The sequence below is a fragment of the Magnolia sinica genome, chromosome 3 (assembly GCF_029962835.1).
Source record: "Magnolia sinica isolate HGM2019 chromosome 3, MsV1, whole genome shotgun sequence".
NCBI lineage: Eukaryota > Viridiplantae > Streptophyta > Magnoliopsida > Magnoliales > Magnoliaceae > Magnolia > Magnolia sinica.
The window spans coordinates 121,061,000-121,128,909 of NC_080575.1; the positions used below are offsets into that span (position 1 = coordinate 121,061,000).

The 67,910-nt window shown below is 38.0% G+C and overlaps 1 protein-coding gene and 3 long non-coding RNA genes across 7 annotated transcripts; all 4 read left to right on the forward strand.

Annotated features, from left to right (window-relative positions):
- Window positions 1–6,082: 6,082 nt before the first annotated feature.
- Window positions 6,083–25,536, forward strand: LOC131241014 (uncharacterized). Of its 2 annotated transcripts, none has more exons than XR_009168925.1 (5): window positions 6,083–7,124; window positions 9,738–9,918; window positions 10,319–10,360; window positions 25,068–25,179; window positions 25,382–25,536. It is a non-coding gene; the product is annotated as an uncharacterized LOC131241014 (long non-coding RNA). The 2 variants fall into 2 exon arrangements; XR_009168924.1 differs by lacking the exon at window positions 6,083–7,124 and adding an exon at window positions 7,952–8,155.
- Window positions 25,537–35,156: 9,620 nt separating this feature from the next.
- LOC131241015 (uncharacterized) lies at window positions 35,157–39,874 on the forward strand. 2 transcript variants are annotated; one of them, XR_009168926.1, is made up of 5 exons: window positions 35,157–35,391; window positions 35,618–35,783; window positions 37,876–38,004; window positions 39,239–39,313; window positions 39,438–39,874. It is a non-coding gene; the product is annotated as an uncharacterized LOC131241015 (long non-coding RNA). The 2 variants fall into 2 exon arrangements; XR_009168927.1 differs by lacking the exon at window positions 35,618–35,783.
- Window positions 39,875–52,793: 12,919 nt separating this feature from the next.
- LOC131241017 (uncharacterized) lies at window positions 52,794–54,705 on the forward strand. Its single transcript, XR_009168928.1, has 3 exons — window positions 52,794–53,329; window positions 53,493–53,630; window positions 54,643–54,705. It is a non-coding gene; the product is annotated as an uncharacterized LOC131241017 (long non-coding RNA).
- Window positions 54,706–55,006: 301 nt separating this feature from the next.
- LOC131241016 (putative glucose-6-phosphate 1-epimerase) lies at window positions 55,007–57,057 on the forward strand. 2 transcript variants are annotated; one of them, XM_058239629.1, is made up of 5 exons: window positions 55,007–55,118; window positions 55,365–55,421; window positions 55,501–55,664; window positions 56,150–56,284; window positions 56,932–57,057. In XM_058239629.1, the coding sequence occupies exons 1-5, from the start codon at window positions 55,041–55,043 to the stop codon at window positions 57,032–57,034; spliced, it is 537 nt and encodes a 178-aa protein (XP_058095612.1). In that variant the 5' UTR covers window positions 55,007–55,040; the 3' UTR covers window positions 57,035–57,057. The 2 variants fall into 2 exon arrangements, with proteins under 2 accessions (XP_058095612.1, XP_058095613.1); XM_058239630.1 differs by having other exon boundaries at window positions 55,512–55,664; window positions 56,932–57,055.
- The last annotated feature ends 10,853 nt before the right edge of the window (window positions 57,058–67,910 follow it).

Below are 67,910 nucleotides of genomic sequence, written 5' to 3' on the forward strand. Positions count from 1 at the left end.
ATTAGAAACAATGTACAAGCTAATGCTTGCCTTCCAAACTGTTTCTGTCAACGTGGACCATGTCAATCATATATGGATATGGTTTTTGGAATACAAGCCTAAATGCATGTGTTAATCTAATGATTGGAGTGGATTTGATATAATTATCATAGTGGGCCTTGTAAAAATTAAGGTGTATGTCTCTCTCAATGATTTCCTTTAGTATAGCCCACCTGAATCACAGGTCAAACAATTTTTTGTCTCAACACCTAATATTGTATTACATATCTAATGGTTGGAGTGGATGTTAAATAAACATTACAGTGGACTCATCAAAGTTAAGAGTGGCGTCCCATACCCGTAAACACCCCACCCCAGACTAGGGATGTACATCGAATCGAGCTGGCCTTAGCTCGACTCAGCTCAGCCACTAGTTGACCCCAGCTCGAACTCGGCTCAGCTCGGTCCTCGAGCTTGACTAGCCAGCTCGGTTCGATTCGGTCAGTAGCTCGGGCCAGTTCGAGCTGAGTTCGAGCCAAAATCAAGCTTATGCGGCATTTTCACAAACACATGCAATGCAACATCAAAATTAAGGAAAAATGGTATTTGTTTCATATACATACCTTCCTTGCCACTTATGACCGGTTTTGGGACAAGTATTTCATTGAACATGGAGCCAAAATCGGTCGACTCCATTGATTTTGGGACAAGTATTTCATCAAACACCTTATAGGCAACATCAAAATCAAGGAGAATGATATTTGTTTCATATACATACCTTCCTTGCCACCAGCCGACACACACTTTAGATTTTCTTTAGCTGCCGCTTACTTTTATAATAGAGCCGGGAATAACGGCCGACATTGAAGTCTCTCGCATGTAAGGAGATGTTGCTGCTGGATGTCACGGATCCGGGGCTCCATGATCATTCTCTCTGGAACAATTGAGGGCACTGACTAACTACATCAATCATCGCTCAGTGAGCTATTTATTACCGCCAATAGCACTTCGCTTGCATGTAAGGTGGCATGGCACGCCCATGCACGATAGCTCTTATCCCTTGGTGTCAAAGGGCGAGTTCCTTTCTTGTCTTGCCAAAAAAAAAAACAGTCTTTATTCTCATTGGAGAAAGACTCTCCCGTGGCAAGACAATCCAGCTGCTTTCTTTATCTCGCTTGTCGTTAGTCTGTCTAGCATCTTTTGGTTGGGGTATGCCCAGGGGGTTAGACCGTTGGGGTTATATTTGATAGTCTCGAAGGAACCTCAGCGTACCATCGAAGAGACTCAACGCCACAAATTAACCCATGGTTGAAGAATTAGGCAATCAAGAAAGTCCTCCCCCTTAACTGTAAAAAATGTCCGAAGACCCTCTATTTCCTTTTCATTAAAGTCTCCGAGTTTCACCCTATTAAGAATGAAGGCCCTACGACGCCCGGCGTTAACACTACCAAATCTTGACTTGCTAATACCTATCAAACAACTCAGGTAATAGTTCGTTGAGTCATTTCATCAAACACTTGGTGAGCAACATTAATATCAAAGTAATCGAGTCACCGGACTAGTTCAATCCGAGTTTGATTCGAGTTGGGGTTCGATCCAAGTCGAGTCGAGATCGGGCAAGCTCGAACTCGGTTGGAAATTTTTTGCTGCTCAAAAAACCAACTCGACTCGGCTCGAACTCAGCTTCAAACTGAGTCGAATCGAGCATTTTTGAGTTAAGTTGAGCAAGCTAACCGAGCTAACCATAGCTGGAGCAGGCCCATGAGCGCCCTAGCTGAAGAATACCAGAGCCCTTGCCGGTCATCCACCACATCACACCATCATCATCATCTTGATATCATCACCATAACCATCACCATCATCCTTTTTTACGTAAGTTTAATCTATGCATTTTTATTTATTTATATATTTCTTTGAAAATGTTAGAAGTTGGTTTATCATAAGTTCTTAATACACATATTACTTTTTTTTTTTTTTTGTATTTGGTACAATTATTTTAATACAATTTGTATCAATTTTTGGGCCATTCTACAACACAATCGCATATGCCATGGCATATTTTTTATAAAATAATAAAAATTTTAAAAAGGAATTAAAAAAAAATGAAAAAAGTCTATAAAAAAAAGGAAAAACTTGCCTAATTAGTACACATGATTGGATTGGGTTATTTTACTTATTTCATTATAGTTTGAGTGTTTCATTAAGTTATATATTTAATTACTTATATTATATTATATAAATTTTAACAAAACAATCAAGCTACATTAAAAGAGAACTAATTATTATAAACTTTGAACAAAGAAATTTTACTGATAAATGGATAACTTGAAACAACTTACAAGTTATAACTTACAACTTAATTTACAAAAAGTAAGCACAACTTATAAAATACAAAAAATAAACATGAAATAATTGTAGAGAGATTAGAGTAAGAGAGAAAGAGTAAGAAATTTTGAGCTTTGGAGTAAAGAATAGTGAAAATGGAGGGGATATGAGTGCCTATTTATAGGAAAAAATTCTCCAAATTGAAAAAATAAAAAATAAAAAAATTGCTTCCACTCTGATTATTAGGAAATATGTGATCACATACTCACATATGTGATCACATATTGACCGCATATAAAAGTATGCCATGGCATACTTGCCAGGATCGCATATGCCATCATGGCATATGCGATTTGATCTATAGTATGCGCATATGCGATCGCGTATGCGTACATGCGATCGCATTTGATAACAATGTTTGGTACAATTTTTTTAATACAAATTGTATCAAATTTTGGGCCATCTACAACCCCTAATGCATGTCCATAGGGCGTCCCAAAACTAGCCTTGATTGGACATCCCAATGATGGCAAATCTTTCCTACCCCAATCCACCATTCCTTTGGTCAACAATCCGTAGCACAATCCCCCAACACGATTGACCATATTCTCCTAAAAATAAAGTAAATTCAGGTGCCCCGGTTTGTCAATAATGTATGTCTGTGTGTATTGAGCCAGTTGAGCCCCCATTGGAAGATAAAAGGCAACTAAAGAGTTGAAAATTTGCAGCATTAAGGCATGAAGACGGAGATAAATTGAGGTGCCTTGGTGAAACTAGCCCTAGACCCCCTTTAGTTTCAAAATAACCTACTTCTAGATGATACAATTCAAATAAGAAAACCTTGCTTTATCATCCCAAGCCTTAGAAATTAAATTGAACATGATCAACTAGGCTTGTAAGAGGTTCGGAGCTTCTAATAGTTAGAAACGAAAACCACATAAATCAGAGATATGCCAATTCAATCGACAGAAATGTTGATTTGAGTCAATCGAATCGATAGCTCCCGTCGATCGAATTAATAACGACTAAAATTGCCCAACGAGCTATTCAGTTAAATCAAAGAATTGTTTGATTGAATCGATAGTCCAATCAACAGTGTCAATTTGAGTCGATCAGTGTCAATTTGAGTTGATCGAATCGACAAACTAGCCGTTTAGATCCATTGGAGCCCTTTTCTTATCAAATGGGCACTCAGATTTTTGCAAAGTAAGCTGGTTTTTAGATGAGTTTTTTAGCCTAAGTGTTTGCAAATCTTATTCTCTTATGTTAGGCTTTAAACCATTGAGTTCGTGTTATCTTCCTCGTGATTCATCACTCTAATGAACAATCCAAGCTCCATTGAAAGATGTACAAGTTCTCTTGCATTCTCTAGAGGTTTGACACTAATCCTATAGGTAAATCTTTTGTCTATCATCCTCTAGAATGCTCATCTAGGTGAATCCCAAATTGGAACCAACTATCCCATTAGCTGTAGGAGATTTAAGCACTATCCTACTAGCCCATTACCTTGGCATCCTCATAGGTACATTATTGCAAGGTAGCCGATCATTGGAGCTGAAGAAGATCCACATCAAAGATTGGGGGAGTTGAAGAGAAGCCGCATCAAGATCGATCGAGCATCTCAAAAAAGGTGCTATTAACGTTGCTCATCCAATTAGTAAGAGTTAATTTTTGAGTCAACTGTATACTCTAGTCTTGTGTAGATTTGAGTATAGAGTCTGAAACCCAAAATCAATTAAGTCTATGTGTGAGCTTCCTACGGGAGTGTATGTAGGTCCTTGTGTAGGACCGCATAGGTTAATGGTGAGCCTACAGAAAATCATTGGGTTAATGGTGAACTTATAGAAAACCATTAGGTTTTTGCTAAACTTATATACAACCTTTGTTAATCTTTATGTGAGCCTCCAACGGGAGTGTACGTAGGTCCTTATGTAGGACCTCAAAGGTTAGTGATGAACTTATAGAAAACCATTGTAAATGTTAATAATGAAGATATAGAAAACCATTGAGATAGCGAAATCCAAAAAACTTGAGTTTGAGTTCATCATCCAGGATTGGAGTATGGATTTAGCCGAACCACTATATATCTTTGTATTTGCGATTGTTGATTTGTGTATGCAATTCCATTTATGCTTATGAGTTGATTTCTTTATCTTATATTGATGCATGAATAGATTGTATGCTGAGTGTTTAATTCATTGCATACACTAGATATCTCTATCTTACCTCATAAACTCTTTGCCCATTTAATTGTGTCTTAATTAGTCTATGATCTTGGACCCATTTCACCTTATGGTGTAAATTTCATTAATTGGTAAAAATTATGAAAAGGTCCTATTCACCTCCCTTTAGGACTTGGCCATAATTTTAAGCTCCCGCAAAGCTTCTGCATGTGTAATTTCAGTCCATAACCCCTTGACAGCTCATTGTGCTAATTTGTCCATTCTGGAAAGGTTTCTATAAGTCAGCCAGTTTAAGTTTAATAATCAAAGTAACTTATTGACTAACATAAACTAAAAAAGTTACTTATTAGTATCGAAATAGGGCCTAAACAACATATGTCATGTACTCGTCTTAATCATGTAGTATTGCCAGTATACGAAAAAGCACATTTTTCAAGAATTTACGATAAATATGTTAACTGAGAAGTATTTATCTATACTAGCTGAGAAGTTGAGAGAAATTCTAGATTATATATATATATATATATATATATATATATATATATATATATATATATATATATATATATATATATATATATATATATATATTGTGCACAACTCACTCGTCAAAGCACACAAGGAAACCATTAGGCTTGCCAATGTGTTGATGGATCGATCTCGTTATCTCCTCAGCTCTAATCTCAATCCTAGCATATTTTGGAGCTTCTGTTCAAGTTCATGTAGAGAAAAGTTTGTAAATAAACTATTTGCAGTAAATAATGTAAATACTTGATGCTGCCTAAAATGTATACATCTTTACATGTATGTCGGTTACTTCCCTTCCTTCTGTATGTATGTCCGGAACCCATCTGCCAAGGTCCCTAGAGATCTTCATGGCCAGAAGTAGGTTTCTTAATTGGGTTTTTGCCAGCTGAGTCAACTTTTAGGCAAACTTAGGCTGGTTTGACGAGTTTGGAATTACTGATCTGCTCACCAGAGACTTCCTGCAACATTTTTCACATCAAGCTCCACTAATAGGATTAGGGACAATTATAATATCTTTTGCGGTGATTCTAAGCATTCGTTATTTTCCTATGAAGGTTGTTTGTATGTACGAACATATACCACTAGCTGCCAGAACTGGGGTTGTTACAATCTACCCCCCCTTAAAGAAGAATCTCGCCCTCGAGATTCGATAGCGCACATCCAATTATTATGATACAAGTGATAGGGTTATCCTACAGGTACAATACGATTTTCCATTTTCAGTGTTCGAGCTAACACAAATGGATGGTTGTAGTGAGTTTGAACCCGATACATCAATCCTCTGCTTGCACAAAATAATGGAATCACTAGTATCATCTTCCAATCTTAGTAAATCTCGATCTTCTGCTTGATCAAGGCATTGAGGTCGTTTAGGTTTGCTAGGATTAAAATTTGGATCAAACCGCATATGCTTTGCTTAAACGCATTTCCATCAGTTCATGATCCCGATCATTCTAGACGCTTGGGTATATCATGTGACTTCTCTATTTTCACTATACGAAATCTATGGCAAACAGACCTAAATGAATATCACTCTTTCATCATCCGAGTGCCACGCAAAGATTTCACGACCAAGATTTCTACATGAGATTTGAGTAAGAAATTTGCTACATTTATTAAGATTCTCGAATCTAGTCATGATTATGCTCAATCCAGGGTTGAAATTTACCCAAAATTTGATAAGTTCACCTTTAGTTAACCCTAAGTGCTGAAATTTGTGGGGATTATCGTCTTTAATTAACGAGATGTATTAGGAAAATTAAATTATCTTTCCTAGTGCAATTCCTTAACTTTAGGGAGTGCTTAAGTACAATTCGATGTACCATATAGTGTTAGGATTTCCTAAGATGTTTAAGTTGTCTCATTTACTAAATAGTTGTGACAAGGTTATTTCTAAGAGATTTTTGAGAAATTTCATATCCTAGATTTTAAAATTTTGTCCCATGGGAGTCAAGTCTAAGAGATGTTCTTGCATATTATTCTCCCAACGTATCTAAGTTTAGTTTCTAAGTTCAAACGACTAAACCCAAAATTTCAAGGAAGCCTAAGATTTGAAGTATCTATGTTCTCAGTTTTCCCTAACTCTAAGGGAATTCTAAATAGGTTCAAATGGCTATCCTATCAATTTCAAAGGGAACTTATGTTTGGGTCTTTATATTCTCAAACTTTTTTTGTTTAATCTAAAGAAAATTTACATAGGTTAAAATATCTAATTCTAACTTCCTAGCTTAAGACATTTAAGGTCTGTATAAGTTTGTTTCCCAAAGGCAGGGTTTGTCTAGACTCTCTCTGATACCATCTTTAATTGCACTTATACTGTGTTTGATTTCTGTTAATCGCACTTTGATCTTGCATTGACTATCATTGGATTATCTGCTAACATCCAGGCTTTCAAGAAACGAGTTACATACTCGGGTCGTCGGAAGAGGATTGGATGGTACGTATTCCGGTCGAAAGCATTTCGACACCTGCATTCATCTGAATAGAATGTTTTGCTAGTTTCTGCCTTCTTGGTTTTTTACTTTCATCCTCTCGCAGGCCGCGTTAAACGACTTCACTCATATCTACGAAGACAGAGGCGTCTATAGCATACATCCTAGTAACATATTTGTAATGTCTCTCCCTCCATCATCATCGATTTCTTTTTTAATTGCTATAGAAATGAATTTGGTTCGTGAAGCTCCACCAAAACATCAATCGGAACGTCAATTTATTGGGCCGTTCTTGAAATCAAGATCGATGTCTGGGAACATCGCATTTCTTTATTAGGACATCTTTTTAGCGATAATGACTTTTGATTGATGGAACATATGTCAACAACATGACAAAAAGCTTTGGTTTTGGGTTTTTATTGGTTTTCGCTACTATTTAGGGTTTTGATTATTTATGTTTCTTTTTATTTTTCTTATTATTATTATTATTATTATTATTTTAAGTCAAGAATCTTCTACATTGAACGCATCGAAGGTGTAGCGAGATGCTGACCGAACCGAGCCGAGCTGGCCAGTCAGGCTCGAGGACCGAGCCGAGCTAAGTTCAAGCTGGGGTCAGCAAGTGGCCGAGCCGAGCTATGCCAAGCTCGACTCGGTTCGACTCATGTACACCTCTACTTTGTAGTGATCATGACCACTGATTGATCGACCATAATGCTTTGGGAATTGTGTAGGTTTTTGATTATTTGTTTTTTTTTTAATTTTTTTTACAAAGCAAGATGCTTTGACAATGAACATAAGGTTTGAGACAGGATGCGTACTAAGCAAAGATGGACTGATCGTCACAAATTATCATGTTATTGACGGCGCAACGGATATCAAGTTGGTGTTTTTTTTTCTTTACATATATATATATATATATATATATATATATATATATATATACAGGAAAAATTATGATTTTTTTTTCGGAGTCCCTAAAATGCTATGCTTTTAATTTTGCAATCAGAGTCTTACTGTTTGGTTATGTACAGTATATCATATTTTCCCCACACAAGAGGCTACAAGGCAGGGATTGTTGAATTCGAGAGAGTGATAGATGTTGCTGTTCTATGCGTTTATAACCTAGAAGATGAATTAATACCCATTCCTCTCGGTGTCTCCAAAGGCCTGAAAGTTGGCCAGAAAGTATGCACCATTGGACATCCTGTGAGTTTCTTTTCCTTAAGAGATAATCCTATTACATTGTTGGATATTGTTTTTGGTTTTTTACTTATATTTTTTGGACATAAATATTGCACCTCGTTGAGAGGATTAGGTTGGTCCACTAGATGTGAATGTTCAACCTAGTTTTCAAAAACATATCACGTCACTGTAATATCATCTAATTATAATTGAGAAACAATCAAACTCATAGTGGTGGCCACCAATATCTAGGCCGCATGTACTACATTGTAGCTATCCTTGTAGGCCTTGGTGGAATGAGCTTCTTATGGTTTATATGTTGTAGCTTGATTTTTGTCTTGTTATCAATTAATTGGATCTATTTCTTGCTTTTAGAATGCTTCTTTAATATAAATTTGGGTAAATTTTGGTGCTCTATTGTTGTGCAAATTAACTTTTCTCATATGTGGCTTGTACTACATTGTAGCTATCCTAAAAGATGATTCATTTAATCAATTATAAGCATGTTCAAAAAATTTATTAGTTATCATTTATCAAAAGCCAATCCACATATATAAGCCAAATCAAATAATTATCACATCAACAACTTTCTAAGCAAACCACTTTAATTAATAATGTCTAATTGAAACCACAAGTCACAATTATGAAAAGAAATAAAAATCCCATAGGTTAAAAGTATTAAGTACAATACAAGTGTCACATTCCTCAACATTAGAAACAAAGAAAATGTAAAAAAATAATATAAAACTAAAACAGTAAAAAAAATACATTGTAGCTTACGCTACGGATGCTACGCACTACGTAGCTGTAGCGTATGCTATAGGGAATTTACGCTATTTGGGACTCTACGTAGCGCTATGGCCACGCTACGCTACATAGCGTATGCTATCGCTACGCTACGAGCGCTATTTGAAACACTGGTGCCCACTAGACCCATAAAACTACACCCCACGGCTGCCACCAATGACAAAAGAAGCAAACACCTAAGCACCCATCATCCCAAAATACAGTTTATGAAAATTGTTAACATCTAAGCACAAAGACATTTTTTGATGGTTTGGCAGACATCCACAAAGTTTTTAAGGGGAAAACCCAATTTCGCCTTTTCTCCTTTTATTTGATATTATATACATTATTTATGAAATTTTAAGGTACTTCTATTCAACTTAAATGAGCTATTATTTATATGGGGAATATTTACATTTCTGTATCATCATAAATTGTGCAGGAAAGATGTCGCATCAAGTTTTACAAGGATGTGATGTTTACCTTATGTTTGTGGTTGATACTGATATCTGTTGGTTTCCAAGTGACATAGGTTTACAACCAAATGCCAAAACCTTACCATTTGGTGGTGCAAATGATGTTAATGTTGTTGCTTTAGCCTTTTTTTTTCTTTCTTTCTTTTTTGTGTATGGAAATTTTCCTTCCATCCACATCTATCATTTTTGTCTTAATAGAAAATAGGTCTATCCACAATTCACAATTTTAATTCGGATCCCTTTCATTTCCGTGCCACTCCCAATAATTAATGTATTCCAACTTAATTTCATGTTATCAAGATCATTCATGGGTTTTGCTAATGCCTTCATGATGTTCTTTGCAGTTATCCTTGCAGAAGTATTCGGTCTACTGTATTGCTGCAACATTTTATGAATGTTATACAGATAGATCATCACATATTGAGTGGGAATAGTGGAGGACCACTTCTCGATCACTTAGGACGCTTAATTGGGATAGTCGTATCATCAGCTCCCAATTTTGGATTTGCTATCCCCATTGATTCGGTCTGTTATTCTTCACTCCTTCGCTTCAATACTTGCACTGAAAAAAAAGGCCAATTATCATGCAATTTTTTAGCTTTATAGAAATTGATTACTTTTTCTAACTGAAGTTATGAGTATTGATAGAGTAGAATGGAAGAAACAATACATATAGCTGACCCCAATTAGTTGGGATAAGGCTTAGATGCTTGTGATGAGAAATTAATCCCTTTATAACCCTTTTAGCCAGGAGGCAATTAAAAGTTTGTAAGAGGAAAAAAGAAAGAGTGCATGAAAAACAAATACAAGACTTAAACCGCCCAACTATCTGTAATGTTCTTCTTAATTCAGCCGTTAAGGAATGGAAGTCTCCTATTGATCCTTTTTCAAACCAACAACTTGCTTTTGTTTGCTATCTTTGTAGGTCATGAGCTGTGCGGGAAAGCTTTTGAAGCTTAAGAAAGCGGTACGTTTTATTTTTTATTGCATGGATTCATCTGTGTTTATTTATATAGGATTATTCTTTGCCTATGTTGGGTAAGTCATTTTCCATGTATGCTGCATGCAATTAAATTGGACAATGGCTCGATAGTACAACAAGTTGATCCTAATATGTTCTTAAGATAACACCCGAGAATTAAAAATATAGGGTGTTACAGTGGCATAAATTGTTGGGTTCGCGATTAGGACCATTGTCCTTGTGTAGGACATAAAGTCTAGGTTCTTGTGTAGGACCTTTATCCTTGTATAGGGCATAGATTCCTTGTGTAGGGCTATAAAGGTTTGAGGTAAACTTGATTTAAAACCTCCCATAGTGAAATCCGGTACACTCTAGGAAAGAGTGAGTCTATCGGGAGTGGAGTAGGCACGTAACTGAACCACTATACATGATTGCGTTTGGGATTATTAATTAAGCAGTTATTTAATTATGTAATGTGGTGGAATATTTAATTATATGCTTGTATAATTAGATGAATGCTAAGATTGATAGGTAGGCGCATATCCCATACTCACATGTTCACTATGTTATAGGCTAGTTGATTAATTTGCATATCTTAAGTAGCCTATGTGATTGGATCCTTTATTGGCTTGGAAGCTTTAAAGTTAGATTGGTTAGCTTATTTTAATTGGTGATGGGGACATCTCGCTCACACGCATGCCCCCCTACGAACGTATGCGAGGAGGAGGGCCCCACCATCGATCTGGATCGATGATGACGTACAGGGAGGACCCCCTAGTTAGAGGATTGTGTTTTGGTTCCTTGAAGTGGACCCGATAGTAATATGAATCCTACCATGGGTTCTTATGATCATGGCCCACTATTCCAAACGATCTAGTATTTTGAGTTTTGGTTATTATTGTTATTAGGAACAATAATAGGTTGTTAATTGTGGTTACTTCGTTTCTAAGTAATAGGTTGTACACATAGCGCGAGTTTTGAGGTATAAAATTTTATTATAAATAAGCACCCCTTGTAGTCTTTTTCCTTATTGAAGATTAATAAAATTTCTGCATTTTTCTATTCTAAATTTCTGAGTTGTGGAGATTTAATTGGGTGTGAAACCCTCCCTTCCTCGAAGGGTTGACTACTGTGGTGCGGAGCCACACCTATCTCGATTCGCCTCTACCTTCCATCCATATTTCTCTTCTCCGACAATCATCTATGCTTCAAATCCATCCTCCATTGTAGCCGTTTGTCTCTTTACAGCAGATTTTCAGAATCTAACCCTGCAGGAGGGCTGAAACTTCGGTGAAGCACCACGCACAAACCATGCATCGAATTGAGTTGAAATTTGGAGGTTTTGGGGTTCACTCCTAGCCGAACAGGGCTAAGCTAGCCTTTTTCTGAATAGTGGGCCCCACACACGTGCGGCCAGGATCACACGCACATGCGTCTGGGCCGTTGCTGCTGTCCACATGTGCGGTACTTCTCTAGTTTGTCTCTCTCCTCTCTTTCACTCCTCTTTCATCCAAAATAACTAAATCTAACCCTAAATTATTCAAATCCCCAATTTTATGCCATTTCTTCAACCTTAAGGTTCCTCGAATTGAAATTTCTGAATCCCTTGGATTGGGGGAATTATTTCTGTGCAAGTGTGGATGAATTTACCCTCATTTGATTCTTGTGTGGTCTATAATTTTGATTGATCCGGCCCTAGCATGTGTAGGCCTAGATCTGCATAAGATTACCCTTGATTGAGTATTTGAACTTTTGTATGGGATGTGGAATTTTGTGTAATTGTTTCTGAACTAGTGTGATCTAAAGCCTAAAAATCTTGCACGTCATACTTGAACTTTATGTCCCGGTTGAATGAGTATCGACCATTAAAAACCTTTTGGGGGCCATAAAAGTTTTAGATCAAGCTAATATTTGTTTTTTCCCTTCATCTAGGCCTATATGACATAATCAACGGATTGGATGGCAAATAAACAGTACATTGGACCTTAGGAGGATTTTAATGGTGGATATCCAATCACTATTGTTTTCCTGTGGTGTGGTCCACCTGAGATTTATATCCCTCTAATTTTTTATATGAAGCTATAAAATTATCTGTAAAAATTGATGAATGGAATGGATTAAACACATACATTTTCCTCTCCTGTGACCCACCTATGTTACGAGTGTTGAATGAGTGTCGACCATTAAAAACCTTTTGGGGGCCATAAAAGTTTTGGATCAAGTTGATATTTGTTTTTTCCCTTCATTTGGGCATGTATGACATAATTAACGAAAAAGCCGGGTCCAAAGTTTGGCGCCAGCTGGCAACCAGACATAGCCTTTATTTACCGGGCCCGGGACCAGTAATGCACAAAAGTCCCACTCGCAAAGCTAGGATATCTTAAGTGGAAGTGATCGAATTGCATTTTGAACAGATTATTGCAATTCAATTCAATAGTGCAACCAAACGCGGCCTAAATGCCAAGAAATTGAAATCGGGTCTATTTTTTGTTTTAATCTTAGTTGATTATTTGGTTGTGGTTACGCGTTTATCTAGTAAACCTCAGAGTTGTTTGGATGCCTTTAAAATCCTTAGCTACGAAGGGGTTACAGGTAGGAAAACCATGTTTTAGATTACAGATAAAAATCTTTACAACTGAAAGGACATTATACATAGTAGAACACAATGGTTGATACACACTCATTAAGTGTGGGGCCCACCATGATGTGTAAAGTGTATCCAATTTGTCCTGTTTTTTTAAAGGTAACTGGAACTTTCATTGAAAGAGCGTTGAGGTAGTGCCAAAAAGGAACCAAAACAAAAGCAAAATGAAAAAACATAAGAACAACAACTAGGTCAAACGACCCGAACCCACAACCCAATCGTTTACACTATCCCACACATAATTAGCGACCCAATTGATGTTCCGACTAACATTACAAGAGTATCTCCCATTCATTTTGCCCCAAATTGGCCAAAAACTAGAGAGAATAGAGAGTCTCCATAACGCATGGGAGCTCTTACAGAGGGCCACCCCATGTCAAGCAAGGAGGTTGCTGATGTCATAAGGCATAGTTGCACTAGGTTAAATCTTGATAGGATGGAAGCCCATTGTAACGCCCTGAAAATCGAAGGTCGAGCAGAAGCTCAACTCTCGAGTTCCAACGTATCACTTATACAACATAGATAATGATGATTAAATGTTGTCCATATTAGTATATTAAACATGAGTGAGATTATACCAAATCAGCATATCATACTCCAAAGACAATTAGATTATGCAAGCGGAAGACCGTGATAGATATATAAAGCATATAAGTGATTGTAAATCCCCAGAGTATGAAAGTCACCATGTTAAAAAATTACATGTATAACTCCAAAATTTATAAAATGATAAAGTGTAATATCATCTAATCCATATCCTGATAGCCCTGGTGTCACAACTCTAGGTCTACATAAACCCGTCAGAGAGTTACAGATAGGAGAACTTTTCCTCTTCGTCATAGAAGGCAGGCTCCATCTCGTAAGCCTCGCCGTCATCTGAAACTACAACAGAATCTAGTTGGTGTTTTAAAACACCGTCCCAGAGTAGGAGTGAGTGATCAACTCAGTGGAGCTATAAGGCAAAGGTTAACATGTTATCAATTCAGTCAAGCAGTAATGATAAAGCAATACAACAAGCATTTCTTAGTACTCTAGTTAATGCAAGGATGATATGTATTAATGATGCATGCCCTCGCCTGCACTCCCTCTGTGACATCATCTCACGGTTGCGCATGCAACACTCCCACTGTGCTCAACTCCAAAGCCAAAGGCACATGTAATGCGGTGCATGTGTGTGATTAGCCAAGTTCTTAGTTAGACTTATTCATACAGCAGATTTAGGAAGCTAAGGTACCTCCCTTTATATCATTGACCCAAACAATGATCCATCTAGTGTCGTCAATCCTAGTTACTCACATACGATGGCAGTTCCAGGTTGCTACGGAGATGCTCATCACCTCAGCGTAAGCCTAGTTTATACTCGATGTCACTATGGGAAGGCTCATCACCTTAGCGTAGTCCTAGTGTATACTCAAGGTCACTACGAGAGGCTCATCACCTGATCGTAGGTCGACAGCTAGAATACAGTGTCTCATACCACCGTATTCGGCTCACGAGTTTAGTTTGCTCACTGGACACTACGGGAGGCTCGTCACCCCAGCGTAGGCCGACAGCTCAACCACGGTGTCTCAGACCACCATGTCCGGCTCATAAGTCTTAGCGGATCGTGGTACCAAGGTTAAACGGGCTTTACATTGGTAAGTGGTACCTTAGATTCAAACAGTTGCGTCCATACATGGTGAACATACATTAGGCCAATCGGGTTACTTGACGAGCTCGACTGGTACGAGCGTACGTTGAGTTGATTGACATGGAGCGCATAAGCACTCCGCGTGGTCTAACCACTGTCGACAAATAGCGTACGACTCGGATTTATCGAACATATCTTGTGTGGCGAAACGACCTCGGCCACTAATTCGAGAACAATTATCAATTGCCTGGACTACGCAGTAGTCCCAATCATATTCAAACACAATAGGCATTTATATGTGATATTCATACAACATGTGACAAATAATTCAAATATAAATATCATTTGGGCATGTTAACAAACATATAGCACACCTATTGTCATATGTAGGCATTTCATCCACAGAGCACGTAGTAGTAAGATAGGTTACATGAAGAAAACTGTAACTATAGATAAGGTAATTGAGATTCTCATCTCAACACCCTAATTAAATACATTTCAATAAGCATTTTCTCATTCAGGCATTTTATCAAACACTTAGACTACACATATCGACATACATATAATAAGTAGTTATAACGTATATTATAACAAATCTTTTCACAAGGGAGTTGCCACACGTACAACAATCATGTATTCTCAAACATCAATCATAACAAGCACAAATCATAATTCCATATTCATTCAAACATTTCAACAAACACATAGAATGCATTAAAAATCGACATAGTTTATATATATATGTAATATACGGAAGACATCGTATCTAAGCATATGTGATAGCAATCAAGTCAGTCATAAAGCATTAACTGACATTGAAAGCCTTGAAAACCATAACCTAAACGTTTATAGTCTGCACCTTTTGTCGGTAAACTTGTATCGAATTTAGTTCGAACACTACGCCTTTGTCTACGACACAACGACAACCTATAGCATGAAATAAGTTAGTTATTTCACCATTTACTCTATTTGGATACCTAACACAGATTAGGGTTAGGATTTCTTACCCAAAAATAAAGTTGAAATCGCTGGTATAGCGACACGGTTAGGATGATTCGGCACGTGGAGCGGTGGGAACGAATCCCAGCAACTATCTCTCACTCTCTCTCTCTCTTCTCCTCACTCTTTCCTTATCTTTTCTCTCTTCTCTCCCCTAGGGTTTGAAATTTTGTATGGAATGAGAGAGGGGTGGGTTAAGGGTCTTATATAGGCCCAGAAGTGATGTAAATGGCGCCAGGGCCATGGTATGCTTAGGATAAAGGGTGGTTGTTTCGGGCCAACGGAGCTCATTTGGAGGCCCATTTTCTGCATACGGTCTAGAGAAAGTTTCCTGACAATTGATCTATGTTAGGTTAACTTTTCGATCTGATCGAATTTACGAATCGACCAGAGAGGACCAGTTTCAGTTCAACGGTCAATGTTACTCGATCAAGGCCACAAGTACACTGACATGTGTTGAAAATTTTTCTTGATCCAAGGGTGTAGTTGGGTCAGAATCTGACGGTCTGAAACCTTAAATTTGGCCTGCAAGTGAACGGCCCAATTCACTTAAGTTTGAGTTCATTTTTTAAAGATATTCGCGTGTCTCACACACTTCGCTCTGGGCTCAAGTTGTGCGTTTCTGGTTACTATTAGGACTTGATTTTCAAGATGATTGTCAAGCCCACTAAGGCGGTCATAACCATATAGTTTTGCGTTAATCGGACTTTCGACGCGCGGTCCAGGTCCGATACGGAGTTTCAATGTGCTCCCGAGAGCAACTGGGTTTTGAGATAGATCCTAGGTTTCTAGGTAATGTAGCATTGACGATTCTACTAGTTTTGGATTTTACAGATCGTATAGAAAGCGGTTCAAGCTAATCTACCGATTAATTCAGCTTAGTACTTAATTAATTTTTGTCTAATTTCTAAAGGATTCGGTCCTTAGTGATTTTTGCCTGAGGTGGTACTCGGGTCTTTGTACGGATTTTTTCGAGATGTTACACCCATATACGGCTAGCAAAAGGGCAATGGATACGGAGGTGGTTCACAAACTTAGCGTTAGCCATACAAAGAAGGCAAATATTTGAGATAGGCATAGAATGCTTTTGGAGATTGTCGATTGTAAGAATTCTTTTTCTTCTCACTAGCCAAGCAAAAGCCCCGATTTTAGGAGGGTCTCCATAATGCCAAACATAGGACGTGTTTGCTTTGCTTTGGCCTTTTTCCCAAATCAAGGAATAAAATGATCTAACCAAGAAACGCCTTGACTTGTCATTAGTCCAAATGATAGTATTGTTTTCATGAACTGATAGGAGGATCAATGCAAGCATTACATATTTTAGTGTTTAGAGTTGTAAATTTTATATTTGACATGTAATATTTTTAGTTATTTTGGTATGTCATTGGTATAGACCATGACATGGTATAGGTTAGGTTTTTGTCACATAATTAACGAAGGGAGAGATTATTATTACACTCATTTTTGCACCCTTGTTTGTCAATCACGTGAGTTGTTGTGTTGTAAAGTCAGTTGAGCCTTTGGAAAGTAAAGATTGAAGACACAAGGAAAGACGAAGCATCAAGGTTGCAAGAACAGGTAAACATGTGGCAATGGAGACTCTAACCCTTGACCCAAAACAACTCCATACACTTTTAAATGATCTTGACCCAATAGGAATATAATTTGATCATCCCTTAGCCTTAGTAGACCAAGAAAAACATGATAAATAAAGCTAGAAGATGTGGAAATCTGTTGTGTAGAAGATAGCCCAAAACAACAAATTGCAAGTGATGTTCAATGGCATCGAGCTGCGATCAAACAGTCATCAGTGGCATCGAAGACTTGGCTGATGGCATCGATCGAGAGTCAGGGATGTCCAGCAACCAAACTGGATTTTATATTAAAATTCTTGATGGAATCGAGGACTCTTCGATGGCATTGAAACTTAAGTTTCGGTGGCATCGATTTGAGATCCAGTTTGTCCAGCAAGTTTTTTGGATTTTTCCCTGATTCTCTCGATGGCATCGAAGCATGTTGTTTGATGAAATCAAAGGTCGAGTCAATGCAATTGAAGGAGGTCCATATCTGTGAGCCCTGTATCCTAGACCATACCGTTCCTTAGACTTCCGCGGTCTTCCCGGTTGAATTCCGGCAACCTTTGACCCTTAACTGGTATTTGCGCGCGACCTTGATTCTCATGTCGTTAACCCGAGTCGACTCAACCCAGGACTTGTACCTTAGCGACCGCGTCGTCGCCGCGGTTCTAATGCTGCGACTCGCACGTCGAGGCGATACCCTGGTTGGGAGATGTGGGCCAGCGTTCGGTGCAAGAAAAATGCCGCGTGTGCGAATCTCGAGAGAATCTCTATGAGATGTCACACCAATCAATCAACCCATCAATCCTATCATGTCAAGTACACATCACCTTTCACCCATTCCCAAGCAAGCCCCAAAAGTCAAAAAGTTTCTTACAACCCGTGCTTTTCTTACAACTTTTGCCACAAAAGTCAAAAAAGCTTCTTACACCCATCACCACCACATCCATCACTCTATCACCCATCACTCCCTCTCTCTCTCTCTCCCTTTACAAGTCTCTCTCTCATTTTCAAACTCTCCCAAGCAAGAAAAATTTCATATGTATGAACCTCTCCAAGCTTCCCAAGCATCAAGTGTGGCCCACCTTTCCATCCCTAGATCTCCCATCCTAGCCATCCATTTCTCATCTTCCTCCATCAAAGAAAAGCAGAAGGAGTTAAGGAAGCCAATGGAGCAAGAAGATCAAGCGGTGGGTGTTTTGATAGGGTAGTTTTTTTATCATAGTGAAAATGTGATGGAGTTTTTGGTTGTTGTTGTGGGTTATGTCTTTGGTTATGCTTATTACGAATCAAACTGATGTTGAAAATCCTCCTCGTAGCATCCCAGGATCGGAACCTGGCGAATGGGCACTGGGAGCTGAGAATGGGGTTCTACGGAGGCTGTCGGCGCCGAATTCGGCGATCGAGAATTTTGTGAGCCTAGTTTTCGAGTTTGGGGCGTGACAATATTTGTTTAGCAAGCAAACTTCATTTTTGTTTGGATATTTTGATGGCATTGAGGAACCCTTCAATGTCATCGAAGGACCTTTGATGACATCGACAGAGCCGTTTTCTGCCTGTTTTATAGCCGTTGGAGCTCAAACTTTTTATAATGGCCATTTAATTCTTGGGCTTGATGATGAGTTTTTTGAGCAATCAGAGGTAAGGTGATCCCATATGCAAATCCTTCACCCCACACCTCTATTCCTATGAGTTTCAAACATCTCTCATGAGATTTCAACTCTAATGAGGATTCCAACCTCACCATTGGAGATGTGTTTGAACTCCTCCATTTCCTAGAAATTGGATTTAAGCATCTTGGTAAATCATTATCCAGATCTTCTAGGAAACCCATCAAGTTGAATCCCCTAGGAAAACAACTACCCATTAGTTGTAGGAGATTCAACCCACTCCCATCACCTTGGTTATCTTGAAGAAGCATTAAATGCAAGGAGATTGATCATGGAGCTGAAGCCTTGGCGAAGCTGTAGCATCATGATTGGGGGACCATCGGGGAATTAATTGAAGCACGGGAGAGCGGAGATCAAGCAACCCAAGAGGAGCTATAAAAGGGACTTAATCCGACAAGTGTCATGTGTAGGAGTCCATGTTTGTGCTCCTTGTGTAAGGTTGGAGCACAAACTCACCTAAGTTCTTTCGTAGGACCTTGGCCTGTGTGGCCTAAATCCGTAATTCTTGTGTGGGACATAGGTTGTTGGTTAGCCAAAGGAAAAACCAACTCAAGTCCTTATGTAGGTCTTCGGCGGGAGAATATGCGTCGGGTCCGGAAGTAGGACCTTCGTTCTTATGTAGAGTATAAATCTTAGGTTCAGGATTAGGACCTTGGCCTGTGTGGCATAAATTATTAGGTTCAGGATTAGGACCCTTATCCTTGTGTAGGACATAAATTCAGGTTCTTGTGTAGGACCTCGGCCTATGTGGCTATAACCCCCCGATTTTTTAAACTGGAGCGCAACACTCCTTTATTTAAAAACCCCCAGTGTTATCTAGAAGCGCAACACACGTATAACAATTTACAGTAATCAAAGTGCACTAGATAAAAACAAACATGGTGAACCATCTCATAGTAAAATATATCAAAATCCTAGTCCACTCAGCTGGGGACCTTTAGTACAAAACCCATAAGTTTCAAATGTTCAAAGTCAAAACTAGAAAGAAAGTAACTGCAACTACTAGTAGAGCCCATAAAATTTCACCACATCCTGGCGGGGCTCCTCTTCATAGAAGTCTTCTCCCAATCCTGTGGGGTTCGCATCTGGGTTCGCCCCATAAGCGCCCTTATCTAGGCCTGCATTATCTGTACAGTTATATATTCAAAGGATGAGTGACCAGCTCAGTGTAAACTCTCCTCAAGATTACACATTGCCACATTAGTTAAGCATATAGTTTAATTATGAAAACATACAAAACAATCCATGATGTGATCTTATTTAAGTGCATGGATGCGTGAATGTACATCAACTGAGAATGCACATCTAGTTGGCCAAATGAATGAACCTTTCAAACAGTTAGTCGATTCATGCAAAAGAATGAGCCTTTCAAACAGTCAGCTCATTCGTGCATGGGGATGAACCTTTCAAACAGTCGACTCATCCTTAATAGGGAAATGGACCTTTCAAATAGTTAGTCCATTCAGGCAAGAGAATGGTTCTTTCAAACAGTCAGTCCATTCAGGCAAGAGAATGAATCTTTAAAACAGTCGACTCATTCAACTTACAAAGGAACGGGTCTTTCAAACAATCAACTTGCTCAAGTAAGATAATGGGCCTTTCAAATAGTCGGCTCACTTCAGCAAAAAATGTGCCTTTCGAACAGTCCGCTCATTCATGCATGGGTATGAGCCTTTTATACAGTCGGCTCATTCATGCATGAGTATGAGCCTTTCATATAGTCGGCTCATCCCTAATGGGAGAATGGACCTTTCAAACAGTAAGTCCATTCATGCAGGAGAATGGGTCCTTCAAACAGTAGACTCATTCAACTTGCAAAGGAACGAGTCTTTCAAACAGTCGACCCGCTCAAGTAAGATAGTGAGCCTTTCAAACAATCACTTAAGCAATCAATGGGCATTTCAAACAGTTAGCTCATTCATGCATGGGAATGAGCCTTTCAAACAGTCGGTTCATCCCTAATAAACCTTTCAAATAACCAGTCCATTTAAAATGTAAGTGCCATGAATGCATGATTAATTCTAGCCATTATTATTCCAATTTGCAAACAACCAATTTAGGAAAGCTCAAAGGTTACTATGAGGGGCTCATCACCCAACATAGGTTGACAACTCGGGCATAGTATCCCATTCAACCATTCCCGGCTCATGAGACTCCATCATTAGGATGTTTAATGGCATCCTCCTCAACCAGTGGTCAATCACAGTTTAACAGTGGGGCTTGTCATCACACGATCACGCCAATTAAATCCATCAATCAAGGTAGCCAACATGTTGAGGGTCCATTATGATTACAACCATTCAAGTTACACCCCAAGTCTGGATGTACATGTATAAGTGGGGTTCTCCCACTAATAGATGTAATAGTTCAAGTTTCACAAGCATGTAATTCATAAATAATCCTCAAACACGAAATGATATACCACATATGTTCATATAAAATAAGTATTGAGCATGTAATTAAATTCAATAACTAGTGCAAATAATTTTGAAATAGAGTTTTCAGTTATTAGATAAAATTAGAGTTGAACTAATACTTAAGCTAACATGGAAGAGGAAAGCTCAAGGGGAAAAATCATCACCTTATGAATCGACTATCACTTATCTGCTCTTCACTAACTATGAGCTAATTAACACTTATTTGTTTGACTTGGTGAGTCAACCTGGTGCAACTAAGTGCGATAAATCAAGCTTGACAAAAAACACGTTAGATTTCTTAGAGAATGATCAACACAAGTTGACTATAGTCAACATTAAGGTTTTCCCATGTCTGAAAATAACTAGGTAAGGAGAGAATCGACTCAGTTGGTTTGGAATCGGTTGAAAGGATTACCTGACGAATGATGCTTGTGCTGGGATTTAGGTTAGGAATTTGATGGTGTTGCTAGTCTACTGGCCGGGTATGGCCCTTAAACAGACAAGGATTCGAGTTAGCCCCTGCGACTCAAAGTGAGTCGACTCGGTTTGGGCTAAGACAACCCCCTTCTTCACCTCTCCTTTCTTCTTCGCTTTCTCCCTCCGTTTCCTCCTGCTCTCTCTCTCTCCTTCCCTCTTTATCTTTCCCCTCTCTCTCGCTGTTTCTCGCTTTCAACTAGAGAGTCAGGTGGCTGACTCAGGTTTGGCCTTGCCGGATTCAAGGTTTGTCCTGACACCCACTCTCCCTACGTCTCTCCCTCTCTCTCCTACTGATTTCTCTCTCTCTCTCTCTCTCTCTCGCTCTCTGTTACAGAGCCTTCTGCTCTCCTTGACCCCACCCGATTTAAGTTGGTTATTCGACTCAAAGCTTGACTAGCGCGCGCTCTCTCTGTCCTCCCTCTGTCTCCTTCTTTCTCTCATTTCTCTCTTCTTCCTCAGAGTTCAAAGTCTCTGGATTCGCCCTAACTCGACCCAATTCGAGTCAACTGGGTCGGCTCGATGCGGGTAGAGAATTTAGCGATAGCTTCTCCTTCTTGAATTTTCTGTGGGAATCCCGAGACGAACACGACCCTTATAAAAGGCCAGGGTTTGTTCTTTGGACCGGTTTCTACGGTCGTTATTTCACGCCGCTTTGGTGGGTCACACTCATTGATTTCATTTGCATGGAGTTAATCCATTACGTGGAATGGATTTACGTCATTGTGGCCCACCGAAGGAACTTCTCTGATTGAGAAATGGACCCCACTTCATCATGGTGGGTTCTTTAATCAGACGGGGAAGATGTAATGGCCGTCAATGGCAGACTTTCATCTAGGACCTTATCCAATGATCTGAGCTGTTTGGAAGGGCCAGATGGGACCTCTGATCATTGCGGGGCCCACTTATTCTATTAGCAATCGTGATTCTCTTAACATCTCACGAGATTTTTAGCCACAACTAAAATATCGTGTGAAGGGCGTTGTTTTCGGGAGGCTGGTTGCCCTAGCCTGAGCGGCTGAGATAGGCCAGAAAAGCTCGAGCAAGGGCTTAGATTTCGCCAGCGTCTGTTTCCCACGGAGGAAAATTTTCGCCACCTTTCACATGTCAGCAGGTTGTTTCCAATCTCTCGACACTGAACGTGGGGCGGGGATTGATGTTGGAGGGACGACTAAGATTGCAAGGGGGAATGGGCTGCTTGGATTGCCATCGTGGGAGTGAAAAATGGAGAGGCATTTTTCTGTTAAATGAATCGCGTTCGCACCCCTGATTAAGAATACATTTGAGTACATGCAAGTGTGCATGGAGGCGTGTGGATCATGTGGTCCTAGTCGGATTCACTGTCTGGTCATGATGGTCGGTTCAGATCGGCCCTCCGATCACACATGGTGGACTGCACCTCATCACAGTGCTCGCTGTGTTTAAAGCTGTCGCATGCGGGAAAAGTGTTGCTATTGGGTCAAAGCAGTTTAACTACTCCTGCTGATCTAGTACTCCATGGTTACTTGTGCATCCGTGATTGCATAACCAACGTGTGGGGTCCATTGTGATGGGAATCCAAATCCACACCGTTCACTCGATCATGATGCCCCATCTTGGGCCACTAACTAGAAATTGAGCGGATCCAAAGTCTAGGTGGCTACACCAGGTGATCTTGGCCTTTCTTTCTGGATTCTCGCCAAGCTAACGCTCCGATTTCACTAGTCTCGATTATCTACAGTGATAGGATTAGGTGGTCCCAAGGGCCAGCCGAATGGATTTCATCAGTAGATCTTGTCACCAAGGTTAAACAAGGATGATCGATGGGTAGGTGGATCTACTAATTCGGGTCTTGGTACCGATTTGCATTTATTTTAATCATCTAATAGAGCACTCCCCAGAGCCCTGTCATAGCCTAGCCTTTAGGAGCAAGTTTTCCAAGTTTCAAGGTTCGGCATGCTGCAGGCGAATAATGGTGCATGTATGTATTGGGGCATTTAAAACCTCTGGACAATTTGAGTTTGCCTTCATACTAGACTAGGTTCTTAGGGTAACACCCGAGTATTAAAAATATGGGGTGTTACAGTGGCCTAAATTGTTGGGTTCGAGATTAGGGCCATTGTCATTGTGTAGGACATAACGTCTAGGTTCTTGTGTAGGACCTTTGTCCTTGTATAGGGCATAAATTGTAGGGTCTTTGTGTGGGGCTATAAAGGTTTGAGGTAAACCTGATTAAAAACCTCCCATAGTAAAATCCGGTACACTCTAGGAGAGAGTGAGTCCACTAGGAGTGGAGTAGGCACATAACCGAACCACTATACATGATTGTGTTTGGAATTGTTATTTAAGCATTTGTTTAATTATGCAATGTGGTTGAATGTTTAATTATATGCCTGTATGATTAGATGAATGCTAGGATTGATAAGTATCATATCCCATACTCATATGTTCACCATGCTATAAGCTAGTTGATTAATTTGCATATCTTAGGTAGCCTATGTGTTGGATCCTCTATTGGCTTGGAAGCATTAGAGTTACATTGCTTAGTTTAGTTTAATTTACAATTAGTTTAAACTAGGCAATTATTGTTTTTAATAGGCATATTTTTAAATAGGTCCTAATCACCTCCCCTCTAGGACTTGGACATTCATTCTATAGATATGCCATACTTTCGCACGTAATGCATTACTGCACATTTTACTGTAATTTCATAAGCATGTACGTTTACAAACTGAATGGATCTCTTCACCCTTCCCACCACTGAGAAACATGATGTTGTCCTTGCCACCTTCACTATTGCTAATATAGACGACATGGGGATTCCAGGCACAGTATCTATCAATGCAACAAGAGTCCATGAGTCCTTGTACATTCATCTTTTTCATTGTTGTGCTGATGGATTATTCCTTTACCAGATTTTTATTTTTTGGTTACTTTAAATGTCACTTAAAAAGTTCTTTGCAGATATAAACATAATATCTCTTTCCTAAGTAGATCAGTCATATTTTGCTTAAGTTTTTTCTTTTGATTTACGTGTTCAGGTTATTTTATAAGACTGCTACATTAGAAACAAATGTTATGTTTTATCAGTTCTTACCTTTATATGACTATCTAAAATTGATTTTGGTAGGTTGCAAATATTTGTACATCATCTACTAAAATGCGCCAAATACATTATCATCTGATTTCAGACGTGAGGATTCCAAATGCCCACTTACAAGTCATACCTTTACTTTGAATTACGGAGATGTGATGTTCTAAACGTTGGACATAAAGAAGCTTTAATTGTTCTTGCTATGTTATAGGTTTGGAGTCTATTGCAGCACTAGACAAGACAATAGATGATGATGGTTTTGTTCCTCGATTAACTAATGGCACACCGAGAACTTGTAATTAAAGAGAGCTTCAAAAAATACTCACTAAGGAGTTATTCAGGTACACCATATGAGGCATCCAAATGATCTCTTAGGCTTTTACTTATACCACTTCAAAGTGCTACACAAGATCTCTTGTAACATGTGATACTGGATAGCACATAGATATTACAACTAATTTCGCCATGTTTATTGGAAAGCTTGTCGTTTGTTAATTAAAGTGAACAACAAAAGGTTTTGCTGACATGGAATATTATTGGCAGGGAAATAATGCCATCGGTGGTGCAATCTTCGACTGTACTCGTGCACACAAAAAAGTGGGGTCCGTTGCAGGCCTACTACTATAAGTCATCGCCGTATGCGGCTAAAGACATAGCGTTGATCAAAGTCAGGCTTTCAACTTTTCCATTTTTGTTATGCCAGCAAATTTTTTTTAATATATTTTTTAATTGGTAAAACTTCATGTTCTGAATTATAAAATTAAGGAGATTCTATGATACTCATAAAAGTTTGTTCATGATGTGAACAGGCCAACATCTGTGAGGGGAAAGATACTCTTGCGTGTCTACATCCTGGATGCGCAATAGGTGACATATTCATGTCAATCAAATGTAATTGTCGGAAGCAGATGTCACATTGTCGGAAGCAGATGTTGCTTGCCATGCAGGAGATGAACAAAAATGGCCAAGTTAATTATATTGTTGTACCTCCATGAACACGAGGAAATGGGCATTATCCCAAAACACAAGGTCAATGACTTACAATTAAATGTGTTATTCCTTGATTCCTGGAATGCGGCATCAGTGCTCAGGTAAATAATATTTTTTTTTTTTTTCCCGGAAAGATGGGATGTTGTCATTTCTTTCATCAATAAGATTGTTAGATATATTTTAAAAAATAAAATTATATATATATATATATATATATATATATATATATATATATATATATATATATATATATATATATATATATAGATATATATATATATAGTATAATATGATAAAAATTATAAAATGTAAACTTCCCATGAGGTCGAGCTGGGTGGGCCCAACCATGATGTGTGTCAAACATTAGCACCGTGCATTTGATGGGTCCCCTTTAGGTTATAGGATATCCCAAAAACCAACCGTATAAGGAACTCATGGAGGCCATACTATCTAAAACCATATGAAGACATGCCTAAAACATATAAAAGTACTTGGTGGGGCACACGTGAGTATTGGATGTGGCTGAAACTTGGTATGACCCCTCATCCAAGTGGGACACACAACGAATGGTATGGATTTGTGAACCACATCTCAGTGGGCCCAATAAATGATAATGAATGTTTTAACGGGAGGTTAACCCCTCTCAACTGTTGTATGTAGTGTGGCCCACCCAAGTTATGGATTGACTTGGTTTTTAAGCCCATGGCCCACCATGGAATAGTGCATCTGACTGATGGGGTAATGTTCGACACGCATCACGGTGGGCCTACATAGCTCGACCTCATGGTACCATTTCCCAAAGGAAAAAAGTAAAAAAAAAAAAAAGAAAAGAAAAGAAACAAACCATGCTTGGATATTGTTTTAAGAATTTCTTCACATATTTGAATTATTATGTATTTGTTACAGATTCTATTCAATTTGGGCATTGAGTCTATAAAATTGATGGCAAAAGAAAAGCTCGCCTAATTTGATAATGGAGTAGCATGGCATAGGAAAAAGAGGAGGAGAAACATTCTGTTCCGGATGGTTTTCCAAATAGACAGTAATCTTTATGGTATCAGGGACAGATGTATTTTTTTTTTCTTTTTCTTTTTCCCTTTTTCATTGGTTGATATAAGACTATCACAGAGATACTCTCTCTCTCTCTCCTTTTATCTTTCGTTGGTTGCTATCAGACCATCCAAAACACATCTTCGGCCAATTGCCTGATCAAAATGGGCAAGCTGATGAATGATGTGGATCATCAGAGCATGGGCCCCACCAGTGTAGAATATGGCCCTGATTGAGCCCGTGGGCCATGGTCCCATGTCTAAAGAACAGTCGGTCCAATCCATTACATAAATGCTCAACAATGCAGAGTTTTCAGTATTTGCACAACTGAGTTGGAACAGAGTCATTAATGTTCAAGTCAGCTTGGTGACTAGCCAATATGTAGTCCCCACGCCATGCATCCATTTTTCCAGATCATTTTCGGGCATGAACACAAAAAATGAGTTAGATTCAAGGCTCAAGTGGGCCACTCCACAGGATGAAGTGGGGATTGAATGCCTACTGCTGAAAACTTCTTGTGGGCCACATTAGTTTTGGATCAAGCTAATATTTGTGTTTTCCCTTCGCCTAGATCTGTATGACCTTATGAACATGTTGGATGACAAATAAATTTCATGGTGAGCCCTAAGAAGGTTTTAACGATGGGTGTCATATCCCCACCATTTCTTATGGTGTGGTCCACTTGAGTTTTGCATTTGCCTTATTTTTGCAATCATGGCCTAAAATAATCTAGCAAGACGGATGGATGCCGTGAATAAAACACACATTTCTTCATAAATGTGTGACCCTCCTGATTTCTGGTCTGCTGATGGACTGCCTAGATCTGGTGCACATATTCGACACTCTGTAGACATTGCCTTTCAGATTGCTAGTTGAACCATTATTCTAATATCCCCGCTATCAAGGTTTGATCATTCCGAACAACCCATGCCATTTTTAAAATAATTGTTTCTAGATATCTTTGATTTCATCTAATCATCCTAAAAGCCATAAGAATCATCCTAAAAGTCATAAGACCAGCCAGAACTTTAAAAATATGGACCAAGTCATTGGGCTGTCGATGATCTTGAATCTTTCTTTTTACAACGGTGAAAGAAATCGTCACGCCCCAAAATTTGGGTACCCAAATTCCATATTTGTGATTTATGAAAAATGTAAAGTATCACGAGGAAATATTTATTTCATTTCCTCTCACGATATTCCACAAAATTTAAAATTCAAACCATATATTAAAAATTTATTTTTTTGTTAGAAATAAAATTTTCAGTGGAGTTTAGTTGATCATGACTGAATTTTACCAGTCAAGTGTTTCATTAATCTGAAGAACAGCTTACGATCCGAATTGTTTCCTTTCGCAGGTTCCTAAAATGGAACCTGCAATTGGCTTATTATAAGAGATATAGTTGTTAGTGAAAACACACATATACTTCCATTCAACCAATTACTCAAACTCCTGCACATACAGATCAACCTATCCATGGATCAGCACCAAAATATGCAAATATGTTTAACTCTATATACATCCGTGAACACCAAACCCAAAAGAACCTGGATTATTATAAATGCATTTTAGTAAATTTATTGCTTTATTGCCAGCAGATTATTTTTCAAAAAAATAATATGAACTACATATTAAATTTACTTGTGATGTTTGGTTTGAGCTATATATTAAATTTTTTGCCATCTTGGCACGTGTGATGCGTGTGGGGCTAGTACATACCCATGCAAGTGACAACAAACCACCACCGGGCATTCCATTGATGATTATTTAACAATGAAAAAGAAGACTACCAATGGATATCACTCAACTCTAAAAATCAACGGTTACGATCATCGATTTAACATGATTATCACATAATAAAAAATAGTAATCATAGTATGGATGGTTCAAATCATCTGACCATTTCATCATGTGGACCGCAGTGGTGGCGATACACGCCGGATCCTGCATCGCGACAGACGCAGAACGATATTTTCAGGTATATGGTGGCAGGTGTACGTACGCTCTTCTCGCGTGTTCTGATACAGATGGGCCCATTGGTCAAGGAGTTTGTACATGTGGGTCCACCGGTAAAGGATCAAATACTTGATCTGGTGGGCCCATCATGGATAGGTGATGCTCTCCAAATCTTCTAGATCAGGAGATCCCAGCACTTCGAAGACAGAATATTGAAGGCCTAGCTCTTCCTATCTGGAAATTTTCTCAGTTATCCTTCTTATCCATGGTGTGGTCCATCTAATCAACTGTTTAGATTACTGAACTATGGGCCAACATGCAATTCTGTGAGTGAGACTAAGAGATGATTAGTATCAGCCGTTCATTTGAGGAGCCTGCAAGAACCGACGTTCAAAACGCAGCAGTTTACACGAGCAAGCCATGTTACAGAGATCAAGTGCTCGAGTTCTAAAAATGGTTGTAGTTTATTAATACGATGCAGCAAACTTAGAGAATGGACCCGCCTGAAGAGACACAGACCGTTCATTTGGTAGCCATAACATGGATGGATGGACCACATTATCGGTGAATCCTAGCCACTGCTTGTCTGTCCAATATCCGTGGGCTCCATCATGATGTATTTGTTTCATTTTTCTGGCTCATTTTATGACATGAACCCAAAAAAATAAGGTAGATCCAAATCTCAGGTGGACCACACAATAGGAAACAGTGGGGATTGAATGATTATAATTGAAAACTTTTTAAGGCCACACAAGTTTTGGATTGAGCCGATATTTGTGTTTTCCCTTCATACATGGTCCGTGTGACCATATCTGCATGTTCGACGGTAAATAAACATTACAGTAGGATCTAGAAAGTTTTTAACGGTGGACGTTCAATCAACACTAATTTCCTGTGGTGTGGTCGTCTGTGATTTGGATCTACTCATTTTTAGGCTCATGTCCTAAATTAAGCTGGCAAATGGATGGAAGGCGTGGATAATGTACACGCATCATGGTGGGGTCCACAGAGCTTTGACGTCAGCTAGCTGCTGGAGTTGGGGTCACTTGCCAAAGCGCGTCCCACACAAAGTAGGTGCAACGAGAGATGATGAGGTCGAGTTTGTAGGCAATGGTGTACTCGGGAGTTGATCCAACGGCTCTGGAGGCATGGGAGGCGACCATGTCATTTTTGTACACGTGGCACATGGATTAAATCATAACCGTTTAGTGTGTAGGTTCAACAGTGGATGGGCCTTGAATAAAAATTCATACCGTTTGGATGTTCCTAAGCCTTAATCGGAAGTGTATAAATTGGACACTGAAATTCGTTGGTTAGAATCTTCGGATCAAGGAAATTTTCCATCAGTGTCAAACTGACGGTAGGAGTCCGAAGGATGGATGGTTCAGATCATCATCATAATTTGGGAGCATTGGACCAGGAAGGGCAGTTCGTTGGCCAATGCTTGGCACATGACTGTTGGATTAGTCGATCTAGACCGTCTACATAGTGGGGTCTTTCAAGAGATGGCTAGAAGTAAAATCACACGTAGCAGACATCCGTCCATGAGGGTGGTGGGATGGAATGTATGATCAGTATGAAAATGGATTCAGCAGGACAAACTGATGGCTAGGATTGTCTGTTCTGTGTGATTTTCAACCGTGGGTAATCAATATATGGGTTCCACCATATTGAAGGCCTGAACAATCCTGATCGAGAATCGGGCCGGACCCACCTGAACAATGCCGTAGGAAGATCCCTCATCTGGTGGGCCCCACTTCAAGTGTACAATGCTGTGGGAAACTCCTAAAGAGGAAAATCCTAGCCATCAGTTCGTCCTGCATGGCCCCACCAGTGTGGAATATGGCCCTGATCGTGTTCAGGGCCTAGCGTGCTGTTTATACGACCTCAAGTTCATTAGTCAGACATGCCCCACCACGATGAAGGGACCCCGACACTCCAATAATCAGGGCTGTCCATAACTCAGGTGGACCACTTGAGGTTTTGGCTCAGCCTGATTTTTTGAATTTATGGTGAAGATGATACTGGCAATCCGATGCATGTTTTGTGGGCCCCACAGAAGTTCCACCATTTACGGCTAGAGACCCGGTGGCCTGACTTTTAGGAGCCTACTGTGATCTTGTGTTTTATCCAAGCCGTCCGTCCATTTTTTTCAGATCATTTTAGTGCATGGTTCCAAAAATGAGGTAGAATCAAGGCTCAAGTGGACCACACCACAGGAAACAGTGGGAATTGAATGCCTACCGCCGAAAACTTCTTGGGACCACAGAAGTTTTGGATCAAGTTGATATTTGTGTTTTCTTTAAGGTTTATATAATCTTATGAACACGTTGGATGACAAACAAATGTCATGGTTGGGCCTAGGAAGGTTTCAGCGATGGGTGACATTATCCCCCTCCTATGGTGTGGTCCACTAGAGCTTTGGTTTTTATGTTGTGCAAGGTTGTTTGGAATGTTGTTCAAAAATCCACTATTGAAAATCCTAACTTCCAAGAATCTATGCTGCCAAACGACTGCTTGGAAAAAACTGCTAAATGCAGCAATAGGAGGTTGGTTTTCTTAATTATGTTATTTGTTTTGTAGGGGACTTGGATTGGAATGTTGTTCGGCACGGTTGTTCATACTCTTGTACCATCTTACCTTACATGAAGAACTGACTGGGACAAACAGGTAATTCAATTTCATGTATATTCTCTTTTCCTAATCAGGATTGATAAATGCATTTCCAATATGAACAGAATTATCATCTTTTTATATGTTCTTGGTTTATGAATGACCACCGTAGTGCCCATTTCACAAAAATAAAAATAAAATCACCCTCATCAGAAGGTAGGCAACCGTTGGATCTTCAAATCAATCGTGCCAGGAGCCCACCCACAATCCAACAGCCAACCATAACCTATGGGCAATTTTTTAAAAAGGTAACACTCCAATGATTATCATAATGGTTTTGAAATTTTGCCTTTCCTCTCCATTTCTTAGTTCCCGTACTATCGCCGCCATAGCAATTCTCCATGAATGATCTTAAGCCATCCAAATCAGTGCAATCATACAATTGATGAATTGATCTTCTATTGAGCTGTGTACTTCGTATCTTCTGCAAATGTCTAATGCTGTTAACTGCTCAATGTGCAGCAGGTTTAGAGGAATGGACTTATCCGCAGAGTATTTTGTGCACGCGCTGGGGCTGTAGGTTAGTTATGTAAAAATATAAATATTGATGAATGGGGCCAGTAGCTGCTGCGGTTACAAAAAAAAAAAGAAAAAGAAAAGTGTGCACAAACCACAAGAGGGATTTTTTGCCTTTTGTGAATCCTATCTCTGTTCAATTAGTCTAGGTAGTGACACTTGCTTTGATTACTTAAGAGGTTGGATCAGTTGTGTCTGACTTCATGTTCATATGGTGATAGGATCTGTCAATAGTGTGTTTAGGAATTTGTGTTTGGTACTGGATTATTTACCATTGCATGTTACCATTATCATCCACAACACACACACCATTGCATGCACACATTTTACTAATGTTCCAAATTTTATAATTTTGATGAAATGTCTGGATGTTTTATGTCTTACTACATGTATTGATACATCTTCAGCGGGTACTAGAACTTGGACAGTTTCTTAACCTATGTTGCTCAATCACCTTGGATACAGAGCCTGAAAATCGAAGAAAATATATTGTTTGGTAAGGAAATGGATATGGAGAAGTATGAGCATGTTCTTGAAGCGTGTTCTTTGAAGAAAGACTTGGAGATTCTATCATTTGGAGACTCTATCAGAAGTATCTCTTCTTTTTTTTTCTTTTTTTTTTTTTCGGAAGGTACAACTTTGTAATCTTTTGACAAACAGTAGCTCAAAACTGATAGAATAATTTTTACCCCATGGTTGCTTATGATGGCCGCACGATGCAGAATCGAGCAAGGGGTGGCCGGACGCAGCAAGGATGGGGCCGGATGCAACAGGGATGGTGGTCGGACGTAGCAGGGATGGGGCCGGACGTAACAGTGATGGTGACCGGACGTAGGGATGGTCGGATCTGACAGGTGGTGGTGCCGGTGACGATGGGGTCGCCGGATTTGGATCAATAGGGCTTTGATACCATGTAAACTGTGAAGCCAAAAGGTTTTCTGTATTTGAGACAACCCAATGGGGTTGAATATATAGAGTTTACAACCATCTATACAAGGAAAACAATAAACTCAGAATCCTCTACCTATGAAAATAAACTATATAAGGTATACTAGTTATACAAGGTATGTGAGCTGTCTAACATTACTGGACTTAGTTCAATACAGTTCATTTGAAATTGTTTCAGGAACCAGAAGAGGCAGAAATAGAAATGGATCTTCTTCAGAAAGAACAAGCATTGCAGGAAGCATCTGGAAGTTCAAAAGAAGAAGCACATTGGACCCCTGACTCTCCTCTTTTATCTAGTAATGCTTGGTGGCCTTATCCTGTGTCGATTTTCTTTTGGACTGTTGGAAGCTGGCATTCTGAATTAGGTCACGATGATCTCTTAGTTTTTTCATATACCTTCTAATATTTGGTCATCTGTGACATTGATGCAACAGATCATCGGAAGGATGATAATTATCTACAGGAAATTAAGGATAGCATTCGTTCCTTGTAAGTACTGAAAGTATTGAACTATGACAGACTATAGTAACGGGGAAGTTTTCGTAGATGCAACATGCTAGTGTCTTTATGTGTGCACATGCATGAACTTGTGCATATGCATGTGTAAGTGCTGTTGTAGTGTGCATATGTAGCACTTATACTAAATTCATGTTTATCTCGGAGCCATTTGGTTAGCCTCAAAGTTGTATTCAGATAGAACTTTTTGAACGCATTTGTCTAGCTACGCTTGTTCGAAGTTTCTTGTATGGATAAGCAAATCTTCAGTTTTTAAAGAAATGCCGGAGAACAAGATGGAGGAGAGCAGGAGTGGCACCATTAAGATAAGTGATGTATCCCCTGACGTTCTTCCCTCCTTTGTACACTACTTGTACACTAACACCATTTTGTTGTTAGTGAGTCCATACATATTTATGTTGAAAGCACTTAAAAATGAGAGTACCAAGCTTCTTTAAGCTACCTCAATAGTATGTAGAAAACGGGACATAAAACATGCATATGAAAAAGATTTTGGTCAGTTGGGGTTCTCCCCAAGTTGATGAAAGAAAGAAAATTGATGGATTCTTGCCCTTCTTCCAAGCTGCATTTGCAGTTCTACAGAGTTCTCGGCCTTAGTACCCAGATTTACAAAAAAAAAAAAAAAAAGATGAAGAGAATGCCAATTATGCATTAGATACATAGTGGACGTAAATGCATAGTGGTAATGTGTGGTCAGATTGGCTTACAGGGGAGGGCATATGCATATTGGTCCACCTGATCAATAGTTCTAAGCAGTAAATGGGCATGTTTCTGCAGTGTCTTTCAAATGCTCTCAGGAATGAGAATCCAAAATTACTAATGGCAGCATCTGCTTTTCTTCTAACTTTCCAGCCATTAATGGTTTCAGCTGTCCACATAGGCATGATGGAGGAAAATGGTTTAATCAAAATCTTTTCTCGAGATTTGTCATTACATCTTTGATGCATAGTACCAGTTGTGCAATCAGACCATGTACTGCTCTATAGTAACACTAAGTAACTCTACAATAAGAAATCTATAAAGTTAGGGTTTAGTTGTCAATTACTCTAGTTTCTTTACTCAGTTGCACTCCCTATATAAAAGTGGAGTTGAATTTAGTGAGTAAAGAAAAAGTAATTTATTTTGATTATTTGCATCTATCTTCATTTTGCTATATGGCAATTAGACATACCTTCCATCTAATTTTCAGTTTTGTAGATACCGCCCCCTATGAATTTGGGGTGCTGGAACTCTCAATCTTCTTTTTTGGGTGATGTTTACTAATAATCACAACCAAATTCAAACAAGTGGAGAGAGAGACATAACAGGTTTGAATTCTGACACTCATTTGAATAGAATAGATTTTGGATTCTATTTACACAAGCCACTCCTGTCTGTTGTAGTAGTCCTAAAAAAAAATATTTTATTCTGTTTGCTTCTTGGCTTTGAGCATGTGACTAAATAGATTAGGCTGTAAATAAGTACATGGAGATGAATGGTGTGTGTAGAGAAGATGTTGTCCGGGGCATCAGCCCCTATGATTTCAGCCATCTAGGTCATGCTCGTGTCTACGTAACTTTCGATGCCCTGTACAGGTACATCTGTTTGTTTTCATTCTATTTGCTTTTTTAATTAGGCACTTGCTAATATCTTACCCAACAACACTTGCCATCTTTATACAATATGCTTCATTGGCAACTTAAGACAAAAAAAATTCATTGTAGAGTAGGTTCAACCTTTTCTTTCTTAAAACTTTCTTTTCCATTTGTTCCTGTAATTCAACGGGGTGTTGCATGTTCAGGCCACACATGTTGGATCAGAGAGTGCTCTTTCTCAAATTGTCTGACTTGTTGAATCATTGCAGATAGCCAGAGCTCCTGTGCAAAAGTTTGCTGATTGGATCTCGAAGCACTTTGTGCCTTTTGTTAGTGCATATTATTTTTCAGGCCTTTTCCATACATGAATATCTCAGATCCCATATGCACAGCTCCACATGACTTGCCTAGTTTATCTTATCTATTAACTTGTTTCATGAATTGTGGCCCATCAAATGAATGGACCCATTCATTCTTCTGTCAAGGCATCTGAAAAAGGGGCCTACCTGATGAACAACTTGGAGTTCTTTAATAGTGCTTGTCTGGTATTCCCAGGACTTGTCTGGTTCAACCTTGAAATCCATGCAAAGAATGGCATCACCAAGTATCACCTAGACGTGCTTACTCTACCTCTTCTTTGCAGCTTGCAAAGCAAGTTTTTGAGATGGATTCCTTGAGGACACGTATGTTAAAAAAAGCTTTCAGTCTAATTGATAATCGTGTAAGTCAATCTGGTATGACTTCATTGATTTCTTTTCCATTTCTTTTATTAGTAAATGTTAATTTCAACACTTACACTCTTCAGTCCTACCCTTAACCCTCAATGATTGATCATAGCTAATAAAAGAAACAATTTATATGTAGTAACATATATATAAATCCCTTGATATTTCAGTAGGTCAGCCCCCTCAAGCAATGACAATGTGGCATTGGCAAGGTAATGACTAAGGATTACTTGGCAGTTAAGTGATTATATTTTGTGAACCTACGTGTAGTATTTGGGGATTTTGTATTGCATGAAGATGCTGATTGCTAGATGACATCATGAATCATGTCGGTACTTGCCTACTGGGTAATGGATAATCTACTTTATTAGTTTTTTTTTTTTGTGTGTGTGTGTGTAATAATTTGCATTATGCAGGACTGTTGGACCACCCATTGAGGTCCACCAGTGGAATCTATTGCTGGCTGATGGAAAACCAGGCTAAAATCTGTCATCCAACTGGGGCTAACATGGAGTGTGTGCACCGACATGGGTGTGTACTAACAAGCTAACCCAAAAAAAAAAAAAAAAAAACTGGGTCCCACAAGTCCAATCAAAAACCATTTATGCCTTTATTTATAAACCGTTAGTCCTTTTAGCTTTTCTATAAACCATATGGTCCATACATACCATATGGCTGTATTCAAAACCTCATATGGTTGATACATACAAATTCCTAGTGTTATTTGACCTCTTTAATTCCTTAGACTTTTATAGCACATTTGAGACAATTCAGGGGTATGTATGGGTCAATAGGCTTTAAAGCCTTGGCATCATGGTTATATACAGAGATGCATATGAAATTTTAGGGCATGCTATTGAAACAAATTCAAGTGATTGCAATTTCTCTCTTGTAGTTTCCTGAGATGGGATTCTAAATCGTATCAAAGTGATTCATGTAGGAACCCCTTTGCGAGAATCCTTACCGTTTCATGTGGTGTGATTCCACAAACAGACACACACATCTCATTTTGCCCAATGATTTTTACTGATAATCTTCAATAATTTTCTGAAGTAGATGTACCTGGCTGCTAATTTGTAGTTGTGAATTGAACCAATGCTATAAGAGCAACCACTTGTTTTTGGAGATCATTGATGACTTGGTCTCTTGGGTCTATGGTCTACCATAGTGATGCTGGGAGGAAAATTGGTAGGATCATTCTTCCCTTCAATATGAGCAGAATTTGCAGCAGCAATTTCATGGCTTGGATGAAGATGGAGATTTAAATCTCAATATTTCTCCTTAAGAAATCTGCATTTTCTGCAATGAGTGAGTTGGAGTTTATCTTTATTATTAGAAGAACATGGTAGATGGCTCTGTCCCTTTCCAGATCCACTCACTGTAAATGTTCTAGAGTCTACTGCTATAATCATAGTTAGCAGAACTCCTTTCTACACTTATAACTTTGAGAAATACTCTTATAATTGCTTTTCTATTTAAAAGTTTGTATATTTCAGAAGATCTTTTTTTTTTTCCTGTGAAAACTGAACAATACTCATTTTTCAGAAAAAGAAGAAGAAGAAGAAGAAGAAGAAGAAAGTAGAAATGTGTAGGGTAAACTGGACATGATTTTTTGAGATATGATCCATCCACATGATTGCCTATCAAGTCAACTCTCCTGGTGAGCTTAAACAAGTGTTGTGTATTGATGTTTTGATGCATCTGTCAAAATAGTGGCCTCTTTCCTTAAACAATGTAACTGCTAGGGCTTCTTTCTCTAGGTTCCTGACATTGTTGTTTGCTTTGAGAATGGGTGTTTACTAAGCTGAGATACATTGCCCAACAATGGGGCGTACATGATTCAATCATCAGATAAAAAAAAGAGAGCACATATGCAATTCAAAGAAAGAGATGCCCCGTGCATTGGGGCCATACATTACTTTCTCCTGTCATATCCTGTAGCAAAAATTTTACAAACATAATGCCTAACTCTAATTGCTGGAAGAAGGCTAATATGCTAATGATTTTTTTAATGCATTTTAGGCCTTTCTGGTTCATGGATCTCTCTTCAGTGCTCTTTTGTGCTAATTGTTATGTTTTCCCTCTCAGGTTTTATCCCTATCATTATGCTCCTTTTGCTTCTAATCTCAAGGATCTAGATCAGTTGAGCATAAGCTTTGAACTCGGTTCTCCATTCAAACCATTCAATCAGCTGATGGGGGTTTTTCTAGCTGCAAGGTCAAATTTTGCTTGGAGTTATTATGCATGATTGATCATATTTGTTCAATTTCTAATTAATTTAGAGCTTGTTCTAGTTGATTAGCCTAAATTAGATTTTTAGTGAACATGTTGAGAAACTCATTTCCATTGATTTTTTATTTTTTTTTCGAGTATAAAACTTAACTGAGTTGAGTTGATTTTTTCATTAGTTGTTATTTTTGTTAGTTTATGGATTTGATAATCCATTATTTATCATCATTATTATATCCTTGTCTTTGAAAGTTGCCAATTACAGGCACTTTCATCTCTCTTTCTTTCTTGTTGGCCCGCTTTTAATCAGCTATACTATTTTGGTTTTTTTCTGTAAATGGGCAGTAGTGAAATCATTGAATGGTGATTTCACACAACCTTTCTTGAGGTTATGCCTTTGGATTTTTTTAATTGGTTTTTCATAAAAAAAGTTATTTTTCTCTAAGATTCTTGAATTTGTTAGTTTGGGGTTTTCTATGAAAATTTTTGTTGTGTTTTGTATTTACTTTCATTTTGTCTTCTAGTGGCCATCTTTTTGTTTTGGTTCTTGCATGTTTTATTAAGGGGGTTTTAGGTTTTGGTTTATTTTTATTTTCTTAAAGTTATGGGCTTTTGGATATTTGATGGGTTTCTCAGACATTTTGGAGAGTAGTCATAACCAGTGTTCGAATTATCTCTGATATTATCTTATCTCCAGCTTAGCGATACCAATAACGCTGGTAGCGATACCGATAACACTGGTAGTAGCGAAAATTCCATGTATTAGCAATGTATCACGAACGTATCAATATTGCCAATGTAATCGCCAATATTTTTAACTATGTAAATTGTAGGTGTCACCTGTATTGCCAATGCATAAATATTGCCCATATATTTCCAATATTTTTGACCATGTAAATTCTAGGTAATGCTTGTATCATAAGTGTGTTAACGATATTTCAACAATATTGGCAACGTATTGATATTATCAAATTTTTTTTATTATAAAAAAATTATTTCAAATTTTTTTTTTCATTGGCACATGGTTGTATGTAGTATTCAATTCGTCATTGATAATATTGATAATATCTCAATATTATTGATATCGCAACATGTGTGATATTGAGACCACGATCTTTCGTTTTCTTTCTAATTGTTGATGATTTTTTGGTGAAATATTATGTGTTGTTGATATTTTGCAATATCGATGGATATTTGAATGAAAGGTTTGATGGTTAAATAGGCCGAATGGGATGGTTGGACTGATTTCTTTTAACAGTACATGCTTGTAAGGCCCCATCAAATGGAAACTTGTTATGTATGTATTCTTTTTTCAATTTTTTAATTTATAAATATGCAAATATGTACATTCTAACGTCTTCTTAAGTTTTGCTGAAAATTCCACCGTTTTTCTCATGTTTCCCCGCATTTCTGGTTATCAGCAATATTATCGACGATATCGATATTGTTTTCATATCCCTGGCCAGCGAAACTTGTAGTGATACCGATACTTCGAACACTGGTCATAACTTGATTTTGCAGGTATACTTGACTGCTGCAATTTAAAATTTCTTACTGCAAAATGTGATTTGTGCATTTTAGTTTGCTGCCTAGGTTTATTTGGTACTGAAATGATGAGATTTTATTTTGTTCACTTCCATCAGGTTATTTGGAGCAGATAAGGAGTGGACTCTCTCAAAGTAATTCAAACAAAGAAACTTCGAACTTACAAAACGCCTCGCCTCTCTCAACAAGCCAGAGATCCCAGTTCTGCTGCTTGGTCATGCATGATGACATGCTCTGTGGTTTGGGTCATGCATCATGCTTGCTTCACAATGAGTAGAGCATGGACGATTTTTTATTTATTTTTCATGTATTCGGACCATTGTAAATATATATAATTTTTATTACAAAAGTTGTTTGATATTTGTTTAATATTAATTTTTAATTGTATCTAATATTATTTGGATTTTAAAAATAAAAACAAATACAACTTTCAATTGAAAAAAAAAAAAAAAACATTATTAGCAAAAGCCCATAGTTGTACAACTTTATTGGCCATTCCTAAATGAGGAAAAATACCGTTTCTAAAATTTTACCATTGGCAACATTAAGTTCTTGAATTACTGTTCCTAAAATTTGACCATTGGCACCAGAATAGTTTAAAACTATTTCTAATATTTCGTTTCTAATTTTTGAAGTGGTACCTAAATGGTTTTGAACCGCTTCAATTTTTTTGTGATGCCTGCAATTACCCATCTTACATAGCTGATTTTAGTAGTTGACTTTTAAATCGTTGATCCAACCGTCAGTTTAGAAAAGATTTCTCTCAGCCTTAGGTGGTCAACATTATTAATGTGCTGATTTGTGCATCTTATTTGTCAATCATATAGGTCCGTATGTTATGTAGTCAATTGAGCCCTTGGAAGTTAAAGACCAAAGGCACGAGATGACATGATCACCAAGGAGCAAAGAACATGTAAATGAGGTGCCTTAATGACTCTAACTCTTGACCCCAAACAATCTCTTAAACCTCTAAATGATCCTTAGCTTTATTGGTAAATATTGTCGATCATCCATTAGCCTTTGAAGCTTAATTAGAATATAATAAGTAAGGATAAGAGGTGCGAAGCTGTTGCGAAAATCGTATGCCCGAAACAATTTTTTATTGTTTGATCTCGAATAACTTATATAGGGCATTCAATTCTTAGGCTTTTGAATGTGTTTTTTGTGTAATAGAATCTTAGGGGAATCCATGATCATATCCCTCATCCCAAAATTTTAAACCAATGAGTTATAAGTCACCTTCCTTAAAATTAACACTTTAGTAAGGATTTTAATCACCACCTTGAATATGTGCTTGAACTCAACTATTTTCTAGATATTAGACTCAACCTTTATAGGTGTACCATTGTCTAAATCATCTAGAAGACCCATCCAGGTGAATCCCCTAGAATTATAACATTCCTATTAGTTGTAAGAGATTCACCAAACTTCTCATCACCTTGGTCACCTCAAAGGAGCACTACATGTAAGGTGTTTAATCTTTGAGTTGAAGCCTTGGCAAAGCATTGGCATCATAATCGGGGGAAAAAATGGGAGCTAATTGAAGCACGAGAGAGCATCAATCAAGCAACCCGATATGATGCTACAAAAGGGGATTAATCCAACAAGTAAGTTGTCATTTGTAATAGTCCATGTCTGCTTCTTCCTTGTGTAGGATTAAGTGTAGAGTTTGAATTGCCAAACTCGACTAGGTTTTTATGTAGGACCTAAATTCAAATCTTTGTGTAGGCCACTAGACATGGGTTTTATATACGTTAGTTTCCAAGGGAGCTTCCGATGAGAGTAAATGTAGGTCCTTGGATTAGGACCGATGTTGTTAGTTAGCCGATGCAAAACTAACTCAAGTATCTTGTAGGAGCCTCTGGCGGAAGTACACATTAGAGTCCCTATGTGGGGTTGTAAAAGTTATAGGTGAACCTGATTTAAAACCCCTGATAGTAAAATTTGGTACACTTATGGGTTGAGTGCGTTCGCCGAGAGTGGAGTAGAGAAACTGAACTACTATATATGCTTATGTTTGTGTTTGTCTTTGAAAAATTGTTTAACTATGCGCATTTGATGAATGTTTAATTATATGTATTCATGATTAGATGAATACTAGGAGTTGATAGGTAGTACATCCCACACACACATATACACAATCATTTATAGACTAGTTGTTTGAATGTCATATCATTTGTAGTCTATGTGATTGGATCCACTATTGGTTTGGAAGCCTTAATATTACAATGTCTTAATTTAATTGCATATTAGTTTAAGTAATCAATTGTATTTAAAAGACGAAAATTTTATTTGATCCTAATCACCCCCTAGGACATAACCTTTATTCTCTAGATCCGCCAAGCTTCCGCACATAGCCCGTGGCCCACTGCCTCGTGCAATTTCAAACATCAGCCACATTTTAGGCCAAATTTGACCACTTTAATGTGATCTATTGGGGGCATGATTATATATGTGATCCTGAGTGTAAATTTATGGAATTTAAATTGGTTATATTAGCCACCAAAGCGAGCTCAATCAGTGAAATTTTAATAAATTTCGACTCGTGGTTATGGGATTCAATATTAAGTTACATAGACAATGCAAACAGTGACGAAAAACAAACGATCACTGTTTGGCAAGACATAAGTGGTGTGGGGTAAATGGTGACGGTAATGTAAGGCTCAGAGACCCATTTCACCCACAGGTGTTTAGTGTCTCAAGTTTACATGACTAACACCAGTTAGCTTCATGTTCAGGAGAGTCATTTGTATGTTGTGACTTCATCCTAGAGGAGAAGTTATGATGATGCGTTAAACTCTCATCAGGATTGTATGATTGACTCATCATCATCCTAGATAATTCAATTGAAGGCTCCAATTAATTGAATGTTAATCATGAATTTTTTCTGATACTTAGTTTATATTCATGAATTGTTAAACATCTTACTAATGTGAGTGTATTTCTAATTAGATATTGTTCCATCTCAATACAATTCTTTACCCATTTTGATTAGGTCTAATTATCTCAAAGGGAGAGATTATATAGAAATAATCTTGAGGTGCATGAATATAGACCTTACCCTGGAAGAAGAGAAACCTCCTAAACAATCTGACATGGGTATTGAATCATAAATTACACACTACATGGTGTGGGTAAAATTCAGTAAGATGTGTCTCAAAATCATGAAGCACTCAAAATTTAAATTAGTGGAGGGTGTCATGCCTGAATTTGAGAAGGCTAACATTTCATGACCGAAATAGGAAACCGATTCAAGAAATCAAATAAAAACGAAGTGAATTCCCTTCTAAATAGATTAACTCGTACATCCTACAGTGACCATCGAAACATCCAAGACTATATCATATAACTGTCACGACCTAGATTTCGGGTTCCTGGCTTATAATTCGGACCCAAGATCCACGTCACGACTTGTACATTAAGTGTACTAAAACTGTTAAATTGCTTACAAAAATTCATCCACCCAGTAGCTCTTTTGTAGATCTACATTCCATTCATACTCAGCGGCATCTTTATAAATAGGAAACGACCATTTATTCCAATAGTCAATTATAAACATAGTTAAGGACCCTCCCATTCGGGGTCTTATGAAATGAAATAAACATGTCTAACAACTTGAAAGAATTAATTAACAATATAAGAAAATCAAATATAATTAAAGAAAAAAATCATGGTTACTCTAGACTAGCAATTTCTTCCTTTGCCAAGTAGGGTCATGTGTCCCTTAAGTCATCTTCCGGCTCGACCATGTATTCCTGTTCTTAAGCCACCGGCTCACCCTCATTCACATCTGTACGGTTTTACATCAATAAATGGTAAGCTGGCCAGGCCTAGTGAGAATTCCCGACATGGTTCTTCACATTAAATTATAATAGAATGCCAATAATCATATATAATATAATTTTAAAAAATAAAAATATTATGCAATGAATGCATCAATTCATCAAGTGGGAATCCATTCACTTGCCTGAGTTGGAAACCCGTCAACCCGCATCTGCCCCTTGACAGGCTTTTATCATTTGGTAGACATAGGCAAGGCCCGCATCTACTCCTTAAATAGGCTTCCACTAGTATAATGGGCTTCTGATAACGATTTTATCAGGTACTATCTAGGAAGGTCTCCCAGGAATTACGCACGTATTGTGCATGCAATTGATAAATGCACCAAGTAATCACAAATTATGTATTGCACAGATTATTTCGATTATCACATTTGAATCAATAGTCTAATACATTAATCAAATCATATCATTATTATTATATTAATACAGAATCACATAGTTATCTAATCAAGTATGAGTACATGACAATTAGATCAGGGTAATTATATAACATATCAAATAATTCATTTATTTTAATTCGATGGATGAGAAATACATCGGGATCACTCACCTTAATGCAGTGGAGATGATTCCATGAACCAATGGTTTGAATTGAACTAGGACTTCCTAAAATCACATAAATAAGAATTTTCTTCAATCTTACGATTATACATAATGAATAAAACGTATGATTTATTATCTATTATTTATTCAGATCGATGTTGCCCATCCAATGGTCCGATCGATCCAGAATTTAAGATTTTAATTTATTTTAATCTTAAAGAACTAATGAATGATGATGATTTAATCACACATTTCAAATTATGTCGTATAATTCTCTGTGTCAAGTAGTATCTTGCGTAGAGAATTACTCTCCCGGATTTTATTCAATTTCGTTATATTAAGGAACAAAATTGGTAGTTTATGATCAGTAAGATCCATTAAGGTGTCAAATTGGTCTGATTCTTAAAAATATTACATAATTAAGTCTTCTAACACCCATGAATAGTATAGATCATTTTGATCGCTGTCCATCATGAAAAAAATCTCACATTCTACACATCTGTCTTAAAGCATGCGCATACCTTAAAATCTCACATTCTACACATTAGCCTTAAAGTTATATGCATACTTTTTCACTTGAATGAATTAAACCTACATAATGGATGTTTGATTGATCCAATCCTTCCAATGTGTAGATCATGTCAAATTAACTATTGTATAAATAAAATAAAGAAAAATAAAATAAAATACTTACATGAATAAACGAATTCCAAAAAACCTCACTCCCACTTTCCTTTTCGTGTTTTTTTTTCTACGAGTTTTTCTTTGGTTCTTTAAGTTTTGATAGGACTCTTGCTCTCTTACGTTCTCTTTTGAAGAAAGAGGGTTCGTTAGGAAACTACAAGATACAAGAAAAGTTTTGTATAACAAGATATAAGAGGAATGATAATGACATCGGTGGATCTCTTTCCCACTCAAAATTTAAAATTTATTTTAAAAAAATACAGCCATTACAATAACTGACTGAGGTGGTATGTAAGATTCACTCATTTTGTCCTAAAATAGAGTGTAAACTCTTAGTATACTTGGTCCTAAACTCCACACCTTCTTAATTTCGTACGTTTCGAGTTAACTATAACCCCCAAAAGGATAAGTGGATGTTAAATGAATTAATTTCTCAATGTGCTTAAAGTGGAGGAAATGACTCAGTGAGCAAGGCAAGGCCACCACGCAAAAATCTATTGGTTTAACGACGGATTTAATCCGTCGCTAAACTCGTCTTCCTCGAATAACCGTAGTCCGGACGTCGCGGAATTTAGTGACGGACCAAAATCCATCGCTAGTATCTGATTTACGACGTATTTACGATGAATTTTTGTCCGTTGTAATTAAGCGACGGATGAAATTCATCGCAAATTTCGATTTGGTGACCAACAAATTCCCACCCAAAATATAGGATCGTGCGCTTTTCAGTTCATTTTACGACGGATCAAGTCTATCGTAAAAGGACTTTTGCCTCAACATTATTTTCAATTTTTTAAAAATATGGTGGAAAATTAAGTTTTTTTTATTGTCTAATAATTGTTTTTAATAGAATTCCAGTGGTTTAATTGTACATATTTGTATCTAAGATTATTTTTTAACAATTGATTGAATGCAAAAAGAAAATTTATTTTATTTTTATATCAAATGAGTGGAATTTTTTTAAATTTTTTAATTAAAACTAATATTTAAATGATTTGTAATATCACACGAAAAAGAACATTGAGAAGTTTAAAAAGTTTAACAATGTTTGAGAAAAAAATTAAATTTTGAAAAAATAAAAATCGTGATTTAAGAAAAATCTATTTTGTGGGAACAAAAAAGAATATTTAATAAAGTTGATAAATTTGAAAAAAAAAAAAAAAGCATTTGATTTTGAGAAAAACTAATATCCTGAAAAAGAAAATTAAAAATATTTTAAAAAATGTGAAAATTTTCACAATGTTGAAAAATGAAAATATTTTAAAAAAGAAAATGAGAGTTTGAAATTTGAAAAAAAAAATAAAATTTGTAAAGTTCAATAAAAATTGACAAGTTCGAATAAAATGCTTTTAAAAAAATGGAGAAGTGAAAAAGAATTGAAAATTTTAAAAATAAAGCGATATTAAAAAAAATTGATACTATCAAAAACCAAACATTTTGAAACGAAAAATAAATAAGTTGAAAATTTATGTGATTTTGAAAAATAATTGAAAATGTTCAAAATTCGAAATTAAAAGAAAAAGTTATTTATAAAAACACTAAGATTTTGAAAAAATATATATAATTTTAAAAATAAATTGAAAAGTTGAAAACGACATAATGCTTTTGAAGAAAAAAATCGGCATTTTGGAATTTTTGGGAAAAAAATTTAAGATATTTTGAAAATAAAAATTCAAAATTTTTATTTTAATTTATTTTTTGAAATATTTTATAATAAAAATGATATTTTGTTAAAAGTTTTCAAAGAAAAATTAAGAGAAAAAAATATACATTTTGAAAAAAAATGTAATTTTTAAATGGAAATTGATATTTTTCTGTGAAAAAAATATTTTTTAATAAATTATTAGGCACATTCACTAATTAAACATTTAACCATTTTTGGACAATCAAATTAGTCTAGATTGAAGAGTAAATAACTTCATATGTTTAAATCAAATTTCACTCAAATTGTTGATTAATCTTGTATTCCCAATACCTTTCTCACATGTAGCTAGCTTGATTGGGGCGAGTAACTAGTCAAATTGAGGTATTGATCTATAAAATAGAGTGAATGGACTATACATATAAAATGGGCTAAATATTATTGTCAAAATTGTGACCCAACTTATTGACCTCGCGAAAACCTACGAATTGATGTTAATAAGTTTTGTGGGCCCATCATGATGTGTGTCGAACATCAACACCGTGCATTTAATGTGTCCCCTTTAGGTTATGAGATATCTCAAATCATCCTTAAATGAAACTCAAGTGGACCATACCATCTAAAACCATGTCAAGACATCATAAAAAATATAAAAGCAGTTGGTGAGGCTCACATGAGTTTTGGATGCGGCTAAAACTTGGTTTGACCCCTCATCCAAATGGGACACACATAATGAGTGGGTTGGATATGTGAATCACATTAAGGCAAGCCCAATATATGATTATGAATGTTTTAAGGAAACCCCTCTACATTTCGGTGAGTTAGTCATTACCTTTACCAAAGTAAACTTTGTGAGTCCACCGTTATTTATTTATTTTATCCATTCCATTTATCCACGTTAATAGATAATTTGAGGTCTAAAGAATAAAAAGGAAGCATATCCAAAGCTCCAGTGGACTGCACCACAGGAAATAGTGTGATTGAACCTCTACCATTGAAAAATTCCTGCGCAAAGATGCTAGGTGGGGCCCAACACCATGTGTTTGAAAAATCTACTCCGTTAATCCATTTTTAGAGATCATTTTAGGACGAGACTAAAAATGAGTTGGATCCAAAAATCAAGTGGGTCACACGAGAGGAAACAGTGGGGAAACAAATACCTACGATTGAAACCTTCTGGACTCCACCTTGATGTTTATATGCCATCCAAACAGTTTATAAGGTCATTAACACTGGAAATAAGTGAAAACACAAAAGAATTTAAAAAAAAAAAAAAAAAAGAGCCTGTAACAAAGCTTTTTATGACCGTAACAATGTTTCAACGGTTCTCACTGAATCCCCACTGTTTCATCTCGTGTGGCCCACTTGAGTTTTGGATACACTTCGTTTTTTGGTATCTTTCGCTAAAATGAGCTCTATAAACGGATTAACGGTATATATTTACCACAAACATGGTGGTGGGCCCCACCCAACATCCTTGCGCAGTAACTTCCTGCCAAAGGCTTTAGCTGAAAATCCACGTCCTCTAAAACGGTCGCGGATTGGCTACTGACAGCTCGAGTAGCCACACTGCTACTGAAGTGACGTTACCAAGTTGTGGGCCCCACCATGATGTATGTTTTGTATCCATGCTGTCCATCCATCTGGAGAGATCATTTTAGGTCAAGGCTCAAAGAACGAGTCACATCTAAAGATCCAGTGGACCCCACCAGAGAAAATAGTGGGGAGAGTGACACCACCGTTACAAACTTCTAAAGGCCACAAAAGTTTTAGATCAAGATGATATTTGTGTTTTCCCATCTTTAATGTCTTTTTTAACTTTTGAACAGGTTGGATTTCGAAAAAACATAATGGTGGGCCTTAGGAAGGTTTCAATGGTGGGCATCAATCTTCCCTCTGTTTTCTTTGGTGGGGTCGACTAAAGCTTTGGATCTGCCTCTCTATCTGGGTCATGCCTTAAAATAATATCTCCAAATGAATGGACGTTGAGGATACAACATATACATCATAGTGGGGTCCACAGAACTGGTGACGTCACTTCACTAGCTACTCTCGCTACTCAACCTGTCAGTATCTAATCCGCATCCCCCTAAAACGGGGAACGGATTGGCTATTCCCCCTGACTCGGTGCTCTGTGGGGCCCACCATGATGTATGTGTGTCATCCATGCCGTCCATCTATTTTTATATATTATTTTATAATGTGAAAAAAAAAAAAAAAGAATTATATCTCAATCTCAAGTGGACCACATTATAGGAAAGAGTTTTGAATGGATTTTGACCATTAAAAACGTTTTGGGGCGATAAAAGTTTTGGATCAAGCCGATATTTATTTTTTTCCATTCATCTTGGTCTTTATGACCAAATCAACATATTGGATTTCAAATAAACAGTACAGTGGGCCATAGGAGGATTTTAATTGTGAATATCTATTCATTATTTTTTTTCCATGGTGTGGTCCACCTAAGATTTATATCCCTATCATTTTTTGTATAAAGCCATAAAATGATTTGTAAAAATGGACGAAACACGTACATCATGGTGGGGCCCACAGAGCACCGACCACCAGCCTCGTGTAGCCAATTAGGGCTGAAAGTTGGGCGGGTTCAACCCAATCGACTCGTGACCAACCCGACATTGGGTTGGGCTCGGGCAAGATATATCGGGTCCGATTTCAAGCTTGGGCTATACAAACACCAACCCGATAAAACTTGGGTTGGGCTCAGGTTGAAGTTTCAGGTTGTCTGACCCAACCTGAACTCGATCAATATATAAGTTACTTATAAATTATAATTGAGTGTGGATCGTTTTTGTCGAAGGCACACTAGTGATGTCAGGTCTCATTTGTCCACGTCATTTCCAAGGACTCAAGCTAACAAGATATGCCGGATTTCTCTCTCCCAAATAGATTTGTGCTATGCTACATTACTTTTAAATGAGTAGTTGTCCTATCTTTTAGCTTCTTTTTTTTAAAGAAAAAAAAGAAGTTCTTTACGATGAATAATTATAGATATAAAAAATAGGCCCTATATTGAAATATAATAAATTAATATAATAATAAAAATATTAGCACGTATACACCCGACCAACCCAATCAACCCAACCGAGCCCACTTGGGTTCGGCTTGGGTTGAGAATTCTCGACCCGAGATTGGGTTGGGTTGGGTTAGGGTTGAGGTATAGGAACCTTGGGTTGCGTTAGGGTTGAGCACCAACCCGACCCAACCCGCCCGACTTTCAGCCCTGTAGCCAATCCGTCTCCCCTGAAACGAGACCCCTTTTCTGTCTCCCTCTCATCCACTCTCCGTCTGTCCCTCTCCCAGCGCCGGCCCTAGAGATCTCTCCCACCCCTTTCTTCCTGTCGATCTCTTCACGAACATCAGGTAATGCTCTCGTTCTCTCTCTCAATCTCTCTCTCTCAATCGATTGATAGCGGTGGTTCTCTCAATCTCTCTCTCAATCGATTGATAGTGGTGGTTCTCTCTCAATCTCTCTCTTCCAGCGTCATGATTGGAAACCCCCCGGATTCGGAACCCCCATGACTGGAAACCCCCTGGATTCGGAACCTCCATGATTTGAAACCCCCTGTTTTTTTGGGTGTTGGGTTTATGTGTAATTGTTAAGTATATAGATAGGCCAATGGTGTTCTTTCCCTCTTAAAAATCTTTTCGGTTCAAGTAATCCACATAAAGAAATCCATCTCTACTAAAAAATTTCAAGTTCTAATCAATTTTATCAACGAGCAGTCTCCTTTTCTTTTTTTTTTTTTTTTTTTTTTGAGATTTCCCCAAAACTTATTTTGAATAAAACAAGTTTAATTTGGTTTACTCAAAACAGCGAGTTTTTTCCCTATCTGCCGAAAAATATGGGGTTTTAAATGTTTAATCAATCATATGAGATTTTTCTTTTTTCATAAAGATGAGTTTAAAAGGAGTTTTGTTACTCTAGGAGAATCTCAGAGAAAGAAGCTGTTCGGCTACAGCATGGGTGGAATGAGCTTTTGCTACAGCACTTGCATGTGGTTGAGTTTGTTTTCACAGAGTATGGCCCACTGGAGTTTTGAATTGAAAAGAGAAAATGAGTGGATTTACAAGATGGATGGACTGGATGCTATGGATAGGATTGTCTCATGACTTCTATTTTTAAATCATGGATAGGATTGCATCATGGGTTTTATTTTTAAAACATGGGACATTGATATAATGGATAGGATTGTCTCATGAGCTTTACTTTTAAAACACGAGCCATCCATCCCACTTGATACATAACCGTGCCTGCCATGATGTCCTTTGGAGAGATGGTTCCAATATATTCTGGTTTTTCCATACTAATGTATCTTATTAGTAATTTTAATAAATTTATTCTGCAACCCTTGTGTACGTGGGACCATCTTAATGTTTTCATGCCATCCAATCTGTCCACATGGCTCTCCCCACCATGAAATTTTGACTCTTCAAAAATAAGCTAATCCAACCATCATATGGCCACCTTATGAAATGGAAACTTTTTTTTTTTTTTTTTTTTTATAAAAATCTCTCAGTGTGTCACCGGTGAAAATCTCATGTATCCAAAACTCTAAATAATTGTGTCTTCAGCCTTTTGTTTTTAATTTTTATTTTTTAAATGTGGTTGTATATTCCTTAAAGTTGCTGCAATTTTCCATTTGTATTAAAGCTATGATAGGTGGATCCTTGAAGAACAGGAGTGCAAGATTCTGACATATTACTCTGGTAGTTATAGTCCTTACCAATAAATTTGAAAGATTCTGACATCTCCAGCGTTAGAATATCAAGATACTAATGTCCATGGCATGTGAATTTTTATTGTTCATCAATGCATTGTTTCACAGTTCCTTCTTTACTGTTTGTGACAGGTGAGTCTTTATTGTTCATCAATGCATTAGTCAATGTGCTAATGTTTGTGACATGCGAGTCTTTTCATCCTCAGCCTCAAATGTTCATAGTATGAGATCCTCTAAACTTTACATGATATTTTGGTAGCTTCACAAGTCTTCTGGCAAATGTCATTGATCTCTCTTTGGTTTTTTGTGCATCTCAAGAGGTTATTGTTTCAATTTTAAAAAAAGAAGAAAGAAATAAAGAAAAAGATATGCATGGTCCAACACAATACATGTAAGATAGATACTGAACTACACGAGAAAATATTTTAATTTCCTACCATTTTTTCAATGGAAATGTATTGAAATTGATAAAAGCGACTTGGTGAATATTGGAAAAATTGGTCCAGCTCCCCATGAATCAAACTTTGATCATCTGATAGGGTATAGATATAGATTAAATGCTAGCTGTCCCATATCTTTGATATATGTTTGGTTCACCTAGTTTGCGACCAACCTGATTATTGGACCTAGGCATAAGTTCTGGGTTAGGTTTGCTATGCTCACATGTGGGTGGAGCCTTGCACAACAACTTGCAGCCACATGTGTCAATATAGCATAACTTGCAAGAACAAAGATTTCCATTAAGTAGGCCATGTTGTTCAGAACACACTTAAATTGCTCCATTTGGCACTTTTGTTCAGTTATGTTCATCCCCCAAGATAAAGGAAGGCTGGAATGAGTAATAGAAGTTTCTTTACAGAGGCTTTAAATTGCTTAGGGTTTTATATCTAAATGATTTGATAGTAGAAAAGCTACCAAGTGAGGCTGGTGATGTTGATGTCTGCCAAACACTAGCAACAAAAGGCCACTAGTAGCTTCATTTCCGTGAAATATGACCAGCTTCTCCATTTAGTTCTGCACTGATTAATTTGAGAATGTCCATTATCTATAAAATGGCAAAAGCCTACATTCAATACTTCAAACATGAACACATGCATCGGTAACTAATGGCCTGCTTTGCATGGAAAGTATCCAAACAAATTTGCATTTGCCAAAATTCCCTAGCAATATGTTGCCCAAGAGTATATGTCACCAAACACATGGAGGAAGCCTTTCATGTGTTTGAAAGTATGCCCCACAAGGATTTCATCTCATGGAATTCCATGATTAATGGGTAAGCAATCATGGAATTCCATGATTTGTTGATTGTTGTGGATGGAGTGGGATTCAACAGTTTTTTGGCAACATTGTATTCTTTGCCGCCAGTTTGGCACTTTGTGAATAAAATTTTGTTTCTCAAAAAACAAAAAAATAAAATAAAAAAATAAAAAAAATGAAAGAAGAAGAAGAAAAGAAATAAAGAACATGTTAGTTCATACATACATATTCAGAAATATCACCAACAAACTCCATATATCTTATGGTTATCATTATGTACTGAAACCAGGATGCTTTTTTAATTGGTGGCTATTTGTTAGTTTGTAACTTACATTTTCTTTTTAATAAGATTCTATTAATTATGAGAAAAAGTACTTTTAATCATATCTCGTAAGATGTTGCATCATAGTTTTTTGCAAATGTTTTTGCATATCTCAGTTCCTTTCAATTTCAGTTTATGAATTCATGAATGTAGATCACATCTCTTTATGGTGGGCCTTTGGAATTCCTTTCAAAAAGTACTATATTTGCTGATGGTTAAATGATTGAAGATCATTGTGAATGAATGAATATAATTTAAAATCATGTAAGTTTTTTGATATGATAACGTTTAGTGTGATTAGGTGAACTGTGAATATTAGGAGCAAGCAAGGAGGTTGTTGTAAAAATTGGGATCTCTTCTCAATTAGTTGTAAGTAATATAATGAAGCAACTAGTTTGAAGCCTGTGACGTCTTTAAATGTGAAAGGTTATCTTCTAAGATATGAAACCTGTTAAACGTCATATCTTCTCAATTTTATTTTTCTCTTTCTGTTGTGATTAGCTTTGGCTGTGGCATCTCCTTTTTCCATATATGAAGACTTCTTTGGGGGTAAAAAGAAAAAAAGTTCGACAAAGCTAAGTCCTTCGATGGATCTGAAGAACTGAGCATAGCCGAGAAACAGGAAGATGATAAAGGAACTCTTTCAACCCATGAGAAAGAGCTTCAAAAGATCCGCTCTAAAATTGAGCAGATGGAGAAAGAGAACTTGGAAACTAAGGCCTGGACTATGTAGGGAGAGGTAATGATTGATTGTCAATATTCTTATATCCATCAGCTAGCCTATCTACTGATTCTACCCTGTTGTATTTGTATTTGCATTTGGTTCACAATCCTTTGAATCAAATTCACATGATTGGTCATTGATTTGTTAAATCATTATTCTGCTGGGTTGCTGGTGATAGGTAACCGCCAGTAAAAGGCCAAAGAACAGTGCACTTAAGGTTGATCTGGATTTTGAGCACAATGTAAGACCACCTCCTGTGATCACAGAAGAGGTTACAGCATCCCTTGAAGAATTAATTACAAAAAGGATTATTGAGGTATCTTCATCTCTTACTTGCTATTATATGAAATACTTCACTCCCAATAGATATTCTTCCTTTCTTGATCAATGATGCATTCAAAAGCTGTTATATTTGCATTGAACCAATGGCCATCAACAAAAATAGGCATTTTGTTTAATTCATCCGCTTCCCGAATTGAGTTCACTTGTCATTTTGAGCTAGTTTGATGGAATTTCCCCACTGTTTAATGTTGGTGTCTGTACTTAGCAAGCAAAAGCACATCTGAAAAGGCAAGTCAGAGCCTTTAAATAATAATGGCATATGCACATCTTCACTCTTTCCAAACTGGGCCTATAACTTTGTTCCGTATATGTAATTTTATACAAGGTGATGGTGACATCAAAGCATTTAACAAGCAATGTGCATGAATATGATGCTGTGTGAATCAGTAAATAATATTAGGGAATCGCGTGATGCTCGAGTGCACGTGTACTAACATAGCAAGGAGGTTGGTGCAAGATCCAACTGGGTTCACTTTCGTCGACACATATCAATTGGATATTGCCATTTGTGTTCTTCTATACAAAATCTTATGGTTTCTATATTATTGCATGACTGCATAAATAGTCCATACAGTTGGTATATATAGAAGTTAGCATAGCTTGACATTCTTAGTTTTCATATCTGTCTATTCTTTTTTCTTGCAAGTTGAGACAAACTTGGTAATGTATTGGTATGTATTGGCTATGGAGTTGTATGTTTTGATTCTTGGGGACAGAATTGTGGAATTTAGTCTTTTCTTATCAATCAGTTTGGGAAGATTATTTTAAATCAGTCCAGAAATATCTACTAAAGTTTATTTTAAATCAATCATTCCATCCTTTCTTTTCATCCTGATTTTTCTGCTCATTCTACTGCCCAATACTATTTTCAGATTAAGGATCGACGAACTTCTGACATCTTTCATTAAATATATCTAAAAGTTGTTTTTTCTTTCCTGGGCCTGGAGGTTAGCTAGCAATTACAAATTATGGAATGGGTGTTTCAGGGGCATTTTGGTGATGTTCAGAGGGCACCTAGTTTGCCGTCTAAAGCACCAAAAGAACTCAAAAGAGCTGGTATGTGTTATTTTTTAGAGATAGCAACTCACAGAAGTGCTCTTAAAAAGTCCTCATGAAATGGGTTGTTGCAAGTTTGCGTTTATGTGGAATGTTGGACTAAGAACTCCCATTCTGAATCTTTCTTAATATCTGCAGGATGAGAACAAGAGCCAGAAGGGGCTGCTTCATTTTTTGCCTAATAGATTTTTGTCTGTTTTCTTTCTGTTTTGTTAGAGAGATTGTCAGTGAAGAACGAGTGATGTTCCAATACATTCTATGCAACTCGCTGATTGTCACGGGTTCCAAATTTTCTGTCTCAGAAGTTTTTCACGCAAAAGCTGAGTCAATGGAAGGTAGGCTCATGGATTGCATAATTCTCCAACTGAATTTTGGCAGCATTTCAGGATTTCGGCATTATGCTCAGGTGATTAGGCTAGCACTTGATATATTAACAGGGGCGTTCCTATTTTTAGGAAGCAATCTTCTGTTCATGTTATTGAAATTTAGGCCTGTTTGGGTGCTGCTTGAAAATAACTTTGAACTCATTTAAGTTAATGGTGATAATGTTTCAGAACATGAAATTCATTAGTTGCAGAGCTATGTGACAAACTTCATGTACTAGAGAAATCATCCTAGCTTTTGCTGAAATATTGTCTTTTATCTACTGCAGGCTATATTTAAGCCACCAAAAGCAATGCGAGGAGGAATCCCCATTTGTTTCTCGCAGGTTCATGCATGCTCATATCTTTTCCTGTGGTATCTAATTCCAATTTCCTGACTAACATCATGTTTTGATGCTCTTGAAGTTTGGAAACAGTGGATCACTGGAGCAACATGGGTTTGCAAGGAACAAGATTTGGACCATTGATGATGATCCTCCACCTCTTCATCCTGCTGAGTACATTGGCAAATCTGCTATAGACTTGCTACTGAAACCATCTGAAGAGGATCTGAAGTGCTGGCCCCACTGGTATGGACCCAGTACCTATAGACAGTTGGGCTGTTGTTGTTATTGTCTTTAGAACATTTGGGTAGTATTGGACTTGCAATAATTGAAACTTGATCGGGTCATTGGAATTTGGAACTCTTTTGTAGGGCATGTTTGCATGCGGGCAGCACTAATCAAATCAGATGAGTTTAGCCTGATGTATTTTGTTTTCTATGGGGAGACGAAATGAAATGAATTGATACAGTTGACCCTTTTAAGGTGTTTCCCCTTTAATGGGGCTGTTTTGCATTAACCTTGTTCGATTAAAATCTTTTTTCTATTAAAAAAATAAAAAAAATCTTGGGAATTGCCGCCCTTCCAACTGGCCCTTAAATAGTTCAGATGAAAAATGATGAAACTTTGTATCTTCTTTTCTTCTCTTTTTCGTGTTAAATTTTCTCTTTTATTTATTTATTTATTTTGTATGCGATGTCTTGCTAATGAAAAAATTTACTGTGGCGTTTCAGTTTTGAGTTCCGTCTTAGAGTGGCTCTTGCGTTGAATGGAGATCTCACCATGATATCGCGGATTAGGAACCTTGACAACAAGCCATTTAGTTTCTCCTTTGCTTTCCACACATATTTCTCTATTTCTGTCATCAGGTACGGAAAAATCTCTATTGGATTAGAATCGACATCCCTGTATTGGATAGGACCATAGAACTCATCTTCATTTAATCCACTGATTGAATTATCATTTGATATTTGTCTTGTTGTTCAAACTAAGTGTTCAAATTCAGAATTGAATTTTTTATATGAAACTACTTAAGCTCACATGTAGTCCTCCACCCACACCTCTACATGTGACCACACATGCCGACCTTGCAAGCGCATGCAAAAATCAAGCAGTGTCTCAAGTGGGCCCCACCTTTTAGATGACCTGGCCTAAAATCCAATCGGTGTGATTCTTGGTCATGGCTTGCTCCCTATGTTACTATTGAATGAATGGTCCGGATTGATGATTGGGCACCTCACATGTCACATTGGGGACATTTAGCAAAATCCACACAACTAGTTGGCATGTGGGACCCACCATGGTGTTTGTATGGCATTTTGCCCATCCAACTATCAGGTGGGGCACACCATAGAACTGTGCGTGAACACACACAACCCTTAAGTCCAACCGGTTGGACAAGTTATACTCCACCCAGCTGATAACTTCTAACCAGTTAAGAGCATGTGAAATCCAGCCCCTCAAGTTATATGATGCCTTTTGAAACTCATTGCATATACAATGTCCTTTTAAGCAGGAATTTCAATGGGAGCTGTTGCTGGAATCTTTGTTGCAGCGGTTGCCATTATACTATTTCTAGTTTTGTCTATACATTAGTGCGTCAAGAAGAAAGAAACTGAAGAAGGCATCATTGCTTCGACCACCTTTCGAAGATAACTCTATTCACCATGGATAAGGTAAATCTCTTGGTTAGGCATTAATCTCTACATTTTCCTTTTAGGAAGGCTCCAAGTTTCCACCGAGGCCACGGCAATCAGAGAGTGATTCATGTTAGGAAAGATGAATAAGGTGGTTTGTCGCTCCCAAGGTATTCAATAACGGTAATGGCCAGCATAATAGGTGGTTGTTGAACTGTTTTATGGGCTATAATGGTCGATTTTCATTACCTATTTCATCATTTGCTGATATAATTTTGACTATTTACTATATATTTAGTTCAATTTCTTATCAAGGCTGAGCATCCGAACACATTAATATTTGGTCCAGCTTCATATTTAGCCCAATCTTTTGAATCTTTTGAATGTGATTCTTATTAAACAATCATGTGAATTCCTTTTGGAATGACTATCAGGCGTAAGATTCAAAAAAAAACAAAAGTAAAGATATTTTAGCGACGGACCAAATCCGTCGCTAATTTCTAAAAAAAGTTGAAATCAACGACGAATTTTGTCCGTCGCTAATATTTTAAATGAATAATTCAGGTGGTTTTTTAGAATTTCAGCAACGGATTTTTAATTTTTTACGACGGATCTTATCCTTCTATAAGATCCGTCGGTAATCTACGACGGACGTTTTCCGTCGCAGATTCAACGACGGATTTTATCCGTCGGGAAAAAACGACCAGTAAACAGCGACGAACGAAATCCGTCGTTTATTTGATTTTACGACGGATTTGGTCCGTCACAAATCGACGATTTTAGCATAGGTACACGGAACATAATTGATGTAAATGTCACACCTATCAAGAATAGGGTTGTTTGTTCAGATTCATCAATAACTAGTTCCTTCTTAATGTGGGTAGATCAAGTTTAGTTGCTTCCCCATTAGCGTGTCTATCTTGTAACTTCAAGACAGTGACGTAATGGGAAAAAGAAAAAGAAAATAATGTTCTAATCAACAATTTCCAAGTTCAATAATAGGCAATCAACGTCAACTAGAAGATTAATCGAATAAAAAGTGGACAAAGAAGAATAATTGCTTCTTTTGAAAGAAGCAAAGCCATCAAAATAAAAATTACATTAATTTGAAGCAATGGCTCGTAAAGAAGTGTAGGGATCATCTCTTGGTCTATTTTGAATCTAATATACATTGTGTGTCGATAGATTCCTGGTGGACAAATTCTGATATGACTACTCACATTTATAATTCCATGTAAGATATGATGCGGATTCGACAACCAAGTGATGCAGAGTGATCAACTTACATGAGCAACAACGTTAAAGTGAACGTATAAGCAATTGGACTCTATAAACTTGTTAGAGTTAAGTTATATATTAAATTTGATAAATACATTTTACGTGTCTTCTATAAAGCGTAATTTACTATCCGTTTCTTATTTAGACAAATCTAGTTATTCGTTTAAATTCGACAATAAAAGATTTAGTATTTACTATGATTCGAATATTATTGGCATTGACCTATAGTTAATAGCCTATACCAACTGGACTTGAATGCCTTACACATTATATATGTAGATTATGAAAATAAGATAAAAGCTAAGAGGAAAATGAATTGTGAAAATTCACCCAAGTTATCGCATAGGCGATTATACCCATGTCTGTGGAGCTCATCAGCATTAAGTAGATGATAGCAGATTCATTCACTAAATGGCTCTTTATCCCATTATTTCATAAGCATGTGAGTTTTATGGGAGTTATTGATTCTACAGATGTATTCAGTTAGTGGGAGTTTATTTTGATTTATTATGTATAAACATTTATAGAGAACTCCTTTATACAAATTTGTGATTCTATTTATTGATTTTGTTTCCGCTTCTCATTAGGTATGAGCAATTTTGGTTTGACTAAGTGAAATTTACTCCTTGTCTAATTGGAGACAAATAAAACTGCAGGACCTCTTGAAGATACTTACATCTGATCGCACTACACGTTTGATCTTCATACCACACTTTTATGTCATTGATCTATGTCATTAAGGTTAGTAGTATTTGTGACCGTAATTCATTTCACTTCGTAAAGATTAAATATTGTGCTGACTACACGATCCAATTCTACTAGTCTTGATGGATCAAATCGTAGAAGCATTGCTTGTATTATCCGACAAATACATTGGTTAACCATTTAGATGTTTTCTTTTAAAATGATAAATATATTTTGTAAAAATATTTTTTTAAAATAAATATTGGACATTGATCAATGTAGCCCTTGTAACGCCCTAAAAATCGGGGGTCGAGTATAAGTCCAACTCCCGAGTTCCAACGCATCACTTATGCAACATAGAAAATGATGATTAATGTTGTCCATATTTGTGTATTAAACATGAGTGGGATCATACCAAAACAACAGATCATACTCTAGAGACAGTTAAATTACACAAGCGGAAGACTGTAAGAGATGAATATAAAACATATAAGTCGTGGTACATCTCCAGAGTATAAACACCTCCCAGGTGAAATATTATAAATACTGGTTTAAGTTACAAAATATCAAAAATGTGAGAGTTCTCCACAAGTGTAACCCTGGAACCCCGTCGATCAGAACGACCTATATGAACCCGCCTAAATACTGCATATATGAGAAAGCGTCCTCATCGTCTGCGAAATCCGCCTCAGCCCCATCAGTCGGGTCTCCATCTACAACTAAGACAGAGTCTGATTGGTATTTAAAACATCGTCCCGTAACGTGGGAGTGAATGATCAACTCAGTAGAACAATAAAGCAAAGGTTAACATGTTTTCAATTCAGTCAAGCAGTAATGATAAAACAATACAATCAAACATCCCTAGGTACTCTGATTAATGCAAGAATGGTATGTATAAATGATGCATGCCCTCGCCCGCACTCCCTCTGTGATCTTCATCTAATGGTCGCGCATGTCAGTCACTTCCTCAGTGCTCTGCCCAACGCCAAACGGCACATGCAGTGCAGTGCATGATCGTGATTACCAAGTTCTCATTAGTCCTTTTCATACAGTAGGATTGGGAAGCTAAGGTACCTCCCTTATATCAATTCCTAAACGATGATCCATTCTAAGGTTGTCAATCCTAGTAAATCTCATACGATGTTACGGTTCTAGGTCACTGCAAAGGGCTCGTCACCTTATCAGTGCAGGCTTAGTTTGTACTTTTCTTGCTACGGAAAGGCTCGTCGCCTCTACGCGGTCTTAGCGTACGCTCGAGGTCACTACAAAGGGCTCATCACCTTATCAGTGTAGGCCGACAGCTCAAATATAGTGTCTCATATCACCGTATTTGGCTCACGAGACTGTGTTGCTCACTGGACACTACGGGGAGGCTCGTCACCCCAGCGTAGGCCGACAGCTCGACCACAGTGTCCCATACCACCATGCCCGGCTCATGAGTCTTGGTGGATCAAGGTACCAAGGTTAAAGGGGTTTTCACTGGTGAGTTTGGTACTTTAGATTTAAGCAGTTGCGTCCATACATAGTAAACATACATCGGGTCAATCGGGTTACTTAACGAGCTCGACCGGTACGAGCGCATATCGAATTGACCGACATGAAGTGCGCAAGCACTCTGTGTGGCCTAACCATTGTCGACAACTGAAGTACGGCTCGGACTCATCGAACATGTCCTGTGGGACGAAAACAACCTCAGCCACCAAATTAGGGCCTATTACCGATCGCCTGGACTATATCGTAGTCTCAAACATATCCAATTCCAACAAGTATTCGTATGAAATAGTCAAAGCAGTAACAAACACATAATTCCAATCCTATAACCATTTGAGCATGTTATGAAGTACAACATACACATGATTTCACACATGCGCATTTCATAAGTAAAACAGACAATGTAATATAAGTTGCATGGAGGAAATCATACACATAGTCAAGGTAGTTGAGAATCTTATCTTAACACTCATATAAAGTACCAGATACTAAGTACTTGCTCATTCAGACATTTTTACGAACACTTACACTACACCTTTATAACATACACAACGTATGTTGGCCATAATATATACTGGGGCAAATCCTTTGCCAAGGAGTTGTTACACATACAACTATTATATACACACAACAATTAATCATGGCAAATACACTTTCAAATTCCATACGTATACGATCTTTTCTACAAATACATGGAATACGCTAAACTCTATATAGTTCATACATATCTAAAACGCGAAACAAACATTGCTTTTGGCATGTGAAATAGCACCCACATCAGTAATAAACCATTAACCGATATTGAAAGCCTTGAAAACCATAACCTATACGTTTATAGTCCGCACCTTTCGCCGATAAATGCGTAACGCATTCGTTTTAGACACTTAGCCTTCGTCAACGGCGGATTAACAACCTATAGCATGAATTAAGTTAGCTATTTCATAACTTACACTATCTGAAACCCTAAAACAGATTAGGGTTAGATTTTCTTACCTAAGAATGGAATCGGAATCGCCTGTATAGCGATACAGGAATGGTGGTTGAGTGCGTGGAATAGCGGGATCGAATCCCAAGAAGAATCTCCAACTCTCACTCTCACTTTCTCTCTTTTCCCTTCTCTTTTCTCTCCTCTCTCCCCTAGGGTTTCTTAAATTCGTATGAGGTGAGAGAGAAAGGGTTTAAGGTCCTTATATAGGCCCAGGACTGATGGAAATGGCCTCAGGGCCAAGGTATACTTAGGTTATATTCAAAGGGCGTCTGTTTCAACCCAACGGAGTACTTCTGCTAGCCCCTTTTCCACGTGCGGTTGGACTTAAGCTCCCTAACCATGGATCTAGGTCAGGCTAAGTTTTTGCTTCGATCGGGTTTACAAATCGACTATGGCGGACCAGTTTCAGTTCAACGGTCATGGTCACTCGATCAGGGCCACAAGCACATGGCCATGTATGAGACATTTCTCCTGATCCGAGGGTGTATTTGGGTCAGATTCTGACAGTCTGAATCCTTATATTTGGCCCGCAAGCGACACGACTCAGATTACTTAAATCTGGATTTCACTTCTAAAGATATTCACGTTTCTCACACACTTTGCTCCGGGCTCAAGTTGTGCATTTTTAGACACAATCAAGACTTGATTTCTGAGGGGGTTGTCAAGTCCAGTAATGCGTTCATAACTATATAGTTTTGCGGTCATCGGACTTTCAACGTGTAGTCCAGGTCCGATACGTAGTTTCGGTGTGCTCCCGAGGGCAACCGGGTTTAGGGATGGATTCTAGATTTCAGAGTGATGTAACGTCAACGATTCTACACGATTTGGGTCTTGCAGATCATATTTAAAACGATTAGTGCTAATTTCACAAGTACTCTAGTCTAGCACTTGCAATATTAACCTAATTTCTAAAGGTTTTGGTCCTATGTGATTTCTGCCTGAGGTGGTACTCGGGTCTTTGTACGGATTTTTCCGAGACATTACAACCCTAGTGAAAGAATGTAAGATTTCTCGAGGTTGGCCTACTTGATTAATGGTTTGGATTTACCTAAAGATGAATAATTTGATCAACATATTGGTGGACTTCACTAAAGTCATGGTCACGTGTTAAGGGATTGTTTTATTTTTGAGAGCCTGCGTAATTACCTCTGTAAATGGGTAATCATTACCATTTCACCCGCTTGATTTTCAAACGAATTTCTGCCTTGGAAACCAGTTCAAAAGAGTTAATTTAAATTTATGGACCCTAATGTGATGTGTATTATATATCCATTCCGTCCATCCGTTTTACCAATATATTTTGAGGCATGATTCGAAAAATGAGGCAAATCTAACACTCAAGTGGCCTATAACAAAAGAAATAGCGGCCCCAAGAGGTTTTTAACGGTAAGTGTTCGATTTCCTTTTTCCCATGGCGTGGTCCACTTGAGCTTTGGATATGCCTCATTTTTTGGCTCATTCTATAAATTCAACTGGCATAATGAATGAACGGTGTGGATAATCAACATGCATCACCGTGGGACCCACAAATGTTTTGTGGCCTTCTCGATTTTGTGTCTAAAGAGCAGTCAGTCAAATCAAGCACTGGGGATAGTGCTGTAAATACTAGGTGAAATAATTATTACACATTTACCGGGTATTTATCACTGAATTAAAAGTTCAAACAGACCTTAAGGGTGTGATGCTTCATTACACTGCATTTATTGAATTTAGAACATTAAGTGTGGATTCATAAATTCGAAGGAGTTTCGATGTTTTTTTTTTAATAAATAAAAAAAAATAAAAATGCATCCATCAAACTTTTATAAATATCAACTCATCCCCATACTCGTCCATGATTTTCTCTCATCTTTCAACTTTTTTCTGAAGGTGTAAGGTGTGGAAGATTTGGTCCATCCAATTTATCCTATGACTTTTCAAACAAATATAGAATTTTAATATGATTATTTTGATTTTCACAATTAATGTATAAATTAATCTCTTATTATGCAATTTATATTATATTAGCTTGATAAAAAACTTCTTTATCCCTGTGAAGATTTCAATTATAAGTGTTCAATCCTCACTATTTCTTGTGGTGTTGTCACGCTCCAAACTCGAAAACCGGGCTCACAAAATTTTCAATCGCCGAATCCAGTGCCGACAGCCTTCGTAGTACCCCATTCTTAGCTCACAGGGCCTATACGCCATATTCCAATCCTGGGATCCTACAGGAGGATTTTTTTTCGAACGTACATTTATCTCGTAAGAAGCATAACCACAAGTTTACCCAAATCACAAAGGCATCATCATCATCATATATCCACGAACATAAACATTTGAATACAATGCTGAAAGGAAAATACATATATCGAAAATCAAAGCTCTAGAAGACCGCTGCACACTTCATGCTCAACGCTGCTGCAACTTAACGCCATCTGCACGCATCTATCATACATAAGCTTATAGAAAGCTTAGAGGGTGGTGGAAGTGTGTGCACAAGGTAAGTGCCAAGTATGCAATACAATGCCATAAATCACACTATATCAAAATAAGCGGAAATACTGACAAGATCATGAATCATACAATATCAGAATAAGTGAAAATGTACTGATAAGTTCATGAGTGCCATCAGCCGTACCAAGGCTATGCGATGCAAGGCATGAATGCTAACGACCATATCAATGCAGAAACATGGCAACCCAAAATGTTAAGTACTGTGGATGCAATGTAATATACAAGGCGAATGAAATGACTAAGCTGGACTGAAGTCGGGATGACAGTACGTAATATCACAGGCTATGGGGTCCATCACAAGAGATTTCTATCCAAACCAGTTCCATACCTAAATTTAGATAGCCAGACTCAATGTAGTAGACTCCTGATCTCAAGTTAGTCGTACGCCCCAACCGAAATCTTTGTCATTACGAAGGTACACAATAATTAGTTGCGCACCACCAGCCTGAGTGGATAGTGAATGAATGAATATGCAACTCCTACTCAATAAGTCCACATATCAGTATGATTCATCTCTGAAAAATCACCGGGGTCTAGTACACTCCAAACCAGATTGTTGCCCCATCGCGTGCAACAAGGTGAGTGGAAGAGAACTCACTATCCGCCTACCAATATCAGGCCCGGTACGTCGATAGCGGACCCATTCCTCGAGTTGGTTAAACTCGGCCTAGCTTTGCCCCCTCCTCTCGGGCAGATAAGGCCGCACCCCATTCTAATAGACCACGACACAGTGGGAGACACGGCCTAACAGTATACGGTCCTCATGCGCTCATGCATCCACTCAGTCTAGATGTTAGAGCAACCTCTGTAACCAAGAGGGTTTAGGAAATTTCACCCAGGGATATCTATAACACTCCATGTAGAACAGATTTTTGGTGTCCCATCTGGCCATCCACCATATACTTGTGGAGGATACGGCTCTAATATTGTTAGGGCGTACGGTGGTCATGTTACACAAATACGAGACGCATGAGTCACACAGTCCAATCATGCATCAATCCTTCGCATACCGTACGCTCATGTGGGGTAACTCTGCCTATCAGGGAGCCCCATGAACAACCTGTCCTATGGCATATGCAATGGTCATTCACATCTCATAACAAACATGCAGATGATGCATATGAGCATGTATCATGATGTTATGTTGTCAAATACTCCTAATCGGTATCGATAACCAGTATCGATAATCGGCCTCGATGAGAATGGGCCTAACAAGGCCTAAGGGAAGGTCACAACGTGGACATTCACCCATCATTGCCCATCAGTGTAGACATTTAACCAACATTGCTCCCAAGGAGTGGTCCGCATATGGCCGATCATATAGTGAGCCCAGGGCTTCACATAAGGGCCTAATATACAATATCATAGGCCTTATACAAGGGCTACATACACATCACTATGAGCCACATCACATAGGCCTCGAATACATCACAATGGGCCTCACTCATGAGCCTTATATACATAACAGGTGGGCCCTGCACATGGGCCTCAGATACATCACAAGGGCCACAACCCATGTACCTAATGCATATCATAATGGGCCTCATTAAATGGGTTACAAAAACATCATAATGGCCACGCCATATGGACCAGAAATACATTTCATTGGGCCTTACCAAATGGGCCAGAAATACATCACAATGGGCCACGACATATGGGCCGAAAATACATCTGAATGGGCCACGACTCATGGGCCTAATACACATCATAATGGGCTGCATCAATGGGCCACACTAATGGCCCTCATACACATCAAGTGGTCTCCATCAATGGGCCACACTAATAGGCCTCATACACATCAAGTGGGCTGCATCAATAGGTCGCACTAATGGGCCTCATAGATGGGCTACAAATATATCAAGGTGGGCCTCACAGATGGGCCACAAGTATATCAAAGTGGGCCTCTCGAATGGGCCACAAAATACATCAAAGTGGGCCTGACGGATGGGTCACAAAATACATTAAGGTGGGCCTCACAGATGGGAGCTTGGATTACATCTAAAATCATTTCAATAGTTGTAGGTCCAACATGTGTATCACTGTACACATCATTCTATGGGGCACATGACACCCTAATGATGATCAGCACCGCCCAAACATTGTCCAGAAAAATCAGCACCATTTAAACATTTCCTATGTAAATCAGCACCATCCAAACATTGTCTATATAAATCAGCACCATCCAAACATTGTCTAGGTAAATCAGCACCATTTGGACACTGTTCAGCTCATTAGCACCATCCAGTACGATCTGGACGGTGTGGATGAGATAAATACATCATGATGGGGTCCCATGAAGGGACGGCCTGGTGAAACACTAGCTGAGCTGACGTCCACGTCCAGCACCATCTGAATAGTGGATGGCCAGGATAAAATACATATATCATGGTGTGGTGCCACGTGGGTGGCCCACCAGCGTCCAACCCTCGTCCATCAGATGATGGACGGTTGGATATATCCCATACATCATGCAGTGGGTCCCACCGTCAATAGACGATGTGGATGTAAACGCTAAATAGCAGCAACAGCTACTGGTATGAAGTAATCAAGCTAATCCGCTTCCGATCTGGGTGGGTCCCACGTGGGGCCCATCATAATATTGTGTGTGTGTGTATGAGATGCATCTAGCGTCCAACGTCCAGAGATGAATGGACAGCCTGGATGTAAAAATACATATACGCAAGGTGGGCCCCATCCCACACGTTCAACATGTGTGGGTGGGTCTGTTAAGGGTCAAATACTGCATATTAGACCCCAATTATTTCCTGAATTTACAAGCATGATGCCGGTTAATGACCTGATTTAATCGTATTTGTGATGCAGAGTATGTTTACGAGCATGGGCTGGAAAAGATGTTAAAAGCATGGATTTAAAGCTCAGGCATTACCAAGGGCAAGGGACGGACTCCAGGGGACAAAGATCGAAGAAATTACATTCCAGGGGTCCGAGAAAATTAAGAAACTGAAGCTCAAGTGGCCTGAAAGTCAGCCAGATTGCAAGATCACAAGGTTTCCACCATCCGCTTGGTTCGAAACTTCATACATGGCCTGAGGACCAAAAACTAACCGTACACGTCAAATTTCAGCCATTGGATCATCGTGAAAGTGGCTGAACTAACAGATTAGTCTATAAAACCCTGATTTAGGGCCCACCCGCTGTCCAGATACGCTTTAACTTCGGCCCCCACGGCTCAAATGAAAGGGGGAACAAGATGGATGGTGTGGATTTCTCATAATCATCATACAGTGTACATAGTACACTTTTTGCACTAAGACGTGCATGGCAACAGGGACGTCTCTTCTTCAAAACAAACAGAACTCTGTTGTTTCTGGTATGAAACAGAGACTGCGGATGATCTCAGTGGGCCATCATCATGGTCCAAATGCTCAATCCAAGCCGTCCATCATGTAGAGGGGCTCGATTTAGCCAAACCCATGTTGACTTTATGCACTCATGCATGCACACGTGTTGGTTTCAATGGTCACAAATGGACTGCCCTACAACTATTGCAGCTGATTTCTTTCGTGGGTCACGCCGAATCTGATCCAAAACCGTCCCTTCCCAACTGAAATTTCGAGAGGAATTCAATGGACGGCTTGGATCTCTCATTTGAAATAGACAGTGGACCCCACCATCGTCACAGCGTAATAGCTACGCTCCCTGTTTTGCGTCCGGAAAAACCAAAAATTTCGGACTGTTTTGCGAATTTGGCGAGGATCGGTCCGACGATCTGAGCCATTCAAAACCTCTCCAAGGAAGTGCTGAACCGTGGCAAGAAGACTGAACGTCTTAAGATTGGTTTTGTTGGCCGAAAAGATGAGCCGACGCAAGGCAGTTTCCAAGTTGGCTGACTACGTGCTGCGGAAGGAGATGACGCACTCCGCGTCCGACTCCAACTCGGTCGGTTCTTTGCAACCGACC

What these genes read in the sequence shown, in the direction of transcription:
- LOC131241016 (XM_058239629.1), top strand. Translation starts at nt 55,041, where the DNA reads ATGGAAGGTAGGCTCATGGATTGCATAATTCTCCAACTGAATTTTGGC. An exon ending in GATTTCGGCATTATGCTCAG is followed by an intron (nt 55,119 to 55,364) that starts GTGATTAGGCTA and finishes TATCTACTGCAG; the next exon opens with GCTATATTTAAGCCACCAAA. An exon ending in CTGAAGTGCTGGCCCCACTG is followed by an intron (nt 55,665 to 56,149) that starts GTATGGACCCAG and finishes GTGGCGTTTCAG; the next exon opens with TTTTGAGTTCCGTCTTAGAG.